Source organism: Erythrolamprus reginae, chromosome 1 (genome assembly GCF_031021105.1).
Source record: "Erythrolamprus reginae isolate rEryReg1 chromosome 1, rEryReg1.hap1, whole genome shotgun sequence".
In the NCBI taxonomy this organism is placed as follows: Eukaryota; Metazoa; Chordata; class Lepidosauria; order Squamata; family Dipsadidae; genus Erythrolamprus; species Erythrolamprus reginae.
The window spans coordinates 326,684,758-326,745,705 of record NC_091950.1 but is presented as its reverse complement, the minus strand read 5'-3'; the positions used below and the strand labels follow the sequence as shown (position 1 = coordinate 326,745,705).

The 60,948-nt window shown below is 39.3% G+C and overlaps 2 protein-coding genes and 1 pseudogene across 4 annotated transcripts; 2 read left to right on the top strand and 1 right to left on the bottom strand.

The window, feature by feature from the left end:
* Positions 1–984: 984 nt before the first annotated feature.
* WTAP (WT1 associated protein) lies at positions 985–19,207 on the top strand. Of its 3 annotated transcripts, none has more exons than XM_070733789.1 (9): positions 985–1,287; positions 1,624–1,691; positions 5,230–5,267; positions 5,350–5,405; positions 6,849–6,907; positions 9,513–9,640; positions 10,925–11,103; positions 16,029–16,183; positions 18,012–19,207. In XM_070733789.1, exons 3-9 carry the CDS (start codon positions 5,238–5,240, stop codon positions 18,587–18,589), a joined length of 1,185 nt encoding a protein of 394 aa, XP_070589890.1. In that variant the 5' UTR covers positions 985–1,287; positions 1,624–1,691; positions 5,230–5,237; the 3' UTR covers positions 18,590–19,207. The 3 variants fall into 3 exon arrangements, with proteins under 3 accessions (XP_070589890.1, XP_070589892.1, XP_070589891.1); XM_070733791.1 differs by having other exon boundaries at positions 1,030–1,287; positions 1,624–2,053; XM_070733790.1 differs by lacking the exon at positions 985–1,287 and having other exon boundaries at positions 1,433–2,053.
* A 7,386-nt stretch (positions 19,208–26,593) lies between these two features.
* On the top strand, positions 26,594–39,348 carry SOD2 (superoxide dismutase 2). Its single transcript, XM_070733788.1, has 5 exons — positions 26,594–26,821; positions 30,609–30,811; positions 33,364–33,480; positions 38,146–38,325; positions 38,611–39,348. The coding sequence occupies exons 1-5, from the start codon at positions 26,787–26,789 to the stop codon at positions 38,751–38,753; spliced, it is 678 nt and encodes a 225-aa protein (XP_070589889.1). The 5' UTR covers positions 26,594–26,786; the 3' UTR covers positions 38,754–39,348.
* Positions 39,349–47,819: 8,471 nt separating this feature from the next.
* LOC139161261 (small ribosomal subunit protein eS19 pseudogene) lies at positions 47,820–48,289 on the bottom strand (annotated as a pseudogene).
* Between the last annotated feature and the right edge of the window lie 12,659 nt (positions 48,290–60,948).

Genomic DNA, 60,948 nt, shown 5'->3' with positions numbered 1-60,948 from the left:
TAATAAGGAACAGTTGTAGTGTGCTCCTCTAGGTCAAGGTGATAAAAGACCTCCAAATTTGTGTTTTCACAATTTGTGTTGAAGTTGTTGGGAAGCATCTTCTGGTCAAGATTTCACTGACAAATTTTACAAGTTGCATTGGTTAGTTCACAAACTATGCTGAAACTACACCAAACTCATTGTAATTTTATAAAAGGGAATGATTTGGATTGATTCTTCTGTCATAAGTCATGTGAACATGGACTTTACTGCATGAGACTTCTTATACTTTGCTGTATCATCGTCTGGAATGATAAAAACTACGTGCAATTATAAAGGAGTATGTAGAATTATAAAAAATTCAACCTTTGCTGTATCCCAACCGGTGCTGCAGGCTTCTCCAGAAAAACAGAATTGCGACCCTTTCTACAAGTTGTCAAAACTCACCTGTCAATCCCTTGGCGTACTACTTTGTGCCAACCTAGCTATCGGTGTTTAAGAAACATGATTTATGCTTTAGCATTATAAATCCAGTCAATCCCAGATCTTCAACGTTATTTAAACTACTTGTGCACTACTGACCACCATATCCTGTAGAACAAGTTGATCATTCCTGAAGCACTTCATTAAGTTTCCCGGCTGTTCAGAACGACAAAAACATGCAGAACTCTCCATTACAAACAAATAGATAATCTTTTTTGGGGGGGGGGGGGAGATAACTCCTACGCAGCGAAAAGCAACCGTTATATGCCAATTTCAGATCGTCATTTTAGACAGTTCTGCATTCTGCGCAGTATCGAAACAGGGCCTAGGGCAGGACAACCGAGCCACGATCAGTGCATCATTTTTGCAAAATCCACCCGCGTTTCGGAAAAAAACAACCACCCAAAAACGAAGATTCGACGCTCTTTTATTTTTAATTTCGTGCCAGGTCTCCTTCCGCCAAAACGGCCTGGCTCTTGCAGGTGGTTATACAGCCCGATTTTGAATCCTTCCGCCGACCCCCTCCTCCGCTCCACCTACCCATCATGCTTTGCAACTGCGCATCCTGACAGACGGAGGAGTGGACCGACTCGGCCGTTTTGCCCCTCTTTACCCCTCCCCCCCTCCACGAATATATTAATTCTTCTGTCCTTATTCCCGCGCGACGGCTGTTTGTCTCCATAGAAAGAAATAGAAGGGAAAGACTCGTCCGCGCGCGGCGGAAGGAGGAGAGGGAGGGGGCGAAAAAAGCGGCGTTAGAAGTCTAGTCCCGGCGCTAAGCGAGCGCCGCAGCAGCTGCCGCGGAGTCAGTTGCTGCCTGGGCCGGTAAGTGAAGAGGCGCGAGGGAAGGAGGGAGGGAGCGAGGGGGCGCGCGGCCAGTGGCAGTCGGGCGGAGGGGGGCGGGGCCGTGGAATTGAGTGGCAGCAGTTGGGGCCGCGCTGCTGCGGCGGCGCTGCCTCCTGGCTGGGACGAGAGGCGGGAGTGGAAGGAAGGGGCGAGGCGGCTTTTTTTCTCATTTCCCTCTCGGGCGCCATTTTGTAGCGCAGCGAACCCAGCGAATAAAGAGCGGGCGGGAAGCGGAATGTGGCGGCGGTACACGACCGTTTCGGGGCGGCGGTTGTAAAGGTTTTTTTTGTTTTTTGTTTGGTATCGATGCGACAGGAGAGGCCGTCCTTGGAAGTCTCCGGAGCGCTCTGAAAACGACGCCTTGGCGCCGCCATCGGAGGGAGGTGAGTGGTGGCCTACTCCTCCTCCTCCTCTTCCCGCGCGAGCCACCGCCGACTGCAGCCTTTTAACCAGAGACCGCCCGGAAAGAACGAAGAAGAGATTGCGAAAGCCGTCCGGGGTGCATCGGGGCCTCCAGAGCCCCCTTGCCGGCAGCCCTTCGCGGGGCTCCGACGTCCCCACGCCTGTAGCATCTTGTTTGTCGCTCGGCCGCCCCCGCTTGCTGCGATCCTCCCGAAGGCCCGTTTTAGACAGGCGACCTTTATTTTCGCGGAGATCCTGTTTTGTTTACCTAGACGGCCGTAAGGCGGAGGAAGATTTAAAGTGGTTCTTCTTAACGTTCCTCGCTTGCAGATCAGTTCCAAACGTGCGAGGTTTTTCTTTTAATAATTGTAGTCTGAGAAGCTTGAAATAAATTCACGAATCTGTGTGTTCGTCTAAAAATTATAAAGTCTTTTATGCACGGGAGTGTCCCACATATTTTGAGTTAATGGGTTGAATTGGGCTGCGGATCACATGCTTAGTTGTACTGTTTCTTGTGAGCTGCTCCTAGTCCTCAGAGAGGGGCGGCATACAAATCTAATAAATAATTATTATTCTTATGCTTTTAAGACCTCCTTAGCTTGCAAAATGGTTTTAAGTTTGGCAGTAGTTCATGTCTTAACAATTCTTTTCAATAAAAAGATAGGATAGGTTATGTTGCTATATTTTATTAAGGAAGTTAACAGCGATTCTCGAGGAAAACATAGATTTGCTTTTAAAACCTTAAACTGAGCATAGATTTCATTATTTTTACATGCCAATTGGTATTTTACTTGCCAATTTTGCCACTGTGCAGACAAAAGTTGTATAATACCAAAGATGTGATTATTTTCCACATAGCAAATGACTCTTCAAAATAATTTCCTACTCCTGTGCTAAATTATAAATAATGTGTTTCAGCATATCCAGTAATTGGTAGAAATGGGAATTGTAGCCCAATGCACTTGCAGAAAACCCAAGTTGGGGAAGGCAGATGAGACACAGAATATTCTACAGGTTGCTTGAAAAAACTATCATCATTGATGTGCTAGATGGCAATGAATATGTTACTTGCATTGGTGATCCAGGTTGGCTTTGAATAAGCTGCAGATATAAAAATTAGTTGCATGTCCCTTGCAGAAAGTCAGTTATTGTATTCACCAAGCTGTTCACATGTAGAGTTAATGTGTTGATGGTGCCTCTACACAGACTACAAATCACAATGTGCTAAGGCAAGATTGCATTTTTTTCAGATTATACAGCCAGGTTTATATGAGATGAGGTATTTGTACAATTTGTTTATACTGAAGTTTTAAACCATAGTTGCTATTATATCTATTTCAGTCCAGTGATTATTATGAAGAGAGGGAAAATATTTTGCACTAAAATAATTTTTTTATTTAATAAAGAGGTTGAGAAAAACATTTCATCTTAAATTGAAATTGGCTTGCTCTAATACTATTGAGTATTTGGCAGTTTACTATAATGTCTAACAGTACATATTCTATTTTTTTAATTATACTCTTACATTTTGGGGGCTGTTATAGGTATAACTTTGGGGTTAGATCATGTTAATTTTAGGGTTGAGAGATGAAGGATTTATGGTAAGAGATGAAGGCTTTATGTAGAACAATATCTCAAGTTCCTAAGAGAAGATGATTATTTTAGAATTAGAAGTCATCTAATATAAAAAGAGTTAATATTTATTTGCAGTAGGAAAAAGAAAAATTCAATAAAACTACTGAAAATAACAGATTTACACAAAGAAGTTTGTTGTAGATTAGTTTGAAACAAATGACAGGAAGTCTAGATTAATCAAATTTTATGGTACAATTAAAAAAGAACTGTGGCTGATCCTTATGGGAAAAACCCTTAGAAATAGTTAGAACTCAGTAATTGGATGGAAAACTACTGGGAAGTCAAAACATCCTGTGAGAAAGTAAGCCAGTTCTGTAGTGTTGCCCAAAAACCCCCAACATTGGTTTGGCCAGGAATAATCATTCAGAGGTACTTACTGCTTTCTTACAAGGTTCTGTAAAATTATGCTTAGTGGTGTTTTTGGTTTTTTGCAATTTATAAAAAATTAATAAAAAAGATAACTAAATTATCTCTACTGATAATTTAAGTAAAGTATTATTTATGGGGTCCTCAGATTGAATTTATATGGTGTTATGTAAAGCAACAGAATTGGTGCATATTTATTGCCATTCTTTCCTCTGTGCGTTGGCCCTGTGAAATAGATCATCCTGAAAATTAGTGATTGCCTCATCTTGTAAAACTAAAGTTTCAGAGTTCTGGTCTGATGCTGATCATTACAGCTATCATTGTTCTAAAACTTTGAGCAAAAAATTTTCTCTACTGCATATTTAAAACATATACCGGTATTTGCCCATCTTGTAAACCAGTGATGGCAAATTTTTTGGCATTGAGTGCCAAAAAGGTTGTGCGGAAACATCGTGCGTGCATGTGTCCTCGTCAGGGCCATGCTGTGGAAAAGCTGAACTTCCGGGTTCTAGCATGCATACGCCCTGACGATCAACTGCTTGGCGCACATGCGCAGGCCAGTTTTCAGCACTGCCACATGCACAAGGGACAGCTGATCGTTGCACATTCATGCACGCCAGAAGCCAGAAAACAAACAGGCAATGCCACATGTGCCAGGCGACATGGCTTTGCGTGCCTCTTTCGACAGGGTGCCATAGGTTTGCCATCCCGATAATAAACAAAAGCGACAGTTTTCTACTAGTTGAGGAAAATGTTAGTTTTGAATTAGCTATGCAGTGCAGGAAAATAGTAATATTTTACAATCAATAAATATGATTCTGGATTGATTACTCCCTGAAATTGCAAAAACCATAAACCTACATTAAGAATTAACTGTAAGTGGATGAATATTTCACAAGCAGTAGTGAGTTTTCATATATATATGTTTTCGTAGATTTTCACGGGTACAGGTATGACGGTCTTGGTATATTCGGGTTTCTTCCCGTGTAGGATTTGGAAATTTCTGGCGACGTTTCGACGAGGTCTCACTCGTCATCTTCAGGCTGGTGTTTCTGTCCTTGTTCTCAGGCGAACACTGCGAGATCTGAGCTGCCTTCCTTGTTCGCCTGAGAACAAGGACAGAAACACCAGCCTGAAGATGACGAGTGAGACCTCGTCGAAACGTCGCCAGAAATTTCCAAATCCTACACGGGAAGAAACCCGAATATACCAAGACCGTCATATGTATGTATGTATGTATGTATGTATTCTCAGAAATGATTTAAATTTTGAAAATAAATGTCTTAATTATCCACAAAATGAACATAATTTTAAAATATAGTGTTTAGTAGGGCTTAACTGATACATTTCTCAAAAGTTACAATGGTACATTGTAGAAACTAAAGTTTTTACTATTTTCCAAAGCTATTATAAAAATGTATTACATATACACAAACTGGAACATTTTTGCTTGATGTATACATGTTTAGTTACACTTGTAAGAGGGCAAAATAAGTAATAGTGTTATTTCTTCTACAGAGTTCACAATGACTAATGAAGAACCACTTCCAAAGAAGGTAACCTGGAAACATGTATTCTGCTATTACTATTCCTTGTCAATGTTAGATGAAATAATTAAATGAAATTATTTTTGTGCAGGCCCGTCTCAGTGAAACTGACTTCAAGGTTCTACCTAGAGAGGAATTGATCTTAAGGTAAAATAATGGTTTATCTCATATTAGCAAAAATTCATTTCTCATATCTTACATAGAATAATTTGGATCTTCACAATAGCTTATTGAATAAGAAGGACTAATGAAGAACCATTTTTGAAAATGTTTAAAAGTTTAATTAAGCTAAATCAGACATGAAAAGCTTAAGATACCAAATTTTGTTCTTGTAATTTACTGAGATTCAAAGAAAATCTCAGAAAAATGAAAAGTAAGTAAGTAATTCCATTATTTATAGACCGTCCTTGGCGTAAGGTCACAATTGAAACCAGAATGTTTGATCATTGAGTGAAGTGGTTGTTAAGCGGCATGTCATGTGGCTGTTTTGCTCAATGATAGCGCTCCTGGTTGTGGTCATTGAATGACAAAACACTTGCTAAAAAACACTAGAAGTATATAAAGTCATCAGGACAGAAGCATTATTCAATCAAATCTTTACCCATGTAATGGATATAGGGTCCACATATTGCACTAGGCCGGTGATGGTGAACCTATAGCACACATGCCAGAGATGGCATGCAGAGCCTAATTTGGTCACACACATAGTTGCCAGTTGCTCTTCCAGGTTCTATTGCATGCATGCCGGCCATCTCGTCTTCGCACGAAAAACAAACCTGGAAGAGTGCAGTTGTCCAGTGCACTTGTGTGATGGACCAACTGTCCAGTGCACATGTTTGGGATGGAAGCTGGAAGAACAGCTGGCCGCCATGTGCATGCGCATATTAGCAAGCTGCTGTCTTCTGGGTTCCGGTGCTCTGGCGTGCATGCTCAGGTGTTTCAGCACTTGGTGCTGAAAAGGTTAACCATTACTGCACTAGGTTATTGTTTTTATTAATCTGGATTTACATAATACATAATTATTTACCACATACATGATAATTTGGAATTATGAGATTAAAAACAGTTAATTTCACTGAGCCACTGAACTCTATTAAATATAGTTTTCAAGAAGAGAAAAATATGGGGAGATAAGACAAATGTTTTTATTATACATTATATTTATCTTTTGATTTTCAGTTATGTCTTTATTTTACTTTTATTTTTGTTCACTTTTTCTGCATTTTACATTATGTTGCTTATCCCTTGACAAAAAATAGTGTGGTGGGTATGTATGTATTTTGAAAAGTAATCAAAATATCCAGAGATAAAATACTGAAAAAGATAAAAATTATTAAAGAAAATTAACTGTAAACCTGTTCAAACAATATTGCCTCTACCTTATTATTTTTGAAAGACTACAATTTGAAGAAGGGGCTGGTTGGTTTATGTTTCCTGTAGCTGCTAAAGGTGTATTTAGGTATTTAGCTATATGTATCTATATATATCTTATAATTAATGTATTTAATAAAAACTGTAAGATGGGTTTAATTGTATTGTGCTATTTTTTTAATCATATGCAATTTGGAAATGTTTTTCTTTCTTTGTTAGATGGAAGCAGTATGAAGCATATGTGCAAGCTCTTGAGGGCAAATACACTGATCTGAACTGTAAGTTGAAAATCAGTGGAATATATAATTAGACCCTGCCATTTTCTTTGAAAAATAGAATAATAAAAAATTGAGTTTTTAGGAAGTGAATTATTAGACAATTTATGGGCATAGCAACTAAAATATATATTCCTCTAGTATCTATATTTTAAGTAAGTTTGAATCTATTAATTCACAAATTGGGAACTTAGTATTTTTATCACCTGTTTGAGTAAGATTATATATTAATGCCATTAGGTTAGTACTCCTATTGAAGTAAATCATAATAAGTTGTTTTATGTGATCTCTATTGTTCAAAGTAATGATAAAACTAATCCTAAAACTAGTTTAGAATCATATACAATTAAAAAGTTCAATCATTAGAAGTTAATACCTGAACTATCTCCTTTTGTGCAAACATTTAAAAAAACCTACTGGGAAAGGAGATAAAGCATCTATCATAAAAGTGATATAGGCAATCCTCGCTTAACAACCATTTGTTTAGTGAGTGGCTGTTCAAAGCTACAACAGTGCTGAAACAAGTGACTTACCGAAAGGTCCTTGTATTTAGAAACATTGCATCATTCTCGCAGTTACTTTACTGTGATTCCAGTGATTGGCAACTGTTACACATTTACAAATCATGTCATCCTCCAGTCATGTGATCATTTATGACCTTCCCAGCTAGCTTCTGATAGGCATAGTATGAGACTGGAGGTAGGTCACAAGTTGTTGTCACTTGATGGCTCACTTAACCATCACAGGTGATTTGCTTAATGTCTGACAAAAAAGTAGCAAAATCAGGTGCAGTCACGTGATGCATAAATTAATGACTACACTGCTTTATTATAAAATTTTTGGTTCCGATTGTGGTTATACCTGTAGTCAATCTCTAATGAACATTAAAATGTATACACTGAATCAATAATTTGTGATATGAAGTGATGGAAGGCTTTCCCTTAGGCATATTCATTAGGCTGTAAGCCGCCCCGAGTCTACGGAGAGGGGCGACATACAAATCTAAATAATAATAATAATAATAATAATAATAATAATAATAATAATAATATGCATATTTTCTGTAATATAGTTCAGTTCACCAGTATGTGAAAAAACAAAACCTAAACCGTGTTACTCTGAATACATTGATTGAAGCAGGGCTTTGCCAATTTCAGATATTGGCATATTTTCTCAGTTGAAATGATAGATGTGTACACAGTAGTTCACATAATTGATCTGATTTTACCAATTGTTTTGTGATAATTGTTAGATGAAATTGTGTTATACATAGCACATTTTAAAATTTCATTTATTAGTTAAATCTTTTTTTGGATTATCATTTTTGGATAATTATTTCCTTATAATGTATCAATGAAAGCACTATCTGCTTTAATGTCTTGTAATACATGTAGTTTAATTAAACCTGATTTATATTTCACTTTCTAATTCTAAAATTGATAAGGGGCTCCTGTATGTTTTTTTAATTGGATGAGAGCAGTGATACATTGTTATTGTATAGACGTAATATGTTAACAATAAATAAATAGTCTTTAGGACCTCAGCAGACTTTAGGATTATATTTTCTTCCTTTGGATAGTCAAGTTTGTTTACTTCTACTTTAACAACAATCAATAAGAAACCTTCATAGAATAATGAGCTTGTTAAATTGTACTGTATCTTTGGGATTTGAGTTTAGGTTATTTTAAGTTACTCCTCCTTGTCCCAGAACTATCTCTTTAGGGAGAAAACATTGGTTTCAACCTGTGCCCTGGGATTAATACTGGAAACAATAATTGGGGATGGATATTGTTTGTAGCCATGCAGTGCCTCTAGAGTTTGACAAATCACTATTTTATGTACCAAAGAAAGTTGCTTCCTTTTCCTTAATATGAATCTGTTGACAAAATTCAAAGTAAAACGCAAGTATAAGAAAATTTTGGCAGCATTTGTTATTGATGCTTTTGTGCTTTATGTAGAACTGATAGGTGCAGATGAGCAGATTATAGTTTGTAGCTCTTCACATTCTCATACAATAGACATGTCCAACCTCTTGGCTTGACCTGGGCTGCATTGAGTGAAGAGGAATTGTCCTGGGCATATAAGAAATATATAGTGATGTATATAAATGCACACATTAATGTTAACAATTAATGATCCTATATATCTCCGGAGTCTCCAGAGAGGGGCAGCATACAAATCTAATAAATAAATAAATATTTGTAAGCTCCCTTTAAAACAGAAGCTGTTTTTCCCCGTGGGTGTAAAAGATTACATCATAAATTTACAGGTGGTTTTAGGACATTAGGACTGAAAAGGAGGATTATGACAAGAGTCAGATAGCTTGTATGATACACTGTCATGCTATTACTATTTTTTGTTCTTTTGTGAACTCTTAAAGACCGATTGAAAATAGTCAGAATGAATTTTGTTGTGACGTTACCTATGTTCTCATACAAGCTGTATCTTTCTTAACATTTCTTTCCAAAAAGGAATGCATTTATAAATCACACTATTTTGTCTTTGTTTTGCTTAGATACCATCTTTATCTTATTGTTTATCTTTTTATCTTACCATTTTGAAGGTTTCTGTTAATAAACCTTGTAATTTCTTCCCTTTTTTGCACAAGCCAACGATGTAACTGGATTGAGAGAATCCGAAGAAAAACTGAAGCAACAACAACAAGAATCTGCTCGAAGGGAAAATATCTTGGTGATGCGACTAGCAACTAAAGAACAAGAAATGCAAGAGTGTACTGTAAGTGAAATTAATCAAACAATTTGACATTCTCTCTGTTAAAATTTATTTATTTGCTTTTGAATGCTTTAAACAATTATATTCATTTTGTTGGGCTAATTAATCCTACTATTTCACATGATTTGAAATTTATATTTTTATCAACAGCCTATTCTAGTTATATAAAATATATTGACATATTACTAATTTTTTAGAGTTGTGAGCTACTATATATAGTTCAATAGAATCTCTTAGTATAGATAAGACAATGATTACAAAACATATATTCAATACAGAATTCCACTACATTGATCACTAACATTAGAGAACCTATAAATAAAAAACACTAATATGTATTACAAAATTCTGTTGCAATGCTCATATAAATCTAAAACTAAAGCTTTTTCTTTCTCAAGTCCTTGAAGTCCACTACACTTCTAAAATTTGATAGCAAATTAGTCCATTCAGAGGCTACTGGTAGTCCCACTGTAGCAAGCACAATTGTTTTGCTGTCAATAAATGAAGCGGTCACTAAACTGGAAATCACATGACTGCACCTATGTTTTCCTTTCTCCACTCCACTGCCTTTTGGAATACTCACGCAAATGACTGGTATAGGGAGCTCAAAACTGAAAACTAATCAATATCACATCTTCCATACCCTGACTGAGGGGCAGTGGGAACATGTAAATGTGGGTATTGATCACAATTTATTTTTCAGCACCATAACTGAATGGTTTATAGTAACTTCAAATTAGCCTTAGTAAATTCAAGTCATTGTATACAACATTTGGCACATATACTTCCAATTTAAGAATGTATCTTTGGACACCCTTAAAAATAGGTCTAACTCTGGACTTTTGATAGATAAATGTGGCTCTTGCTACCAAGATTGTCTACCAATAGTAGAAAATAAGGAGAACAATATTCATATATACTTAGGTAATATTACTAATATTCCAAATAAGTATTGAATAATGTAGAAAGATTCAGGCATAATAGTCATTCATTTGTGCGTAAGAATGGAATAAAAATTCCTTTCCCCTTAATGAAAAAATTCACATAATTGTTTTATTTAATTCATGGACACTGGGATATATCTGTAACAATTCAGAAACAAGATTTCTTGTCCAGTTAGTGAAATATATTAACAGAAAAAACTGGAATAGCTTTTGATATTCCACGATAGTATTAGCATGGAGATTTGTTGCCAATGATTCTTGTAGAATTTACCATACCGTTGATTTCAGATTTTGTGGACCTATGATAGTATATATTGACTTAGTATTTCTTTCTTTCATGCAGAATCAGATACAGTACCTCAAGCAAGTCCAGCAACCAAGTGTTGCTCAACTGAGATCAACAATGGTGGACCCCGCCATCAACTTGTTTTTCCTAAAAATGAAAGGTGAACTGGAACAGACTAAAGACAAACTGGAACAAGCCCAAAATGAACTGAGTGCCTGGAAATTTACACCTGATAGGTAAACAAAACATACTCCCCAGTCAAGACTTCCCTGACAGAGAATGCTTTGGTGGGACAACCACGTACTCGTTTCCACACCAAGACTCAGACGTTTTGAGCCAAAAGCTACATTTTATTCTGTCCAGCTTGTATTGCTTAATGTAAAACTTACCAGATGAACCTTGTGTTTCAGCTTTCCCCCCCCTTTTGCTTCAGAGGCCTGACAGCGTCGGACTGTTCTGAAGAAGTGGCCACCACAGAAAATGTGTACTTTCTAGAACATGTAGACACTTGCAAAGTGGTTCTGTTTGAAGAAAATGAGGGAGAAGCAGAAGTCTAAAGTCTGTGGCACACTATGTCTACAGACAAATTGGAGGAGAACCTAGAGATTTTAAATCATGAATTGATTATATCAAATTCCAGTAAAACATATAAATGGAATGTGCTTCGCTCTTAATCCTAAACCTAGTGATGTAGAGACTGATTAAGTCAGTTTTGCCATTAAGACTGTGGACTTCCTCCTTGTTCACTGAACTGCTGGGTCAAAACTCAAATGAGGTGAATTTTGTTTAAATCACATTTTTTGCTAATCAGCTGTGAGAACACACACACTCAAGTGTTGGTTTGCTTAGAACTTGGGCTTTATAGGAATTCACTGAAACTTTTCGTGGTTTGGATTAAATTCTGGATGGCTGGTAAAATGTAAATTCCTAAATCTAGTGCTGTACAAACAGATGCAATTTAATTACCAATTTTTATATTGTTGAACAGTTGTATACGTGTGAATCTCAACTAGAATATATAAACAAAAACTGGTTGTGATTCCTATCCTACCCTTGACAGTATAAAATTGCCATATATATTATCCTGGGAAAATATACACTAACTATACATGATATACCAGGGTCAGTTGCCTATCTAGCATGATGCATTTGTATATTTAGTTTCATATAAAGATGCACTCTTCCATAAATTGCTTTAAAATAAGTAATGTCGAATAATTGAGAGACACAGCTGGCTGAACCACTGTACGAAACTCCAGTGAAATATGAACATAAAAGACAGGAGAACAGGCTGCTACCATGTTTTATCCTGTTCTCTGAAAAAAATATAATGTCAAAGCTTATTGTATACATCCCATCGGTTTACAACAGTTCAAAATCATTGGTACTGTCTGGCATCATGTCACGTCTAAGTGATTTCTAGGAATAGTTTTATTGGACATTTCAGTATTCTCAAGATTACAGTGGAAAGGCTTCTAAAATTACTGTCTTAAATGTATAGTCTTCTCTAGTAGGTTGAGTGAAAAAATGGAAGACTATTGCAAGGATATCTCAACTGGACATAATATAATAATTCCAGCATTCCATGTTCAGTAATTAATCTAAAACAACTACTTTATGAAATGCATATACCTGTGATAAAATTATTTCAACATAAAAATGTGATAGTATACAAATCATGGGTATTTCATTAAAAGGGAAAAAAACATTCAGACTAATTCAGGCTTTTGAAGATCATCTTGGTGGGATGGTATGGAAGATCTTTTAAAGGTCTATCAACAGAACTGAGGTAAGATTTTTGCAGAGAAAAGTATCCTAAAATGTTACACCTGTCTTTGTAAAACTTGTTGAATGTATAATCAGAAAACCATTTTTCATAGGTATGTTTAATTGTGTCCTACAAATTGCCTGTGAATTCCTAACTTGATCAGATAATATGTAGAAGGAAAGATAGTTTTTAATTTCCATATACATTGTTTATGTTTTTGCACTTAAAATAGGCACCTGCCACTTAAAAAAAGGTTTCAGAATTTGGAGTCTTAATTCAATCTTTGATATGCACATAGTTAATCGGATTAATAGATTAATCAGAAGTGTGAAATTGGTACTTTCAAGTACTCTAGTTATACTTTCATTTATTATGGTTTCTATGAAATTGTATGTGTGTGTTCCTTAAGCTCTTGGCTACCAGATATTTTGAACTGCAATCCTCCATACCCCTAGCTACCATATATCAGAGAGAGAAAAAAGTTTTTTGAAACCTTAGAAACAAAAAAGTCAGAGGCTCCCAGATTGAAAGTGTTTGGTTCAAGCGATGAATGTTAATTTATTATTTTTAAAATAATTTTCCTTAATTTGTTTGTCTTCTGTGTTCTGCCATAATTTATTTCTGATTTTATGCTTCAAAATGGTAGTGTATTTTTCTACACTGTGAAAGTGATTCTGAAGTACTAAGGAAAGAATATTCTTGTATCTGCTTATATTATTTTGTGGATCCTATGTTTGTGCTCAAAATCTTACCTTTTTTCAACAGTGTTTTAAGAATTGTATTGCATTGTCCTTGTTTACAGGCTTTTGAACTTCAGCAAGAGAGAATCATTCACAGTATGAACATGAATAGGAATAAGATACAATATTGGTGTTTCATTAGATAACAATACATTTTAAAATTATATTTTAGTTTTTGAAACTTAAGATAGTCTTTCTTGGCATCCTCCCAATGCTTTGGACAACGTGAAACTGTTGCCTACATTAACTTGTTTTTTGTTTATCTCAATAATTTATAAATTACCTTATATAAGTTAATATATCTAAAATCCAGTTCAAATTACAAGAGTTAGAATGTTGCCTCCTAAGTTATTAAAAAATACTTTAAAATTTATTCAGAGTCTAAATATTCAGCATTTATGTGTTTTATTAGTGGTAAATCTATTTTAGCCAAATATAGGCAAGAATCAGGATCCAAAGAATCATCCACTTAATTAGGGGAATTTAAGGTTTGGATATGTGTTTTTCTATTAATCTTTATAAAATGCTGCTTTTAAAAGAGTATTTAAGGTTACTATTTAAAAAAAGATTTAAAAGATTTTTTAAAAAATCTATGGCATATCAGAAATCTTGAGATATCTAAAATAGATTTGTGGCAACTAGCCAAATTTTGGGTTCACTTCATCCAAGTTCTTTATGTATGAGAAACAAACAAATACAAAATTTAGATATGTTGTAATATGTAATAAACATATTTTTGGAGGCCAGGATTCACAATGGGTTCCACGCATATACAATATATATACACTGTTGGGCATTATGCTATATTTATAGTTTTCCTGTAGAAAAATTATTTATATAGGAAACTACTTTGTATGATTATCAGTCTACAAGAAAGTACTGTTGAATGTATCAGTTTTTCCCCCCAATCAGACAAGAAGCTGGATAATTTAATAATTCTGCATTGAGTTACAATTTTGAAACAGGTACTTGCTAGATTTGTTTATTAAAAAAATCCAGTGGAAGAACGCTGAATTTAGCTTTCTTAAATTATGTGATCTAATATATATTTGCTGAGCTCAGAAAATAGGCATGCTATTGAAAGTATTACTTCCTAACATAGAAAAAAAACTAAATTGGATACGTGCCCAGTTTTTGTGATTTCTTTTGGGATTTAATTCTGGCAGTCTGTTAAACCATGTTTCTCTTTCCAAATCATATGTGTAAGTTATCTTACAATAGTTCTTATGTTGAAAAGGTGCTTTCTTGCATTATTAAGACTTTTAGAATAGGCATTTTGCCTTCTAATGGTGCTTCTGGCCAGATCATAACTTAAGAATTTTTATTTATATTGAATCACACCATTGGTTTACCCAACTCAGTTTTTAAAATTCGTTTAAATCTAAAATAATTTTGCAAATGTTTGCTGCTTTACTACAAAGCTGTCACTGCTTTACACGGTTTCTTAAATATATGTAATAAACTAAAATAGTTTTGTTAAATAGAAATAGTTCTACGTTTCAATACCACAATTCAAGAAGGATGTTGACAGATATATACAATGAATGATAATGTTGATAAGCAATACCAGATTTTCATGAGGACAACACTTTTAGCCTAAAAAGGCAATGCCATTTTCCCATTTTCTATAGGTCACATTTTCAGTTACTCTGGAGGTTTAGGCTTAAACTAACAAATTGAAATAATAATCCAAGAATGATGTTAAACAGAAATAACTTCCTGATTATAAAAAATGTTAGGCTCAGAAAGGTATGTTAATAGATGTTTTAGGGCAGAAGCTGGGGATTTATAGGAATGGATTTCCTGGCAAAAAAGGGAGCAAGCAATGAATTATAACTAAAGCAGCAAGTAACTAAATTGGTCTAGGAGCAGCAATTAACTTCTGTTAACTGCTGCCCCTAGACCAATTGGCAGAGATTATGTCTGCATTTAGATAGTTTTTTACAACTTTCATATTGGTCTTATACTAGCTGTTAGCTAGTTTGTCTATTCCTAGATAGCTGACAGTCTATTCCTAGATAGCTGACAGTCATATAGGTGGGTGCTGCTGCTGCTTCTAGCATAGACTGCTTAGGCAAAGTAGCGAGTAGCTTAGTAAAGTTTATATAAAAGGGTATTTGCAAAAGAGCTTTACTTTGCCAGAAACACTGCTTGTAATTGCTTGACACTGGAGCAGAATACCTGGCATGAGGCCAATAGGAGAGACATAAAATCTTCAAATTTCGTTTTTGGCAATTCCAAATTTTTATAAATTCAAAGATATGGAATTAAACTTGCAGACATGACTAAGCTTTTCATTATATAAATCCATTTTTTTTCTGTTCTTAGAAACCAAAAATTTAATGTTGCCCTTTTCATCATTTGCCCCCGCTTTCTTATTGAGTCCAGTTTCTACTGAAATTGCCCAATCAGAAGATAAGAGCAGTAGATACCTTTTGATCATAATTATCGTTTGATTATTAAACTCTAGAAACTTGCCTTTCAGCTTGGCCATGTGGGGCCAGAAGACCAATAAGCAATGTTCAATGGCAACTGGCAGCAAGATACTATAGAAAGATGTGTTACAGAAATAGTGCTCCCAGTGGCAGCTTTTATCAAGGGAGATGAAAGAAAATTGTCTTCATTTTATGATAGATGGCTCTTTCCTTTACAGCCAAACAGGCAAAAAGTTAATGGCGAAGTGTCGAATGCTTATCCAGGAGAATCAAGAGCTTGGAAGGCAACTGTCCCAAGGACGTATTGCACAACTTGAGGCAGAGTTGGCTTTACAGAAGAAATATAGTGAGGAGCTTAAAAGCAGTCAGGATGGTAAGGGATTTTTAAAAAAGAAAATAGAGAATTGTACTGTGTTTGTGTAAGCTTCAAAAGTCAAACATTGTGGTTATTATACGTTTCCAGTATGGAACACCTTTAAATGTTCTGGAAGGAATTTAAAGCTCATAAAATTTGTTATAGTTATCAGCACATCTAAATGGTAATGATGAGAATTAAGCATGATTTTTTCACACAACTATAGTATGTTTAATTTTAACTTATATGATTATGTCCTCTTGCAAAAGTTTTTCACTGAGCAAAATCGATGCAAACTAAGCATGTTATGGTTATTCTATAGTGTTTTGATTTTTTTTTTGAAAAGCAGAAGTCCTAGTGGTGGTATATAAATTTTTAGTTTAAGGTATCCTCTTTTAGTTTCTTACTGTAAAGTTATTTCAGTGTCTTAGAAGACAGTTGCAGAAAGGTAGCACTTAATTTAAAATTAATTTGGCAGTTCTCTAGTGTTGCTTCCATGTAAATGGAATATTATCTTCATTACTTTTTGTTTCTTAGCCATTGGAAACTTGTTTTAAATCTTCACTAATAGCTTTTCCGACTAGCAAACTTTGATTTAATTCTTAATAAAACTTATTTTGAATGTATTTTTGATATTTAGTTATATAAATGATAAGATACAAGCTAACAAATGAAATTGCACTAGAAATGTTGTTTCGCCCCCTATACGAAATACAAAAAAAAGAGAATCAGTGCTGTTTCAATGAGCATAATTTCAAAATATAATTATCAGATTTAATTTTATTTATTTGATTTATATGCCGCCCAATCCCATGGGACTCAGGGCGGATTACATTAATAAAATAGATGCAGTTACCATAATTTTTAAGTCTGATGTTAGCTTCCACGTTGCTGTTTTATCTTTTGAAGTCTTCAGAAGCCATAGCCCAACTTAGTTAAATTGGCTTTTTAAAATCTACTTTTGCTGTCTCTGTTACAATGTGATCAAAGATTTATATGCTATTAGTTGGGTCTAATATTAGTTTGTTAAATACCACAGAGAACTTATGCATCATTTAATTAACATTTAAATTAAATGTACTGTATGCCAAAGAGCAACTGCAATGTGATTATATCCAGATCAATTAGATTGTGTTACCTAAGAATCCTGGGAATTAAAAAAAATTATATACAAGGAAGGAACTGTGTAAGAGGTGGTTGACAGGTAGCCTAGAATTTATAAAAAAGAAAATATGTGGTTATTTATTTCTTGCAAAAAATCAGAAAATATCTTGCTATTAATACCAAGTTCTTCTATTTGTTTACAGTAAGCAAATCTTATTTATAAACCTTATCAGTGCATATATTTTGAGTTCAATACTAGTTTTTATGTTAGGATTTATAGATTGGTTTTTGGACAGAAAAGATTAATTACTTAACCCAAAGTAATTAGAAGTAGCAAGTTATATGTAGCCATTAGATAAGCAGATGCACAACTGGGACTTTTGCATATCTGTTGACCTTTTTACAAGTATATTTTTCATGTTATTTCCTTTATGCTGAATTTAGGCATAATTGCAAAAATCTGTTTATGAGCTTTACCAAAGCTTTAACCAAACAAAAAAGGACTGATGGAAATTAAAATAGGGATCAAAATTTACATTTTTAAGATATTCTGTTGGACTTTGTGTTCACAGGGGTGTGCATGCATGCAAAGAAAATATTCTAAATTTATATTAAGTTTCCTTTTTTAAAGGCTATGATGGAATGTGTTTAAGGTCAAATAAGGTATTAATAGCATGTTGCCTAGTTATGGGCAGAGACATACTAATTAAGTATATGCTCTAAACTGTTTTTCTTCATATAGAACTGAATGATTTCATCATCCAGCTTGATGAGGAAGTAGAAGGTATGCAGAGTACCATTCTAGTTCTACAGCAACAATTGAAAGAGACTCGCCAACAATTGGTTCAGCAGCAGCAGTTACAAGCTTCAACTCCAGGTACCAGCCGGACTCCATCCTGTGAAATTACAGATCAGGGTGAAACCATGAGCAAAGATTGCAGTCGCCTGGCCAATGGACCAAGTAATGGCAACACTTCACATCAGAGGACAGCGGGGCCTGGTTTTTATAGAGAAGGTAGTGGAACAGAGGATGATTTTCCACCCTCACCAAGCAATGATAATAAGCTTTCCAACCACTCTGAAGATAGAACTGGCAGAGGATCTGGTAGTTATATAAATCAACTCAGTACTGGGTACGAAAGTGTAGACTCACCCACTGGTAGTGAAAATTCTCTTACTCACCATTCAAATGATACAGACTCTAATCATGATCCACAAGAGGAGAAAACAGTCAGTGTGAAAGGTAACAGAACTTCGGGGTCTCGTCATGTTCAGAATGGTTTGGACTCTAATGTAAATGTGCAGGGTTCGGTTTTGTAACCTTTTTCTGCAAAAAAAAAAATTTTTTTTATAGTGTCACTTAATTGGGAGAAGAAACTGTCCAGAACTGTTCAAATTAGTGCATATATGTCACAATTCTGCCTTTGTGGGTTTTCTGCTTCAATACCTCTGCCACTTCTGAAATTTTAACAATTGATTACGTTGAATGTTGCTAAAAGGATGTTTGTGTAAGCTCAAGATATATTTTGAGTTAATGTGAAGTTGAAAATGAATTTTATTTCCAGGTATAACACAATGATGTATGTACAAATCTGTGTATATCTAGAACTTGTGCTGTGTAAGGGCATTCTTTACTCATACTGTTTATTACACTCAAAACTTTGTCATAATAGTTGTGGGTTAATGACTGCCAAGTTTGCCCAGTACAGTAGTTTTCTAACTAAAATAAACTTGGTGAGGGAGTCCTATAGTAGTTTGTGTTCCACTTTTGCCACTATGCATCTGTGTGTTCTCTTTAGGTGACAATGTTTAAGAATTTTGTGTGCATAGTTACTCAGTTTTAAGAACTGTTGTATCCTGTTAATGCATATTGCTCTGTGACTCCAATATTATCTTACCTGTACTGACCAAACCCAAATAAAATTTTTAATAATGTAATTTATTTGATGCTGCTGCATTTATTTATTCAGCATTTTTGGATTTTTCTTTACTGCCATTTTTTTGCAGAAATCTTTATAAAATATTTAAAAAAACATTTCTTTAATGTACTGAATATATTGGGACAAATGATGGATCTTGCATTGATGGTCTTACATGAAGAAAATGATGCAACCTACTTTCTGGACAGAAGGAGGAAGTAAAAACAACATAAATACTGAAAATATTCCATATCAGAAATCCTTAGTTGCACTTCTTTATTTTGTACATTCGTCTTCTTTTGAAAAACTGAATTTCTAAATCTGAGGTTCATTGTTTAAGCCTGTATTTTATTCGGACTGTCTATATGTCAAACTGACTTATGCCTCAATGTGACAGTAGTCAGGTTGTCTTTATACTGCAATTACAATGTTGTCTTATGCACAGAGGAATACACATCTTGGATTTTGTGTATTCCTCTGCATGTAAGACCAGTCTAAATGTAGTCTAGTATGGCCTTGTCATGAATGGTAAATTATAATTTACAATAATAATTTACAAAATAAATATGAATATATTATTAAAAGCGTTATGAATCCTTAAAAGCTACTACAGACAGCCATGTTGACATACAGTAGTCATGGATAAGGCAATTGGGTTGTAGTCCTGTGTTAGGCACAAAACCATTTGGGTGACCTGGGGCCAATCCCTCACGCAATGCAGGGAAAAGAGAAGCAACTTCTAATTTTTTACCAATCTTGCAGGGACTTTATCCAGGCAGTTGTCACACATCAACACTGACTTGAGGGCACACATACCAAAAAAACAAAACAAAATTATCCCTCCCTCCCTTTCACTCTATTTCTCTCCCTCTTCCTCTCTCTCCATTCCTTTCTTTCCCCCTTCCTTCCTCTTTTTTGCTCTTTATCTCTACCTCCTTCCCTCCCTCTGTTTCTCTTGCTTTTTCTTTCTCTCTTTCTCTTGCTTTCTTTTTCTCTCTTGCTTTCTCTCTCTTTGTCTCTTGCTTTCTCTCTCTCACTTTTTCTCTCTCTTGCTATCTCTTTCTCTCGTACACCATGCCGGCAACAACGGCATTGGGCAGTAGCCGTGTGGCGGTGGCAGAGCGGTTGACTGCGAGTGGGAGCCCTGACGGCAGCTGAACGTGTTACTGGACTCCATATATGCTGGCACCTCCGTCCCGGCCCAGCCAGTGGGCCAGTGCCAGCCCCGCAGCGCCAGCATGTATGGCGTCCAGCAACACGTTAAGCCGCCGCTGTTGGTGCTTCCGCCCTGGAGCTCCTGCTTGCAGCCACCGCCCCCCCGGCTACTGCTGCCAGTGCCCTCCCACCAGGCCCCAAAGGTCACTTGACGCCGGCAGGGAAGGTCCAGCCGGGCTGGGCGGTGCCGGTGCCTCCGCCCTGGAACTTCTGCTCGCAGCCACCACCCCCGGCTACTGCCCATTGACGCTGATGCCAGTGCCCTCGCTCCCGCTGCCGGTGCCCTCCTGCCAAGCCCCAATGGTCATTTGATGCCGACACCGCCAGGGAAGCTCCAGCCGGGCGGGGCGCTGCTTGTGCCGGTGCCTCCACCCTGGAACTCCCACTCGCAGCCACTGCTGCCGGCGCCCTCCCGCCGGGCTCCAAAACTCACCTGCTGCGAAGAAGGAAGGCACGAAAAAGAAGGCACAAAGAAGGAAGCTGCATAGAAGGAAGGCGCAAAAAAGAAGGCGCGAAGAAGGAAGCTCAGCTTCCCGGCACGTCTGACCATGTCTTGCGGCACACTGGTTGAAAAACACTGCAGTAGTGGATAAGGAAATTGGGTTGTAGTGCTGTGTTAGGAACAAAACCATTTGGGTGACCTGGGGCCAATCCCTCACGCAATGCAGAGAAAAGAGAAGCAACTTCTAAATTTTTACCAATCTTGCAGGGACTTATCCAGGCAGTTGTCACGCATCAACACTGACTTGAGGGCACACATACCAAAAAAACCACAATACCCCATTACAATTGATGAATTAGAGATAGAATTTTGATATATTTAATATAAATTGCATCATTCCAATGCAAAATTGTACTTTAAAGGCATCAATAATTAGTATTTTGGAGGTCTTAAATTGTCAAGCAGCTTAGTATAAATAATACATTTGCTTTTAATCTTAATGGTACTTGCACAACGTAGTTCAGGCGAGGGTTTTTCTGAATGTTCAAGAGAACCCATAAATATTAAAAACAATCATTACTGCACAATCATACTATTCTCATGTAATACAGTCAGGAAAAAAGGTGGTAGTGGGGGGAAGAGATAGTTATTCCCCCCATGCCTGGCGACATAGATAGGTCTTCAACATCTTGCGGAAGGCGGGAAGAGTAGGGGCAATTCAAATCTCTGGGGGGAAGTTGGTTCCAGAGGGCCGGGGCCACCACAGAGAAGGCTCTTCCCCTGGGTCCTGCCAGATGGCATTGTTTAGTCGACGGGACCCGGAGAAGGCCAACTCTGTGGGACCTGATCGGCCACTGGGATTTGTGCGGCAGAAGGCGGTCCCGGAGGTATTCTGGTCCGATTCCATGTAGGGCTTTATAGGTCATTACCAACACTTTGTAAATATGTAAATAACTGATCTCAGTTTCCAATATGGCACACTATATTCCTGTAGATCCATCAGCAACTTACATGTTTACCAGGCTCTCCAGCGTATCTTTTTTTTAAACTTCCTTTCAAGTAAAAATATATATGGAAAACAAACAAGTTGCAAAACGCTAATCCAAAGATGGGAACTTTTCTGAGAAAATTAAGGGGGGGGAGGTATAACTAAGCAGCTGGTTTGGAAGACAGCTTGAAGAGGAGGGAAGCTACCATGAAGCAATTGTATCCTAAAATACTAAAGATGGTATAGAACTTTGCCATTTTGTTTTGGGGTAAATCCACGTAGCCACACCTTACCATGCTAGGTCATGTAATGCATTCAAACTTGTAGCTATTTTCCACCATTAGATATACCTAGCTTAACCTAGCTTAGAGAAAACCACCAGAAAGACAAAAGCAAGAAAACTTCAGGGAGAGGGTTGTGATTTAAAAACAGCATGCAGCCAAAGATTACTTACATTTATAAATGTTATTTATTTTTAAGAGCCTATCAGGCTGATGGTCGTTACTAAACTCTAGCGGCAAATTCCAAGTAGTTATAGCTAAAATATTTTGCTATTTAATTTCTCATAGGTTCATTTAATTGGTTGATCTAAAGACAGATGTGGGGTTTTTTTTCAACTGAAGTCACAAGCCAATTTGAGAGCCATCACACTCACTCTGTCTAGACAGCTACCTTTTGTCTTATCCAGGCAGAACATGGGCAGAATCTGGCAACAATTCTGCTGTGCATTGCAAACCAGGTTGTGCACCCAGTGCAAATCACTGTTAGAATGTGCTGCCAAGTGCAACTTCAACATTTACAGTGTCCACGCTGCTTAGGACCTTGTGTTCCATGACTGCTATCACAGAAGACGAGACTGGCTGCTTCTCTGGTGGAATGCAGTGTTGAGAAGCAGCGACAATATCACAGCAAATCGTAGTAAACTTGGCTAGGAGAAAGAAAATGGAATGATATCCTTGTCCAGGAACAGAAGGTAAAACTTGATTGTCCACAGAACTCTCCCATAAGAGATCGTCCTTTTGTGTCACCCATGAAAGCCAGAAATGACTTCAGAATTCTGCTACTAAGGACTATATCAATATTGTTTCACTTAAGCTTGTGGAGTCTGTTTCTTGATCTGGTCTATCTTAAGAGTTTTGACATCAAATCTGAAAGCCTGATTGTGTTTTCTTTTCCTTGACTCCCATCCCCAGAAAATTATGGTGGAGCTAATCACATTTCTTCTATTTCCTAGAATTAAAATATGCTTCTGTTTTTATAACCATTTCTGAGTGCTTCCTCCAAGGTCATTCATGTGATTCATACTGTACAGAACTACACTTGGATGTCAACCCTTGTAAAACAATGGCCATCTTCTTCCTGATGCTAAATTAGCATCCTGCCAAGAAATTCTAGCTGCACTACAGTAGAATTGGAGCCAAACCCTATTTTTGCCATGTTGACAGATCTGAGCAGAGCTGGACCAGCTGAAAGGATCTAGAACTCAGATTAAGAATTAATTGGTGCCTGGGATAACTGTCCTCTTCTGGGTAAGTTTCCATGTCATCTGTAGCAGTCTCCTAATGCATTTGTGGAAAGTTTCCCTTGCCCTCTATAGCGGATCAGATGGTGGTTTGAACCTAATGCGCAATCCTGTACACTGGGATTGCCAGTACAGAAGGAGTAACGATGTTGGTAGGAAAAATTATCTTATTGACCTAGAGTCTCCTAAGTCATTCTGGACTCCAAAAAGCTACCTCCGGAAATGGTGAGACTCTGAAAGGGCTCTTGCTGTCTTGTCAAGTCAGCTTGACTTTTAACTTCAGATTGTTTTGTTGCCTATTATTTTAAATAAGACCAAAGTCTCGCATTATTTGTTATTTAACTATCTTGTTGTTTTAGGAAACAGCATTTCCCAGACTCCAAGGAAGTAACATCAAAGAGATACAGGACAGTACATTTTCTGAGAGGTGACATAACAATAGCAATAGCGCTTAGATTTATATACCACTTCATAGTGCTTTACAGCCCTCTCTAAGAATCAGCCTATTGTCCCCAACAATTTGGGTTCTCATTACCATAGTTTTCTCAAGCCAATTTTATATTATATTGGAAATCATGAACTAACGATACTTGCTGAGATGCTTAATGCAGTGTAGTATGCTAAAATCAACTAATTTGGAGTGACATTTTTGATTCAATGTGCTTTGGAAATCCAGATAGCTGAGTTAATTCAGTAACCATAATTCAATTAGCCAGAGAATGAGAAAAAAAGGAATAGTGTCTTCTTCTCTAGCTTTTTATATTAAGCAAATGTCACAGGACTTGAAGGATCGACTAAATTATGTACCATCGTCTTTATTGACTCTTAGCCACCATATAGTCACCATGCTTATCAATGCTATTAGAAAAAAAATTGCACATGTTTACATACAAAACTTTCTGCACATCAACTTGGATTGTGAGAGAATAAAACAATCTGCCTGGTTTAGGGGACTTTGGACAACTATGTACATTTTTATTTGCCAAATGAATCAGTGCTGCAGGAACGTTTAGAAATTATAGCCATTAATTTCCATTATTATAGACATTTGAATTAATTTCTGCTGTGTGGTGGGAGTGAGCTGCATTTTAGTAATATTTGTGGTGGGAGTGAGCTGCATTTTAGTAATATTTGTGTAGCAAAGGTAACATCTAATATATTATGAAATAGTTATATAGACACTGGGCAGCTTTGCTACATTCTCATTATTTAATTGTCAGGGTGGAAGAGGTCAGTTATTCCAATGGTCAGATACCTCTAGCTCAGGGCTCTCCAAATTTGGCAACTATAAGACTTGTTGACTTCGTATCCCAGAATTCCCCAGCCATCTTATAGTTGCCAAGTTTGGACAGCCCTCATTCAATTATAGCAGGCAAGATGTGGATGGAGTGAAAAGTTTTATTTTCTCTAGCGCAAGTTGCATTGCCACAACAGGCTACACATGATTAAAAAATGCAGAGAAGAGCAACAAAGATGATTAGGGGACAGGTGACTAAAACATATAAAGAACAGTTGCAGAAATTGGGTATGTGTAGTTTTAATAAAAGAAGGACTAAGGGTGAAATGAAAGCAGTGTTCCAGTATCTGAGAGGTTGCCATAGAGCAGTGTTTCCCAACCTTGGCAACTTGAAGATATCTGGACTTCAACTCCCAGAATTCCCCAGCCAGCATTTGCTGGCTAGGGAATTCTGCGAGTTGAAGTCCAAATACCTTCAAGTTGCCAAGGTTGGGAAACACTGCCATAGAGGACGGAGTCCACCTATTCTTTAAAGCACCTGAGGGCAGGACATGAAGCAATGGATGGAAACCAATCAAGAAAAGAAGCAACTTAGAGCTAAGGAGAAAATTCTGGATGGTGAGAACAATTAATCATTGGAACAGTTTGCCACCAGAAGCTGTGGGTACTCCATTACTGGGTTTTCAAGTATGGTATAGGATCTCTTGCTTATGGAGAGGACTGGACTAGAAGACCTCCAAGGTCCCTTCCAGATGTTATTCTGATAACTGAAAAGGCCTAGTACAGTGTTGTTCCACCTTGATAACTTTTAAGACAGGTAAACTTCAATTCCTACAATTCCTTGGACAGCTTGATGGCTGGGGAATTCTGGAAGCTGAAGTCCATTCTATGCTAAAATTTGCAAGGTTGAGAAACACTGGGTTAGTCAATTGCGTTCACAGTGTGCTGCGTCGCAAGCAAAAACCTCTCCTTTTTCATCTTGGCCACAGATAGCAAGTGCAAAATAGCAAAAAGCAGCAAGAGACCTGCCACACATTGTCTCACGATTGTCCAAAAGCCTGCCGTCCAGGACTACTGTATACCTTCCCTTCAGGTCATTGTCTGAACTACGACGAGAAGGCATCTAAACGGGTCATTGCTTGTGAGTGTGTGTGTGCGTACGCATATATGAAGGTCTTGGCATATTTGGGTTTTTTCCTGTGTAAGTTTCAGAGATTTACACAAATAACACATCCTAGATCTGAATGAATGAAATATTCTAATTGAATACTTTGTTCTGTACGAAGTTGAATGTGCACAACAGCATGTGAAATTGATTGTTAATCAGTGTTGCTTCCTAAGTGGACAGTTTGATTTCACAGAAATTTGATTTACTTGATTGTGTTGTTTAAGTATTCCTTTTATTCTTTTGAGCATTGTGTGTGTATATATATGTGTATGTGTGTGTGTATGTATAAGACAAGAACAGCTTTTTCTCAAATGCCATCACTCTGCTAAACAAATAATCCCCTCAACACTGTCAAACTTTTTACTAAGTCTGCACTACTAGCTTTCTCATCATTCCTATCACCTATCTTCTCCCACTTATGACTGCATGACTGTAACTTGTTATCCTTAAGATTTTTATTAATATTGATTGATCATTAAGTATTGTACCTCATGATTCTTGACAAATGTATAGTATTATTTATGTACACTGTACACTGAGAGCATATGCACCAAAGACAAATTCCTTGTGTGTCTAATCACACTTGGCCAATGAAGAATTCTACTCTATTCTATTTTATTCTATTCTACAAATATTTATATATAAATATATTTATATGTAAATATATAAATATAAAAATTATAAATATAAACATAAATGCCCGAGCAAATATTTGGAAAAGAAACTCCGACTCGGTGAAGAAGCAAAATCAGCCACACCTATCTCCCAATTCCTTCCAGGCTACCGCTTCCGCCTCTAAATCCCGCACCTCCCATTATAGGCCCGAAAAGAGAAGAAGATGCCCTCCGCCGAAGAGGAGGAGGGCGAGGCGGGGCTGCGCAGGCGCAGTAGTGAAGAAAGGGGGCCCAAGGCTCGCGGCACGCCGAGAGCAGCGCACGCGACGTCGTCCCCGCGCGGAGGGGTGGTGCGGTTTTTTGGGTGACATTGTTCGCAGCGTTTGCCGTCTTAGCGAACCCCGCGGCCGTCATGCTCTGCCGCTTGGGTGTCGCGGCCGGCCGCAGGTGAGAACCTGGCGGGGTCGGAAAGCCCTTGAATTCCCGGCCAAGGACGTAAACGAGAAGCGGGAGATTAGGAATGGGCAGGACGCGAGGGCACAAAAAGGGTGGATTGCTTGGGAGGAGGAGGAGAAGGAGAGCGCTACTTGGATTCGGTCTGTTTCAGGCTAATAGCAATAGCGCTTCGGCTTTATATATCGCTTCATAGTGCCTTACAGCCCTTTCTAAGCGGTTTACAGAGTCCGCCTATTGTCCCCCCCTCCAAACTCTTTGTGTCGTCCTTCATTTGAGTTGCAACGTTATCGTCCCATTGAAGGCCAGTAGAGCTGGACAGGTCTGCTCTGGTCAAAGGATGAAGCTACCCCGTTAAGTTTTTGCAAATAGCTTTTTATTCTGTGTCCAAAGGAACTGTGCAGTTTAAATTTACTGTTATTTGACCCTAGCAGTGTGAGTCCGGTAATGAAATGCTTTAACAATCATTTTGGAACCTGCTTTGGCTGTTGCACATTGACCTTATTAAAGTATATTATTGTCTTTGGACAAAGTCATTGGTTCCTCCCTCTATAAATGGGAGTCAGTCTATCTTAGTGTTTCCCAACCTTGGCAACTTGAAGATATTTGGACTTCAACTCCCAGAGGCTGGGGAATTCTGGGAGTTGAAGTCCAGATATCTCCAAGTTGCCAAGGTTGGGAAACACTGGTCTATCTGTCTGTCTGTAAAACATGTATAGAATAGTAGTAGTTGTTATTATTTAATATTTATTACATTAGTTATTAGATTTATTAGATTTTTTATTTATTTATTAGATTAGTATAAACATAACGTAAGTAAAAAGTAAGAATAAAAGATGACAATAGGACAGTAGGAAAGGGGCAGTAGGCACAGTGGTGCACTTACGCATGGTCCTTACAGACCTCTTAGAAACCGGAAAAGGTCGACAGAAACAGGCATTAGAAACAGAGAAACAGAAGATTGACAGCAGAAATGTCATGGTCCATCTAGTCTGTCCTTATACTATTGATTACCATTCAATTTGTATGCCACCCATGTCGCTGTTAACGGCGACTTTTGGTGGCTGACAGAATAATTAAAAAGTAAAAAAAAAATAAAGATAGCACAAGACACTTAAAACTAGGAATTTTAAGTAAACTAAAGAGCTAAGAGCATAAGCAACCCAGAGATGAGTTTACAAGGGCCATTGTAAGACTCCAGGGCCGGCCCAACTGGCAAATAGGTATGTTAATGCCCTTTGATTATGTGTCCTTGTACATAGATTCCCCCAAACATGCTCTTCTTTAATACTTGATTTTTGGAAGTTTCCACCAGCAGACTTAAAAGGAGTTTTCTGCCCGTGCTGTCATTTTGTGCTAATCTGGATTTAGAGACCAAGTATAATAACCCTGTGTTGACACAGTTTTTCTAGCATTTTCCCCTTTGGCAATTTATTAGACTGGGCGGCATAGAAGTCAAATTAAATAAATAATAAATAAAAAAATTGCATATATCCTTCCATAAAGGAGAAACAAAAACAATAATTGCATTTCATAAAAACTTGCATTTTATAACTTAACTTTGGTGTCACATTCTAATGTTTATGGGTGTATGTACAGTATGTTATTTTATTGTGTTGTTTTAACTCTTGGCTGGGAGCTATCCAGGATTTGATAGAAAATAGGCACCTATATAAATGTTGAAAGAAAAAGAATGAATAAATGATTCTGGGGATGGGATGGCAACAGCTTTATTTAGTGATTAAAAACATAGTTTTGACTAGAAGCATGAAAGAAATCTAGTATCAACTTTAATGAAAAATGAAATTCAGACTTTTATTTTTAGCAGTGATAAATGATAGTCGGTGCATAGTATTCCCAATCCATATACTCAATACAGTCCATATTTACAAAATACATTTTAAATAATAAAACAAATATTAGATGTACAGTAGTCCCTCACCTATCGCTGGTGTTACGTTCCAGACCTGGCCGCGATAGGTGAAATCTGCGATGGGGAATTTATCGACTGATAGTACTTATTTAAGTATTTATATTGTAATTGTTTGGTAAGGTTTCATTGTTTTAAGTGTTTATAAACCCTTCCCACACAGTATTTATTTTAGATACAGTATTTAAATACAGTATTTACAATTTTAGATATTTTTTTTTTTTTAAAAAACCTGCCGATCAAGTTCGGCGGGCTGTTTAAATCTGCCGATCGACTTCCTCAGAAACCCGCGATGAAGTGAAGCCGCAGTAGGTGAAGCGCGGTATAGCGAGGGACTACTGTAGTTAAGTTTGAAAGAAATGTGTATCAGAGTGCAGAAGATATGAAGGAATCTCCCATGGAGAGGAGGGTATGTCTTACACCCTTGGTCAAATTCAATTCAATTCAATTTATTAGATTTGTATGCCGCCGTTCTCCGAAAACTCAGGTGGCTCACAGAAAATTAGAAGAAGCTGTTGCAAACAAAGGAATATAAGGCCTGAACTTACAAGTATTTGTTTGTGACCATTCAATGTTACAATGCCACCGAAAAAAGTGATATGACTGTTTTTTTAGGACTATTGCACCATTGTGTCTTATGTGGCAACTGGCATGTATTTATAACAGTTGCCGTGTCCCAGGGTTTTGTGACCTTGACAAGGTCAATGGGAAAGCCAGATTCACTTAACCATGTTACTAACTTATTTATTTTTTTATTTTATTTAATTTATTTATTGGATTTGTATGCTGCTCCTCTCCGCAGACTTGGGGCGGCTAACAACAGCAACAAAATAGCACATAACAATAATCCAATACTAAACTTAACCATGATTCTCTTAACAACTGTGGCAAGAAAGGTCAGATGATGGGACAAAACTCACTTAACAAATCTCTTACTTAGCAATGGAATTTTTGTGCAATTTTTGAACTCTTAAATCAAGGGCTGCATGTAAATAAGAGATTGTTGGAGATTATATCTACAGATAGTTGCAGAGCTTTGAAATCGGTTGTTGAATTTAATGCTTATGTTGCACTTTCAGAGAAGAGTTAACTCTTTCTCATACCTCTTCTCTATCTTAGGTTTGAGTATAAAACGATCAAACAAATTACTGTATTTTTCAGTATAAGACACATCTTCTTCCTTCCTAAAAGAGACTGAAAATTTGGGTGTATCTTATACTCTGTAGCTTTTTCTCCCAGCCCTAATTAGGTGCTAACAATCTTTCCAGCTCTTACCTTGCAGGTTCTTTCATTGTTACTCTCTGCAAAGAATGTTTTCCAAGCTCTAAGTCTTTGCAGGTTTTTTTTTCATTGCTCTAACTTACTCCGAATAAGTTTCTTTGCAGCTCTAACCAGGTGCTAAGGCTTGCAAGCTCTTTCATTGTTACTCTCTCTGAATAAGGTTTTTTTTAAAGCCCTAACCAGGGGATAAAATAATGTGCTGAAGCTGACCAGACTAAGGACGCTAGCCAGATGAATATTTGGTGAGCAGATTCTTTCCCCTATTTTCCTCCCCAAAAACTAAGGTGCGTCTTATACTCTGAAAAATACGGTAATTGTGTGATATTAACATAAACCATAGACTGATCCCTATATCCCTGTTATTGTCCTGGGTTAGGTTTTGTTTCTCTTCAGTTCACAGGTAAATGGAGGTAATTATGATATGGGTAATTGTGGCAATAAGTGATAGATGATAACTTATGAAAATTTTAACAACTAAAATGTATTCGGTGATAGCAAAAAGAAAACAATTTTTTTTGCAAAGTGAAAATCAATGCATCTTTATTATATAGTTTATTTATTGTTTTTCAGAAACAACACTGCACTGATTACCTCTCTTGCTTGTCTGGCCTCCAGAAAAAAGCACACTCTCCCTGACTTGCCCTATGATTATGGTGCTTTGCAGCCACATATTAGTGCAGAAATTATGCAGCTTCACCACAGCAGACATCATGCTGCATATGTAAATAATCTGAATATTGCTGAAGAAAAATACAAAGAGGCTTTAGCAAAAGGTACTGGGAATAATATCACTATGCATCTTTCTGGTTTTATTCCTTCTAAAACTGGACTCTTTATGTTCTATGTGCATTTGTTTCCCTGTGCTAAGAGTAATAATTTAAGGTGAAAGCCTTCTTTTTTGGACTGTCAATGAGCCTTCTTTTTTGGACTGTCAATGAGTCAAACACTCACAAACTCTTTTGAATTCTCAAAGAAAAACATGGGTTATAAAGGCAATAATTGTGTTCCTATCTTCTCTTATCCAGCTGGAATGCAGGAGGGGTCATTGTAGAGTCCAGGGTCCACATGTCAAATTTGAGTTTAAAAATCTTTACATAAACAATAATGACACCAAATTGAGGAGTTGTATGCGAAATGAATATGTTAAAGAGAAGCCATTGTATCCTATCAACCAGCAGTTGATAGTAATCTTAATACATTTGGATTATGAGGAAATCACAGTTGTAATTTGTTGTTCCCTTGGTTGACTGGGTGTAGAAGTAAATAGTGAGGTAGCAAAGTTTGCTGACGACACTAAATTGTTCCAGATAGTAAAAAGTTAAACTGATTGTCGGGAGCTCCAGAAAGATCTTTCAAGATTGAGTTGAGTGGGCAACAAAGTGGCAAATGCATTTTAACCTAAATAAGTGCAAAGTTATGCACATCAGGGCAAAGAACCCCAATTATACCTACCAACTGATGGGGACCAAACTTTCTGAGACAACCCAAGAAAGGGATCTTGAGGTTTTGGTGGACAGCTCAATGAAGATGTCATCCCAGTGCGCAGCAGCAGTAAAGCAAATTCCATGTTGGCATGATTAGGAAGGGAATGGAAAATAGTGTGGTATTGCCTCTGTACAAATCGATGGTGAGACCACACTCCAAGTGTGGTGAGACCACACTTGGAGTACTGTGTACAGTTCTGGTCACCGCACTTCAAGAAGGATATAATGGAACTGGAAAAGGCGCAAAAAAGGGCAGCAAGAATGATCAAGGAAATGGAGCACCTTCCTTATGAAACCATGTTGGCCTTGGTCTCTTCAGCCTTGAAAGACAGCGTTTAAGAGGTGACGATCGAAAAGTATAAAATCTTACATGGGATAGAAGAGGTGGATAGAGAAAAATTATTTTATCTATCACGCAATACTTGGATGAGGGGGCACTCCCTAGAGATCATAGGTAAGAATGTTGGGACAAATAAAGGGAAATATTTCTTCACCCAGAGGGTCATTGGTTTATGGAATTCACTTCCAGAAGAGGTCGTGACAGCTGTCAGCCTGGATAGCTTCAAGGCAGGATTAAACAGATTCAGGGATGCCTAGTGTATCAGTGGTTATTGAAACGATGTCCAAGTGCCGCTTCTATGTTGGTTGAGGCAGGCAGGATTCCCTTGAGTACCATTTGTTGGGGGTCAAGGGAAAAGGAGGGTTTTGCCTTCTCTTTCTGCTCAAGATCCCCATGTACAATTGATGGGCCACTATGTGACACAGAATGCTGGACTTGATAAGCTTTGGTCTGATTCAGCATGGCTCTTCTTAGGTTCTTATGACTAGCACAACTAAGCAGAGGCGGCCACTTGTCATTTATGCTTTCTGCAGTCATGAGATTGCCAACTAATATAGTTTTATCAGTGGAGTTAGCTAAACATACTATATACGATTGCCCTCATGTTATTGAGGATTATGTTGTCCCAGATAATGCTCTTTTTAGATTGTAATATCTTATTTGGTTTATTACATTTTGAAAAGTAATTGTTATAAATGACTTATGTAGGTTACTGAATATGACTTATCAATCCTAGCCGTTTGGAAGGTAACTTTATAAGTTTGTTTCTAAGGTACCAGCATGCTATTCATGAGGGCTTTGTATGATGTTTCTCAACAATTGCTCATAGAAGCTTTACAGATAGAATAAGGAGAAAATATATAGTTTTTAAGAGTTTAACAATTAAAGTGGGACAGGAATGCTTTTAGTTGATGGTTCCAAGAAAAGCAGATAAGGTTATCCAAAAATCTTTATTCATAGGATGTAGACAAGCATTATTCTTGGTGTGTGGTCTAGCATCAAAAGAATCAGATTCAAACTGCATGAACCAAAAAAATAAAAAAAGCAATTTGCATAAAACTAATTTATATTTGCATCTGTTTCAAGTTGCGTTCTGTGTTTCATCAGAAGAAAATTTGATTAGTCTGATGATTCTTTTTTTAATCAAAAGAAGCTTTCAACACAAGAGTTTTCCCTTTTGGCATTATTTCCATTTCTAATTAAAGATACGTTCAAGAAAAAAGACTGAGAAAGCAAGTTTTGTTTTGTCTTTCCCCTAGTTCAGATGTGGGTCAGGAAGCAGCAATTACAATTCCTTGAAACTGGGTATGAGGAAGCATCGATTTGGAGTATTGTAACCTAGAGCTAAAGTGAGCCAAGTTAAGTTCCTAACAGGTTTTAACTACGATATGGTGACAGTTCTTGAATACATGCGTGGATTCTTATATAGAAGGCACTTGCATATGACATTTTGTGTTAGGACTTAGTAGTTCTGCTTTTTCTCTGTTCTTTCCATCTTCAGGGGATGTAACAGCGCAGGTGTCTCTTCAACCAGCTTTGAAGTTCAATGGGGGAGGTCACATTAATCATAGCATCTTTTGGACAAATCTGTCTCCTAAAGGTGGAGGAGAGCCAAAAGGTTTGTATTTGAATCTGGTTTATAGTAGTTTTTTTTTTTACTAATATTAATACAGGCTTAAATAAACTTTGGGTTTATTTTATAAGTTTCAAGTTTAAGTTTCAAGTTTAATCAGATTTGTATGCCGCCCCTCTCCGCAGACTCGGGGCGGCTCACAGCAATAACAACACAATGTAAAAACAAATCTAATCTAATATTTAAGTTAATTTAAAAAACACCGCAAATTAAATTTTATTTAAGTTTCAAATAAAGCAAATTCGGGTTCTTTATCAGTGGCAATGAAAATCAGATCTGAATGCTTCATCCACCTCACTCAAAAATGTTTATTTATGTTTGCAACGTGGAGGTCCACAGGGAGGATCCGCAGTAGCAAAATGGCAGACAGGCCAGATAATTACAATCCTGTAAAATCTTTTTTACATGCATATAATGTGTAAAAAGGAGGCACAATGGCTAAGTAGTTAAAGGCATGAGTTTGTCAGCTGGAAAGCTGATAGCCTAAGTTTGGGACCAGAGTGCTATGAGATGGGGTGAGCTCCCATTCCTGCCCAAGCTCCTGCTAACCCTGCAGTTTGAAAGCAGGTAAATGTGAGTAGATAAATAGGTACCACTTTGGTGGGATAGTAACAGAATTCCGTGCCCTTCAGTATACTGTATAGTCATGTTGGCCGCATGATCATAAAAGAGTCTTGAGACAGCACTGGCTCCCTCAGCTAAGAAATTGAGATAAGCACCACCCCGTAGAGTTGGACCTGACTGGACAAATAAACAGACTTTACCTTTATAGCGTGTGCAACACATGTTAAAAAAGTGGGACTTTGCCCAGTGACTCCTGCCATTTTGATAGTGTTGAACCCCTAGCCTTTTACCGTATATTTCAGAGTATAAGATGCACTGGAATATAAGTTCCTCCCCTTAGTTTTTGGGGAGGAAAGTAGGGGAAAAATCTGCCTACCAGGTATTCATCTGACTAGCATCTTTAGTCTGGTCAGCTTCAGCGCATCAGTTTGGTCCCACAGAGTGGGTCTTCTCCGGGTCCTGTCAACTAAACAATGTCGCTTGGCGGGACCCAGGGGAAGAGCCTTCTCTGTGGTGGCCCCGGCCCTCTGGAACCAACTCCCCCCAGAGATTAGAATTGCTCCCACCCTCCTTGCCTTTCGTAAGCTTCTTAAAACCCACCTCTGCCGCCAGGCATGGGGGAACTGAGATACTCTTTCCCCCTAGGCCTTTACAATTTTATGCATGGTATGTCTGTATGTATGTTTGGTTTTACAATAAGGGTTTTTAACTCTTTTAATATTGGATTGTCATATGCTGTTTTACTACTGTTGTTAGCCGCCCCGAGTCTACGGAGAGGGGCGGCATACAAATCCAATCCAATCCAATCAATCAAAATCACTTCGCTGGTTTTGAGTGTGCACACAGACTTTTTATCCCCTGGTTGGGGATTAAACAACAGCTTCTAAACCACAGCTGGTTGTTGGCGAGAGAAGCAATGAGAAAAGCAGGCGAAACATGGAAGATCGCTTCACTCGCTAGCGCCTCGTTAGGGCTGAAAAACAGCTTCGAAAAAGCTTACATTTGGTGTATAAGATATAAGTCTTTTTTGGGGAGGGAACGCAAAATTTCACACGGAAACGCACATTTCGGCACGTATACATATGCGGGGAAGCAAAAAACGTCACTGAAACGTGCTCGTGCGCTCCCATGCAAGATTTTGCTACCTGCACAGGTGTGGGAAGCAAAATTGTGCTCGATCCCGTACTCATGCGCCAGAGCTGTGTGCAATTAGCCGTTCCGGTAGGAGCCCAGCACTGGATCAGGGAAATTAACCGTAAAGCAAGGGATAAAGGATACAGAGAGGCAAAGAGACTTAGGGAAGGCCCCAGGCTCCTTGTCACCACTATGCAACAGATTTATTGTCGCTTCTGCCATCTACCTTACATGGCTAGAAATACCCCCGCCATCAAATTCCTTGCCAATGTCATACTCTCCCTCTGGTAGAGGGTAAAGATCAAAAAGTATCAAGGCTCTGCCCCTGTGATTTCAGAGAAATGGCAACTACAAAACATGTTCTTCTTTATTGCTCCTTTGATCCACAACAGATTTAGGCTGCCTCTGATAATCCAGATTTGGCCAAATTTGGCTTTTGCTCAGATGCTGCTCATAGATATAGTACCTCTTGTTACAGTACATGTAACTGTTTTGTGCAGCATTGCAGAAGTTCTGTTGAAGCCTGATGGACCAATCTCCCATCATGCATTATTTGTGACTATAATTCATTTAAACTTTAGCATTTGTTAATACAAGTAGTTTATATAAAGTTACTTTGTTGTAATTTAATATAATTTTAGTGTTTACCTTATAATTTAACATGGGCTGTATTCTAGAACTCATTTATAGATATCAGTTGGATTGTTTTACAAGTGTATTTTAATTTTGTCTTCAACTTTGCTTTGTTTGTTATCTGCCTTTGGAGACAACAGCATAAATAAGACACCAGCAGGTTGCAGAATCACACAGAGTCTACATATCTAGTGAAATCCTTCTTTTGCAAGTGTGAAATAGCTCTTGTTGCTTACTGTTCTGGTAGCTCAGCATTATAGTAGCAGCATTGCTAAACAATTATCATTAACTAGCATATCTTTCTCAAATCTTGATTAAGAGGCAGTGTGTTAAGTTACAATCACCCTGATGATAATGGATGCCTTATTGCAGTGTTTCCCAACCTTGGCAACTTGAAGCTATTTGGACTTTAACTCCCAGAATTCCCCAGCCAGCAAATGCTGGCTGGGGAATTCTGGGAGTTGAAGTCCAGATATCTTCAAGTTGCCAAGGTTGGGAAACACTGCCTTATTGCATTGAATTGATGGGAGGAACATAACAAATGTGTAAATTTTTTTTAGGCTGCTTCTATTTTCTTTTGTTATGATTGTGTTGATTTCTTTACATAAATTCTCTTCATAATTAATCTGAAATAGTTCTTTAGATCAGTAATTTTCAACCTTTTTTGAGCCGCGGCACATTTTTTACATTTACAAAATCCTGGGGCACACCACCAACCAAAATGACACAAATCTAATAAATAAATAAATAAATAAATAAATAAATAAATAAATAAATACATACATACATACATACATACATACATACATACATACATACATACATACATACATACATAAATAAATAACCCCCTCATATATACAATCCCATGTAACATCCCCTTATAAATACAGTCAATCATCAATCATCCCTCCTCAAATTTATACCACTGTCTCATTTCTGGGTACTTCTCCTGTCTTTCCCCCTTTTCTCTCTCATGTTTCTCATTTCTCTCTCTTCCTCCCTTTTTCCCTCATTCCTTCTCCCTCTCACTTCTCCTCTTTTTCCATCCCCCTCTCTCTCCCCCCCTTATGTGTGTGTGTGTGTGTATACCATTTCCAAAACCAGTTGAGGGCTGGGTTTTTTTTCTCTTTTATTATTTTCAAAAACAGGTGTGGACTGGGGGGGGGGTTTCTTATTATTTGGGTACTTTTAACCATATGCTTCAAGAATCACCTCTCTCTTGTTTCTCTCTCCTCTCATTCTCTGCCTCAATCATTTTCTCATTTCTCCTTTTTTCTCCCCTTTTTGTTCTCATTTCTCTCGCTCTCCTTTCCTCTCCCTATCTGTCTCTCTTGCTTTCTCTCTCTCTTGCTATCTCTTTTTCTCTCTTGCTTTCCTTCTCTCTCTCTCGTTCTCTCTCTTATTTTCTTTCTCTCTCTCTCTTGTTCTTTCTCTCTCATGCTTTCTCTCTCTTGTTCTTTCTCTCTCTGTTGCTCTCTCTCTCGTTCTCTTATTTTCTCTCTCTCTCTCATGCTTTCTCTCTCTTGTTCTTTCTCTCTCTCTCTGTTGCTCTCTCGTTCTCTCTTATTTTCTTTCTCTCTCTCTTGTTCTTTCTCTCTCATGCTTTCTCTGTCTTGTTCTTTCTTTCTTTCTCTCTCTCTCTGTTGCTCTCTCTCTCTCGTTCTCTCTCTTCCTTTCTTCTCTGTGGAGGCCGGCGAAGGTTTTCGTTAGTTTGAATGTTCCGAGCAAGCTGGCAGGGGGATGAGAAGCAGCCTCTTTACTGACAGCCCGGGACGGGACTGTGAGAGGGGTGGGCGTTCCCACAGCGCTCGGAGCGGCTAGCAGCCGGATCGCCAGCGCCGCTGCAGCCACAGCTGTGGGAGGAGCCGCGCCCCAAGAAAGCCGGAGAGAAGGACGGATCGGGCGGGCGGGGACAGCCACAAGTGAAAGCCTCAGCCCTGGACCTCCCACTTGCAGAAGCCGCCCCTCCCCCGGCTATTGCCCGCCGCCACTATTAGCGACGAGAAGCCATGGGCGCGAGGGGGGGCGACTTTCAAAGCAACCTTTGCCGGCGTCCTGCGGGAGGGTGCCAATAGCGGCGGCAGCGGTGGGCAGTAGCCGGGGGAGGGGCGGCTTCTGCAAGTGGGAGCTCCAGGGCTGAAGCCTCAGCCCTGGAGCTCCCACTTGCAGGAGTCGCCTCGCGGCACACCTGACCATATCTCGCGGCACACTAGTGTGCCGCGGCACACCGGTTGAAAAACACTGCTTTAGATTACCTGATTTGGGGGGGGGGAATTCTGTGTAAATGCAAACTGTTTTAATATTTCTTGTTTTAAGGAGAACTTTTGGAAGCCATCAAACGCGATTTTGGTTCATTCGCAAGTTTTAAGGAGAAACTCACAGCTGTTTCAGTTGGTGTCCAAGGCTCAGGTTGGGGATGGCTCGGTTTTAATAAAGAATCTAAGAGACTCCAGATTGCTGCCTGTTCCAATCAGGACCCTCTCCAGGGAACCACAGGTGAGGTGCTCTAGGTGGAAGTTGTCTACATCTGCTAAATATCATTTTTAGCTGCAGAAGGAATAAAGCAATAGTAATTAGCATTTAGACTTACATAATGCTTTATAGTGCTTTATAGTACTCTGAATGGTTTACAGAGTAGCGTATTGCTCCCAACAGTTTGGGTCCTCATTTTACTGATTTCGCAAGGGTAGAAAGCTGAGTCAAATTGGGATTGGGGATATGTTTGTCGCAATAAATTGTTAAAGTTTGTAGTATTTTAGCACTATTTTTCCTCTTTTTTAGGACTTACTCCTCTGTTGGGAATTGATGTATGGGAACATGCATATTATCTTCAATATAAAAACGTTAGACCTGATTATCTCAAAGCTATCTGGAATGTGATCAACTGGGAAAATGTATCTTCGAGATATGGAGCCTGCAAATAATAGAACAGAAAATCTTATAGAAACAAGACTTAAGTGTTCCTCAGATTATTTTCATAATATGTAGCAGTTCAATTGCTAATTGTTCCATCACTGAAAATATCACATCACCAGAAAGTTCTATCAAGTTAATTTGTACCTAATTGTGGTAAAATTGTAAGTTTTCAAAGTGCTAATTGTCTCTTTTAAAAATTGGGTTCTCTAATTTTCTGAAAAGAATGTTAATTTCTAAAACTTAAAAGTGGATTACAAACGAAATTCCTTTTAGCAACATGCAAATTTGAATGCTTTTGAATGATTCCTTGCAAATTAAGGAAGAGTCCAGGAAATAAAAATTAGAGGACATTTAATAAACTAGATTTCTTGAAAAATTATGTACCAAGAGCTTCATGGTACTTAAGTAAGTTATACTGTTATACGCATGTTAATGATAAAAAATTGGCATGTTCATTATAAAGATTCAAAATCTGTGTCAGCTGGTAAATATAGAAAGTTCAGTTTGTGAAATTTGAGCTTCTGAAAGGGAGAAAAATCAGTGATACAATTTAGTACACCAAGTATATAAAATAAATTGGTTGGATTAAAGGTGTAATTTGCACTTTGTGGCTTTGAGTGAAATATATCCATTTATTGCTATGTCCACTATATACTCACTATGACGTTCCAAAAATAAAAGTGCAAAATGACTTTTAAGTCATTAAATAATGCTAATGGACCATTTTCAAATGAAAGAACTTTAGGATTAATGAGAAAATTACGGGGATTGGTGTATTAGTCCTATTGTGTGGAATGAATTTGAGCCTGCAACACCTGAGGAAGTGGACAAGGCTATGGGAACAAACACTTGTTTGTTGGACCTGTGCCCCTCCTGGCTGGTTTCGTCCAGCAGGGAGGTGTCATGAGGCTGGCTTCAGATTTTGGTCAATGCCTCCTTGAGGGAGGGGTTTGTCCCACAACCATTAAAGGTGGAGGTTGTGAGGCCTTCTCAAGAAGCCTTCCCTGGATCCAGCAGAATTAAAGAAATTTCATCCAGTCTCCAACCTTCCCTTTGTGAGCAAGGTTGTAGAGAAAGTGATGGTGCTCCAGCTCCTATGGTTGTTGGATGAAACAGATTATCTAGACCCTTTTCAATCAGATTTCAAGCCTGGCTACAGCACGGAAGCTGGTTTGGTCTCTCTAATGGCGAGCCAGAGATGGGGGTCATTCCTTTATCTTGGTGCTACTTGACCTCTCAGCTGCTTTCAATACCATTGACCATGGTATCCTTTTGCGCTGACTAAAGGAGCTAGGATTGGGAGGCACCGTATTATGATGGTTCTCCTATCTCTCTGGTCGATCAAAGTCGGTGTTGGTGGGTGGGCAGAGGTCGAGCCCTAGATTCCTCATTTGCGGGGTGCCTAAGGGCTTGGTCCTCTCCCCCCTACTGTTTAACATCTACATGAAACCACTGGGTGAGATCATCCAACAAGACGGGGTGAGGTTTCAGCAATATGCTGATGACACCCAGCTGTATATCTCCACTCCATGTCATTTCAATGAAGCAGTGGATGTGATGTGCCAGTGCCTGGATTAGGTGAGCTTCTGGATGGGAGTCAACAGACTCAAACATAACCTTGGTAAGACAGTGGCTGTGGATATTGCCTCTGAAGGACCATGTCGACTGTACTACCTTGATTCTGGGGGGAGAGAAATTAACCCCCTCAGAATGGGTTCCTAACTTGGGTGTCCTCCTAGACTCAGCTAATATTACATCAACAACTGACAGCTGTAATTAGGGGGACCTTTGCACAGATTCACCTAGTGCACCAATTGGATCAAGAGGCTCTTCTCACAGTCACTCATGCCCTTATCGCCTCAAGGCCGAATTATTGCAATGCACTCTACATGGGGCTACCCCTGAAGAGTGTTCGGAGACTATAGTTGGTCCAGAACGCAACTGCGTGAGTTGTGGGTGCGCCCAGATACACTCACATGTTGTGTTGTTGGCCGAGAATCTAAATTTGCAGCAGATGTTAGGGAAGCTAATGCAATGAGAATGGATTAAAAATATAAGATCAAAATAAGTATGCTTAGAATCAACAGATATAATTTCATTTATTTATTTAATTGGATTTGTGTGCCGCCCCTCTCCGAGGACTCGGGGCGGATATAAGTTATGCAGGAGCTGATTCCCATTCCTGCCACTACTGGGAATTGGGAGCTTTGCTTGTGCGTACATGCGCATGGGTCACTGTGTTTTTGCTTATGCGCATGCACAGGAAGCAAAATCTTGCGAGGGGACAGGTGCGCTGAGAGAGATTTCGGTGGGTTTTTTTGCTTCTGCAATGTGGAAGGAGAGATGGAATTCAGCTGGTTGGGACCGGTTCGAGTGAACCGGTAGTGGCGACCTGCACATGTGCAGAAACAAAGAAAATTGCTGAAATCTGTTGCGCGTGTCCCCTAATGAGATTTTGCTCCCTGCGCATGCGCAGAAGCAAAAACATGCTGGGAGGCATGTGCACACAGGAGAACAAGCTGCAGCTTTCGCTGCCGGTAGTGTGAAAAAACACGGCAATTAGCTTATGCACATTGTCTGCGCATGCGTGTGGCATCACAAAACACAGTAAGATAGCACGGGATTGTGTATGGGCGGTAGTGGCGTCCCACCCACAGGTCGCCACTACCGGTTCACCCGAACCAGTCCCAACTGGCTGAATTCCATCTCCTTCCATCTTGAGAATTTACAAATCAGTATTTGCAGAGAGTTGATTTTCTATTATGTAAAGAAAGCAGGAAGTTTTTAACATTGCCACTAGATGGCAGTGGTGTACCATACTTAGAAATTCTGTTTAGGAATACAATAAATTATTGGTATATATACTAATTGGTTATGACATGAGCTAAAACAGTGATGGCAAACCTTTTTCTCCCCGGGTGCCAAAAGAGCGTGGGAACACGCTACCATGCATGTGCAAGTGCACACACCTATAATGCCTGGGGAGGGGCGAAAACAGCTTTCAGAAAAACAGGTGATTCATCTTTGATCAGTCCTTTGATCATTCATGAGATTCTTTTGCCCAGAAAATTAAAACAACAGTTGTGTAATACTCTACCACCTGAGATAATAATGCACATTCTGTTATTTGGAAGCTTCACCTAGCAAAAAATGTACGCAGAATCTGCATAGTTCAATGTATGAATTGCCATCAGTAGAGGGCATTCTTTAGCTGGTTAAAGTCATCTAGCCTGGATATTATAGCCACTTGTATAAATAGCTCATATTTCTCTGGATATTTTTTTCTGTTTGGAGGTGCACACAAGCTTCCTTCTGCTGTCACCATGCATTTCTTTCCATCTTTTAAAAACAGAAATTTCCACACCGTCTAGCATATATCTTAGGCACAATTAACAATTGTGAGACTTTAGAAGCTTCAAAACACAAGAGAGGTAATTGAAAAGGCACTGAAGACCCTTAGTTCCTTTAAAATATGCATGTGCAGAATTGGTATACATGCAAATATTATATTAAAAAAGCACTGTTGACAAGTCTTAAAACCAAATCAATTTATCAGGAGATCTAAATTAGGGATGGGGAATTTCTTGGCCTCTATGCGGGACCAAGTCCAACTTGTAAGGCTTAATTAAGGCAAGGTTTCTTCCCTATATAATATCCTTTGTCAATATCTTGCTGTTATAGTCCTGTTTATACTTTTACAAGACTATTAGCAGGTTTGGGTTGGCTTTGGCTATACTGTATTTTGCCTTTCCCTCTTTTAGATGAAGAATGAAAGCAAGGGCCTCTGATGCTGCTTGAGAATCATAGTAGGTCATGTCAAGGTGAGATTCTTTTTCTAGCCTGTGGTCTTTTTCATTTAGGAAGAATCCTGTTGGAATACTCTCTTGTACTCTCTGATCATGGATCATGCTGAGTGGCTCTTGGCTGAATCGAATCTTCCCTTTTGGTAAGTGGTGGATCGGACACATGAGATAGAGTGATGGCTCCCCTTCCATAGGCATGGATGCCCATCACAAAAACGAATGGGTGATGTCAGAGATAGGTTTAAAGGTGTCACGGAGTGATGTCAATCAAACCTCACTCCCTGTTGGCATGTAGGCTGCCAACCAAGTCAGGAGCTGCACCCAGGCCTTCGGTCACATCAGTTTCCCACCCAGATGTATTTCATTATAGTCCATTTTTTGAGTGGGATTATGTAAGTTTTAATAGAAAAACAGAGCTGGGAAAGTCCTTGGAGGTCTTCCAGTCCAACTCTATATTAATGATAGCAAAACCTTTTTGGTTTGTGTGCCAAAAGTGGGGAGAACGCAGGGGACTCATTATGCCCACACCCATAATTCCATGTAAACCCCACTGTGCATGTGTGTGTGCCCCCCCCCACTCCTGGCACATGATTGCAAGCCCATTTTTTGGCCTCTCTAGGTATCAGAGCATTTCTAGGAGCCTGGGGTGGGTGAAAATGGCCTTCCCCATCCCCCTGGAGGCCCTCCGGAGGCTGGAAATGTTCTGTTTGATGACTTCTGGTTGGACTGGGTTTTTTTGCTGCCCCCAAGCTCCAGAGCCTTTCTAGAAGCCTGAGGTGGCTGAAAACGGCCTTCTCCAGCCCCTGGAGGTTCTCCAGAGGCCAAAATCATTCAGTTTGCTGACTTCCGTTTGGAAGGCCCATTTTTTTGCTTTCCCCAGGCTTCAGAGCCTTTCTAGGAGCCTGGGGTGTGTGTGAAAACAGCCTTTCCCACCCTCCTGGAGGCCCCATGGAGACCAGAAATGGCCTCTTCCCCAACTTGAAATTTAAGCTCAGGTGCCCACCAATATGGCTGTGCATGCCACTTGTGGTTTGCCATCACGGCTCTATATCATTCCAGACAAGTGGTTGTCCAGAATCTTCTTAAAAATTTCCAGTGATAGAATACCCACAACCTCTGTAGACAAGCTGGTTAATTGTTCTCACCGTTTTGAAGAAGAAACATTCACCTCTTCTATTTGAACTTTTCCACTAGGAGGTTTTCTGAAAACAAAAATTGTAGTCACATTTTTTTTTTGCTGCTGCTGCTGCTGCATTTTATTATTTTGGCATATGAAATGATTTTTTTTCATATGTGTTTTGATGAGACATGACAGCATTTGGTGAGTGTTTGGGGCCCGCAAATTCTCAACCATTTTAATTGGTCAGCAATCAATGATATGCCATCTCAATCACTAAGAAAATAGGGGAGATTGTGGCAGATTTAAGGGTAGGAATGATTTATCTTTTGCTTTTATCAAACAGAGGCGCAAAAACATGCTGCTGATATCAGTCTGTTTTTATAAACACTGTGGCGAAATGTCAGATTCCTCCTGGGGTTACAAATTGCAGGATGAAGCCTTCATGTGGTCTGTGTTTATTGTTTTCCTGTGGAAATATTGAAGAAAAGACAGAATATAGAAGAAACAGCAGAACTGAAGATGTATCTTTGCATGATTCTTAAAGAAAAGTACCGTAAGTAAGCAGGCCAAAAGATGAACATTGTACTTAAAGTCAACAGATTCAGTGTCAACTGTGTAGTGATAAAATTATTTCCATTGTGTTCTGCCAGGCTCTATGGTATGAGACTCCCGAAAATTCAAGGGTACAAATTTCAGATAGATACACACTTGAAAGTTCAAAAACAATGTTCTTTATCACAAAAATTCAAAAGAAACAAAGCACCCTTTTTGTATTGCAAAGAGCACTCATCCCAAAACATCCTGGTACTCTGTAAAATCCCCTTAACCAGTCCTTAAGTACTTAGCTAGCAGCTGTGAAGGAACGTCACACCCTCCTTCTTCCACGAAGGGAAACACACACACTTTGCTCTGCTTTGGTTTCAAAGTCGTGAAAAATCAACAAATAAAGTCCGGAAACATCAAGGCACGGTCCTGAAGAACAACGATCAGATAATCTTCCTCAACGACCAAGCCAGCACGCTGCTATTTATATCAGCAGCTCTAATTACTGAAGCCCCACTCAAACACAGGTGGCCTCTCTTATCTCCTGTAATATTTCTTCAATTGGTCTCTTCTATGCATAATTCTGCGCATGCGTGGGTCTAACACTCCCTCATCCGAATCGACCGAAGATAATGGAGATTGGCTTCCTGGGCTGTGTGCCAAGCCCCCCTCTTCCAAGTCACCCCATCTTCTTCGTCCAAGGACACTGCACTACCTGACTCTATCAGCAATAAAACAGGCCAATGACATGTTGATGTTTCCCCTGCATCCACCTCCACATTCCTTGGGGCAGGAGCTGGGCCAGAGCCAACCACAACACATTGTATGCAACTAAAAAAAAGTGACACTAAGAATGCTACTTAGTTTCCCCTGTAAGTGATCATAATTGAATTTAATACATGCTAGTTTCTAAACCAGTTTCTAAATTCTGGAAGGATACCAGATTGGAAAAAACTAAACTACCTGTAGTCAATTCTTGTGAACTATTGTAGTTTTTTTAATTGTATCCTGAGATCTTAGGCTAAGAGTCTTTCTGGTGAAAATATTTCTATTTTCTTAGCAGTCTGCATCTCAGAACCAACTTATATTATACATTGCTCAAAAAAAAATAAAGGGAACACTCAAAGAACACACCCTAGATCTGAATCAATGAAATATTCTCATTGTTCTGTACAAAGTTGAATGTGCTGACAACATGTGAAATTGATTGTCAATCAGTGTTGCTTCCTAAGTGGACCGTTTGATTTCACAGAAATTTGATTTACTTGGGGTTATTGTTGTTTAAGTGTTCCGTTTATTTTTTTGAGCAGTATATATTTGTGTTGATTTTTTATCTGTAACATTCCTTCCTATACAACAGTGATTTTCAACCTTTTTTGAGCCACGGCACATTTTTTACATTTTAAAATCCTGGGGCACACCACCAACCAAAATGACACCCTAAGACACTTTCCTCCCTTTTTCCATCCCTGTCTCCTCCCCACCCTTGTGTTTGTGTGTGTGTGTGTGTATACACACTCTTGAACCATTTCCAAAAACAGGTGAGGGCTGGGTTTTTTTTGTCTCTTATTCTTTGGGTGCTTTTTATCATATGCTTTAAATCAAGAGTCACCTCTCTCTCTTTTGTTTCTCTCTCTTGCCTCTCATTCTCTGTCTCAATCATTTCCTCATTTCTCTTTTTTTCCTCTCCTTTTTGCTCATTTATCTCTCTCTCTCTTGTTTTCTTTCTCTCTCTTTTTCTCTCTCTCTCTTGCTTTCTCTCTCTCTCTCTCTCTCTTGCTTTCTTTCTCTCTGACACTTGCTTTCTCTCTCTTCCTCTCTTTTCTTTCTCTCTCTTGCTTTCTCTCTCTCTCTCTCAGCAAAAAGTTGCGAGACTGGAACCTGAGCTTCCTTTTTCGCGGCACACCTGACCATGTCTCGCGGCACACTGGTTGAAAAACACTGCTATACAATGAGCACTAATTCCCTTGGTCCTGTTGGTTTGATAAGAGCCTAGTCCAAAAGGCAGGGCCTTTCCACAAAAAATATGGCTTGTAGAACATGAGTGTGAAATCCATCTTACTAACAAGGGCCATTTATAGATAGGAGTGGTTGCCAACATCAATATCACAGAGTACTTGAAATATTTATGCAAAGCAAAATTTAACCACTGTCTTGGAATCTTAGTGCAAATGCGAGGGACATATATGGAAGTTTCCATACACGTTGAGTGCCATTTCTAGACTAATTCAGCTCAATCAGTTCAATGCTTAGGAATTTGGGAAACAAGTCTCTTTTCCTAAAGCTACTTACATACACTGTACACTTCCCAAAAATCCTGCAGTCTTTATGGGAGAAACAGTTGTTTAGCATCCTTTTTTCCTTTGCCTTGGAAAATAACTTTCTCTGCCTTTTGTAAAGTAAGCCATAGGAACAGTCTGAAAATACATCAGTAGCTTCCACGAGCCAATTTGGAACAAAACACATACTAGTATGGTAGCATGGAAAGTCAGCAATCAGTGCCAGACATCAACGTACACCATCGTTACAAGCTGCAACCTACCTATGCGGTACACTCCAAGCTTGTTGAAATTCGTGAAAGGGCCACGTGTGTGTCATTTTGGACTAGTTACAGTAACTCACCACATTGTGAATGAACAAAGCAATGGGATAACTTGTAAGTGTTTGGTATATTCCATTGCTTTGACCTAGATAAATGGTCAAAGCAATGGAAACTGCAGTTTAATGTTTCCAAATGTAAAATAATGCACTTGGGGAAAAGTAATCCTCAATCTGAGTATTGTATTGGCAGTTCTGTGTTAGCAAAAACTTCAGAAGAGAAGGATTTAAGGGTAGTGATTTCTGACAGTCTCAAAATGGGTGAACAGTGCAGTCAGGCGGTAGGGAAAGCAAGTAGGATGCTTGGCTGCATAGGTATAACAAGCAGGAAGAGGGAGATTATGATCCCGCTATATAGAGTGCTGGTGAGACCACATTTGGAATACTGTGTTCAGTTCTGGAGACCTTACCTACAAAAATATATTGACAAAATTGAACAGGTCCAAAGACGGGCTACAAGAATGGTGGAAGGTCTTAAGCATAAAACGTATCAGGAAAGACTTAATGAACTCAATCTGTATAGTCTGGAGGACAGAAGGAAAAGGGGGGACATGATCGAAACATTTAAATATGTTAAAGGGTTAAATAAGGTCCAGGAGGGAAGTGTTTTTAACAGGAAAGTGAACACAAGAACAAGGGGACACAATCTGAAGTTAGTTGGGGGAAAGATCAAAAGCAACGTGAGAAAATATTATTTTACTGAAAGAGTAGTAGATCCTTGGAACAAACTTCCAGCAGAAGTGGTTGATAAATCCACAGTAACTGAATTTAAACATGCCTGGGATAAACACATATCCATTCTAAGATAAAATACAGAAAATAGTATAAGGGCAGACTAGATGGACCATGAGGTCTTTTTCTGCCGTCAGACTTCTATGTTTCTATGTTTCTATATTAACCCATGAGAAGCCTGTGTTCCATAAAATAATGAATTCACCAATTTTGTTAATTTAACTTCATTCTGAGCAAGTAATCATAGGTTAACCACAATGCTTTCTACTCCAACTTTTTTCCCAGTAAATAAAGAACTTCATTTTAAAACCGAACTCCATTTTAATGTTTATTGCTCGCAGCTGCCACCTGTCCAGCAATCCTATCCAGGTCTCTCTGTCCCCGAGGACTAAGCTTGCGACCTCCATACTGGTCCTTCTCCACCATTTTGAACCTTTTCAAAGCCTGGAGCACCCTTATGGCAACACTTTTGGAACCCTAGCTGAAGTGATCATACCATTGCACTGGCTCCCCCCCCCATAGATCTTGGTCATGGAGCCGACTCCAGCACCACCCCGAAGATAAAGGCTGTGGATGCAGCTTTGGTATAAAGCCAGTTTTCATCATATGGAGCCAATTCAATGTGCTTGGCTAGTTTGACTGTGTCCACCCATTCAGGTACCTTTAATTTGCCTGACTTTTTGAGAAAAGCTACAAGAACCCATACAAACTCCTGCTGGTTGACGCCTTTTACAGTTACTCCAGGCATCAGCGCTACCGGATAGGGAAAAAAACCACCCCAACTTTTAAAAAATGCCTTTCTGCTAAAATGAATGTAGGCGATGAGGTCAACTTGATGTCATGGTTCAAGGCATCAGTCTGGGAACTGTAGACCATGAGTTCTAGTCCCACCTTAAGACATAAAGCTAGCTGGGTAGCTTGGACCAGCCATTCTCCCTTGGCCGTAGGAAGACGATAATGGCAAACCACTTATGAAAATATTTCCAAGAAAAATGCAAGGAGTAGTTCAGACACTTGTCAGGACACTGGCTTGAAGGGTGAGAGAGAGAGAGACAGACAGACAGAGAAAGAGGGCAAGGGGGAGAGAAATCTGGACCGAATAGGAGATAAAGGAGTGTGATGCAGTGTGACATATTTTTACTATACTAAGGATGGGTTCCCCCTGGTTCAGACCGGATCATCTGACCTGGTAGCGACTCACTGGTGACATCATTATGGCATCACAGATCCAGTTCAGTCGGTGTTGGTCTGTGGGCACCGCCATCTGTTTTTAATTTTTTTCTGGATTTTTTTTTCCTGTTTGGAAGTTTTTCCTTCGGCTGCTGCTTGAAAAGGGCCCTCTCGCCCATCCCTGGGTTTATGCTTACCTTTATTCCTTCACCCAAAGCACAGCTGATCAGCTCCTCAGCTGTGTTTTGGGCTGATTCAAGCTACTGAGCATGAGCGGAAGCAGAATCGCATGAGGGGACGCGCACGAAACATCACAATGGCGAAGATAAATGGAACCCACCTTTGTACTGTACCCAAGGGTGTCGACTTGATAGCCCGTGGGCCAGATGCGTCATGCACAGACCAAGCCAACCCAGTTCTGCAAATGGGAAAAATGTTGTGAAACTTCATGTGATGGCAACGTGACACAGCAAGTTTGACACCCTTGCTCTACACCAGTGTTTCCCAACCTTGGCAAATTGAAGATATTTGGACTTCAACTCCCAGAATTCCCCAGCCAGCGAATGCTGGCTGGGGAATTCTGGGAGTTGAAGTCCAAATATCTTCAAGTTGCCAAGGTTGGGAAACACTGCTCTACACGATGGCCAAGCAGGCAGCCCTTCACTAAAGCTGCAGAAGGAGTTTTCATTTAATGAAAAACATGAACATTTTCCAACTTTTGTATAATTTTACCCAGGAAGAAGAAGAACATTAAAATTATATTTGGTATCAGTTTGCTTGTTTGCTATTTTAAACTCATACAGCACATTGCTGTGTTATATATTTACATTAATTGTTTGGTTTCTCCCAAAGAATCTAGGAATTATATCTAGTTGAAGCTACACAATAACTACTCAAAATAACTACGGTATGTTTCTCTGAAAAAAAAGAGGAACTAACCAATTTAAGGGTACAATGAATATCTTAAAGAAATGTATCTTATTGACTACATTACTTGGCTTATAGCAGTGATGGGGAAACTTTTGAGTTCTGGGTATCAGAGATAACCCTACTTGACTTCTGCTAGTGTGTCACATACATGCACACCCTGGACAAAAGAACAATTCATTGTTAACAAGAGTAATAAATTAGATTATTTACATTATTTAATACTTATGCAATTGAGAATGTTTTTCAGAATGCCTAGATGAGGCAGCCTCAGGTTGCATGAGGCCTAGAAGAGAAGGTATAAATGAACATTTAAACAAAATCAGGGTTAATGGATAGTCAATTGGAAAAGATACATGGTATTCAAATTATTACATGCATAAAGTTAAAAGAATATAGAAATATCTACAATAAAAATAGATTGTGAAGATGGTAAAACTTAAGTTTTTGTTTTGTTTATCTTTGCTTTCTACTGTTTTTGACACTTTTTGCTCCTTCTTGCTTGCTTCTAGATTTTTGTGTTTATATTTTAACTTTGTAAACATAAACCAACAGACATAGTTTTTTTCAAAGTTAAAAGATAAAAACAAAAATATAGAAGCGAGCAAGAAAAAGAAGTATCTCAACAAGAATAAAACTTTTCTTTTTTATAGATCCAAGGCAAATATCTGGACAACTGACCAATATATTTTGGCCTTGGAAATATGCATTAAACATCAGTGATGATGGTAGACGTCAGAGTGAGCAGGGTTAGTGCTAGACAAATATATTAAGAAATGATTATAGGGATTAAATAACATACAGTTTACCTAAGGAGCAAATCTAGAAGTGGGGAAAGAAGATTCCAGAGCAAGCATTCATTCATTCATTCATTCATTCATTCATTCATTCATTCATTCATTCATTCATTCATTCATTCATTCATTCGATTTTTATGCCGCCCTTCTCCTTAGACTCAGGGCAGCTTACAACATGGAAGCAATAGCACTTTTTGACAGAGCCAGCATATTGCCCCTCACAATCCGGGTCCTCATTTTACCCACCTCGGAAGGATGGAAGGCTGAGTCAACCTTGAGCCAGTGATGAGATTTGAACCACTGACCTACAAATCTACAGTCAGCTTCAGTGGCCTGCAGTACAGCATTCTACCTGCTGCGCCACCCCGGCTCATGTTCAAAACAAAGAGCCCGACTGCTATTGATAATATTCCCATGATGGATTCCCATAATGGAACAGGACAAATGGTTCAAGAGTATATCCTAATGGTTTCTTAATTCCCATGGAGATTTTGATTGAATTAGATTTGTTGAAATCTTATGCTAACCTGAGGGGAGGTTAGCAGCACTAGCCTAAATAATAATAGATAATGCTTCATAGTAAATGTTACTGCATGCTGTACGGGGTATCTGTGTTTTCTGAATATCAGAGAATTTCTCCACTCAGAGATTAATTTGGGCCAAGATAAGTTCTTTCTGGCTTTCTAATCCATTTTCTTCTGAGAGGAAACATCTGCTAAAACAGTTTCTTTTTTTCTGAGAGGTTCTGAGCAGTCTTTTTGTAATAAATATACTTTCCATGTGATTTTGGTTTAAATACAAAGAATGATAACTTTGCAGCCAAAAGGCTTTCTCACGTGTGTGTTTATATATGTTTTTAAAAACTATCATGCAAGGTCAAACAACAAGACATTATGAAATCCCTTGAATTATGCGAGAGGTTGAATTATAATTTTAGAAAATGGAACAAATGGAAACAGTTTAAAACACATTTTATCATGCTGCACTAGGTGTGTACAGATGTGCTTTGAAAATATGTGTTAGTCTTTAAGCCAAAAACTTTTGTCTCAAAATTCTAAGGCAATAAAGAAATGCTAAAGTATGTAGTTAGTCAATGGCACATAATATTATCTACTCCATCAAAAGTAATTTTAATTCGACTCCAGATCAGGCCCATGTTCCTCCCTAACCTCCTCCTCATCTGCTGCCATTTCCATTGACAATGGCAGGCCACAATAAGGAGGGAGAACAGGACCTTAAAAGTTTATCCATTAATAATTTAAATAGATAAATTAAATGGCAAATTTCTCCCAGTGTGCAAGTTACCGGCAAAAGGAGAAACTTCCCCCCAAGAAGTAATATGCATCAAATTTACCTCTCTCTAATCCTTAATTAAATATCAGTGATGACATCTAAAATATTCCTGGGTCATGATATTTTATTAATCCATTTGGAGGGAAGAGAAGTTGGTGTCTTTGCATTGTTTTAGATATTGTCCATATTGTCCATAGATGCATATATAAAAACAGGTGTTTTATGCTATGGAACAAATACCATAGGTGAATGAAAATGATGAAATAATTTAAAGATCTTAAGAGCATTATTTTTAGTAAGTGTAAAAATGCAAAGAAGAAAAGAAAACAAGAAATAGAAATATATACAGAAGTAATCTCCGAGTAAATATAAACAAACTTAATAACTCGTCACTCCAGTTAAGTCAGTAGTGGGTTCTAACTACTGTTGCTACCGCTTGTGCTCACTTTTGATGCTTCTGCGCATGCACTGAAGCATCCTGGGGCAGGTGGGTGGAGCATCCCGGGCGGGTATCCAGAGTGTCCTGGGTGGATGGTGGAATGTCCCAGGCAGGTGGGTGGAGCCCTCCGCCACTGCTACCAGTTCGCAAAACTGGGTCGAACGGGGAACAACCCACTACTGAGTTAAGTATATAAATAAATCTCTCTTCTTCTCATATCCCATCCAATATCTATATACAAATCCATAAACCATCAACTTTTAAGTCTTGGGGTCAGCAAAGAGTCCAGTAAGGATTATCAGAACTTTATAGAAATGCCAGTTAGGTCTATTGGCGAAGGCATCAGGCCAGTGAAGGGCTACCAAAAATTTTAGTGCCGCACTGTGGGCGTGGCTTATGCAGGACGCCCTGCATTTTCTTTCAATATCTTTCAGTGCAAATTGGGTGTTCTGGGGTGGAGCTCCATTTTCGCTACCCCACTGCATCCCACCCCCCAATCTGGGCAGCATCAGGCTAGAAACCAGGAGAGTGTGAGTTGTAGTCTTGTTTCAGGCATGAAAGCCTACAAGAGTTCAAGAGGTAGTTAAAGCATCCAGGCATGTAGTCTTCAATGCATCTACTGACATTCAGTTGTCTTGGGTCAATTACCTTTTTAAAAAAAAATTCCAAATGTTTTAAAAATTAATTAACCGACTAAATGTAAGTATCCCATTCCCAACCCATATTTCCCCTAAAATATTTTTCCTGCCCAGTTGGACTTAAAGCAAGATTATACTAACAAAATAGATTATACTAAAATAGATTCAAACCACTGCTTCCATTCCAGTCATTAATGGTCTTACTCTGTTGGACTTGTCTCTTTAGGTCCTGAGAGACAGAATGCATATTGGAGCGTTGTATCTCTGCATCCTTGAATAAAAATTGTACAGTGCTTGGTATAAAACAATCCTCTCTTCAGTTGCCCCCTTTCTGGAAATACCCCCCCCTCAAATATGGTAATCCTGACGTAGATGATTGGGCCATCTTCTTAACCATCCATTGGAAATGGTATTCAGGCAGTCCTTGACTTACGACCATTCATTTAGTGGCCATTCAAAGTTACAAAGTGATTTATGATCAGTCCTTGCATGTATAAGACTGTCACAGCACGCTTGCAGTCACATTTGGCTGCTGTACAACCAGCATATATTTACAAAGATAGCAACATCTTAGGACAGTGATGGTGAACCTATGGCACAGGTGCTACAGGTGGCATGTGGACCCGTATCTGCTGGCACGTGAGCCATTGCCCTAGCTCAGCTGCAACGTGGATGTATGTGCTGCCCACAGGGGTAGGCTACTTCCCGGATGAGGGGGGAACGCAATGGGGTAGTGAAAATGGATCTCCACCCTAGAGCACTCAATTTGCACTGAAAGATGTTGGAAAAAAATGCAGGGTGTCCTGCATAAGCCACGCCCACAGTGTGGTAGTAAAATTTTGGTAGCCCTTCACTGGCCATCCAGCTGATTTTTGGCTCACACAGAGGCTCTGGGAGGGCATTTTTGGCTTCCAGAGAGTCCCTGGGGGGATGGGGGATGGTGTTTTTATCCTCCCCTAGCTCCAGGGAAGCCTTTGGAGCCTGGGGAGGGTGAAACATGAGCCTACTGGGCCCACCAGAAGTTGGGAAACAGGCCACAACAGAAGATGAGAAGCCGCCCCGAGTCTGAGGGGCGGCATACAAATCTGATTAAACTAAACTACAGTGAACCCTCGAGTTTCGCGTCCTCAAGGATCGCGAAAGGGCTATTTCGCGAGTTTTCAACCCGGAAGTAAACTCCACCATCTGCGCATGCGTGCCCTTCCACGCATGCGTAGATGGTGGAGTTTCCCCGCCGGGCAGAGGCTTCCCTGGGTCTTCCCCCTCTTGCCCCCGTAAGACCCCAGCAGCGGCGCGAGCAACGGCGTGGGCGGGCAGGCGGCACGCGCGGGGGACACCCCAGCTCGGCTCCCCAGCTGGGAAGCGGCCCCAGCAACAGCGTGGGCGGGCGGGCGGTGCCCGCGCGCTTGGGGACATCGCAGCTCGCTCCCCAGCTGGGGAGCCGAGCTAGGGAGTCCCGACCGCGTGCGCGTTGCTGGGGAAAGCGCGCGCGCTTGGGGAATCCCTAGCTCGGCTCCCCAGCTGGGAAGCGGCCCCAGCAACAGCGTGGGCGGGCGGGCAGTGCCCGCGCGCTTGGGGACATCGCAGCTCGCTCCCCAGCTGGGGAGCCGAGCTAGGGAGTCCCGACCGCGCGCGCGTTGCTGGGGAAAGCGCGCGCGCTTGGGGAATCCCTAGCTCCGCTTCCCAGCTGGGGAGCGGAGCTAGGGATTCCCCAAGCGCGCGCGCTTTCCCCAGCAACGCGCGCGCGGTCCGGACTCCCTAGCTCGGCTCCCCAGCTGGGGAGCGGAGCTAGGGATTCCCCAAGCGCGCGCGCTTTCCCCAGCAACGCGCGGGCGGTCGGGACTCCCTAGCTCGGCTCCCCAGCTGGGAAGCGGCCCCAGCAACAGCGTGAGCAATGGGGTGGGCGGGCGCGAGCAACGGGGTGGGCGGGCGAAGGGCGGGCGGCAGTGGAAGCAAAAACACCATCTGCGCAAGCGCAGATGGTGTTTTTACTTCCGCACCGCTACTTCGCTAAAAATCGATCATCGCGTGGGGTCCTGGAACGGAACCCTCGCGATGATCGAGGGTTCACTGTAAACTAAACATATAAAGAACGGAAAAATCCCGCATAAAATTCTAAAAAAAAGATGGCGGCATGCATAGACCAGCACAGACAGAATCGGATCTGTGATGCCAAAATTACATCACCAGCTGGTCACTAATGATTCGGGCGATCTGGAACCGACACCTGGCTCAAGGCCATCTGAGGATAAATATGAAAAGGGCACTTTGCAACTCATGCTTTCTCTCTTTCTACATTCTCTTATATATTTTTGCATTTCTTCCTAGTTTTTTCCCCCTAGAGATCTGAAACAGATTGAGAGCAATACTAGGTTTGTCTTGTTTATTTATTTGAACTTTCATTTTGACTCCTTTTTTAAAACAAAACATGCTTGCTTAATGCAAAGCCACGAGTCAAGCCTAGCTAACATGCAGAAACAGCACATAGATAATTCCTCTCTCCAAATCCAGCATTTCTGGTTTGAATGTGACTTCAGCTCAGCTCACCACAAACAAGCCTTGAGGGTATATAAAATAGACTTATTTGGCAGCAGCCAAACTGTCTTGAACCAAGTTTAATTCTAATTGTCCTTTGGGTATGTTTTTTTAGTTATTTTAAAGCTAATAAAAGCAATGGGGAGGTGATATATACTAAGTATTCCTAGTCCAACTACACTAATTGATGAGATGTTTCCAAAAACCAGAGATAATGTGACAAGAGGAAATAATACAGTGTTCCCTTGATTTTTGCGGGTTCGAACTTTGCGAATAGCCTACACCACGGTTTTTCAAAACATATTAATTAAAAAATACTTCACGGTTTTTTCCCTATACCACGGTTTTTCCTGCCCAATGACATCATATGTCATTGCCAAACTAATAATTTTTGCAAATAAATAACAAAAAAAATAATTATTGTTAATAAATAATTATGTTTATAAATATCAGGATCACTAAGTGTCTTATTCAATGGTGAGTACCAGTAATAATGGTGAGTAAATGGTTGTTAAGGGAATGGGAAATGGTAATTTAGAGGTTTAAAGTGTTAAGGGAAGGCTTGTGACACTGTCCATAGCCAAAAATAGTGTATTTACTTCCGCATCTCTACTTCGCGGAAATTCAACTTTCTCGGGCGGTCTCAGAACACATCCCCCATGGAAATCGAGGAAACACTGTACTACCAAAAGAGGTCCCCTCTGTAAGTTATTCCAGTTAAGCGTTTGATTTATCTAGCTCAGGGGTGCCAAACTTAAGATCTTTAGGGGTGCTTAGATTTGGCCTGTGAGGCCGCCCTGGAAGCAATGAAGAATTGGCCTGTAGTGCCTCTGCCAGCAAAAATGGGCTTCCAAACTCCATTTTTAGCTGCAGCAACCTCCTTCAACCCTCTGCCGGTGAAAACAGAGCTTGTGAAAACAGAGCTCTGTTTTTGCTGGTGGAGGGTCGCAGGAGGCCATTGCCGATGAAAATGGAGTTTAAAAGCCTGTTTTTGCTGGCACAGCGCTTGGGCCACTACAGGCACCTCTGACACGAGTGATGTTGAACTGGCCACCCTACCCTGGCTACACTTACCCCCCCCCCCCAAGGTCAAATACAACCCTGATGTGGCCTTCAATGAAATCAAGTTTGACACCCCTGATCTAGCCCCCTCTCTTGCCTTTCCTTAGATTTGTACTTTCTGAAACTTCTTGGTGAATGAGAAACTACTGTTTCTATTATTTAATTAGAGTTTGCATTTTGTTCATTTATTATTCCATGTCTTTCATTCTGGAATGTTGGAGAATAGGTTTTAACTTCCTTTCTGGATGCTGTTATATGTTTGATGACCCAAATAAAGTTCAAACCTGTTATATGTCTGTTAATTGTACTGTTCTCAGACAATACTTACTAATCAGCTTACTAATCAGATTGTCATGATGCATTTTGTCAAGCATTTTGCTGACACCAAGAAGTAATAATGTACAGCTTTCTCACAATTTTCTAAGAAAATTACTGAACAGGGACATTCAATGTTCACTGGTTTTGGAATGGAACTTCATTACATTTGGTTTCAATTTTAGACCATGCCAAACTTCCCCCAAACTACATGGTTCTAGAGGTATTTGTACGTATATCTGTGTTTTTGTATATGTATATGCAGAATCCAATATATCCCACTTAACAATTTCTGAATCTAGATATCTGCTGTTTATATATTTAAAAACTGGAACATTGCAGAATGTAGATCAAAAAATTGAAATATGTGACAGATTAGCAAGCTAGAACGATGCAAGGGTATTGTTGTAAAGCAGTGGTTCTCAACCTTTCCAATGCCTCAATCCCTTAATACAATTCCTTATGTTGTGGTGACCCCCAACCATACGTCTAGCGCCGATTCTCCCAACAGAGCTTTAAGCTGATTGGCAGGAAAGTCAAAGGGAACCCTTTGAAATATGTTCCAAGGTGCCAGAATAGAAGCTTTGGTTCCTAGCACAATGGGAAATTTGTCTTTTCCCATGGTCTTAGGCGACCCCTGTGAAATGGTCGTTCAACCCCTAAAGGGCTCCCGATCCCCAGGTTGAGAACCACTGCTGTAAGGGAACTGATGACTCCCCAAATTTGATATATAACTTGTAGCATAGTTATTGTACTTCTGACATCTCTTGAAGGCATGTTGATTGTTTTGGGTAAAAAGCTTCTAAAAAGATTCTTGAAGCAGCATATTTTTAAGGGCCTGGTTCTAATTTATGGGTCTAATTTATGACCCTCTCCCCAAATCTGTTCAAATTTTCTTGTGGCCTTAATAGGTCAGTCTGAGAGGGAAGGTGGATGTACAGAAAATAATCTTCTCCCAGTGACTGATAAGGGCCCACAGAGTTGTCCTTCTCCTGGTCCTGTCAGCTAAACAGTGTCAGTTGGCGGGACCATGGGGGAGGGCCTTCTCTGTGGCGGCTCTGGCTCTCTGGAACCAGCTACCTCATGAGATCCATACTGCCCCCACCCTACTGGTCTTCTGGAAGACCCTAAAGACCTGGCTTTGCCGGCAAGCCTGGGGCCGTTGATCAAATGATGCATCATCTGAATCCGGCCACAAAAGTTATGCATGGTTTTATTAATGGGTTTTAAATTGTCTTGTAAATTGTTTCTTTTTAGTTGTTGTTTCTCTTTGTTGTGAGCCACCCAGAGTCCTTCGGGAGTTGGGCGGCATATAAATCAAACTAATAAATAAATAAATAGAATCTCTGGGTGCTTAGAACATTGACCTCTGAGAAACAAAAATAAGGCAACACAAAGGATCCGACCTCTGAGAAGAACACAGAAAGATTGAATCTAATAGACTTCTTAGCTGGGGACATCTTCTGCAGATAAGTAGATTCAGTGCATATGTACAGGACAATTTTCTGGACAGATGTTTTCTTTAAGGATTTTGGGCAAACATCTATGAACGGTGAACAAACATCCGGACAATATGTGGTTCTCAAAAGATGATGACAGCCAAATGACCTAGGACTTTTGCAGATGATTTAAAAGACCAGATTTGTTTTTCTTAGTTCAATTTATTTTTCCTAGACAGATCCCCCACAATCATCTTCTAATGGAAAGGGGACGGCCTTGCTGAGGCTTAATGGGTCATAGTGGGAGACAGCTATATTTAGATCTATTACATCTTGCAACACAGTCTTTAAAGAATAAGCACATAATTTCGAAAGAGGCACAAAATGATGGAGTATTGCTTTAGAGGGAGAGGATAGTTTACTAATATTTTTTAAGGGAAGGGTAAGAGATACAAACAATGCAGAAGACAATTTGGTTTTTTAAATAAAATAAAATAGCTAATTGCAATGTGACTCCTGAAATACAGTATATATGGATTTGGGAAATTGCTCCAATAAAATGACATATGTTGGAATTGGCTTGTATGCAATCACTGAAGTCATTAAGTATATGTAGGAGGCAATCCAGACATGTGAACTGAGGCAGTGACACACCAGGATCTCTAAACGTGGGCAACTCTTGCTTGTCTCATTAGCTAGGTAGACTTCAATGCCAAAAATGGACAAAATAAGGATGGTTAACAAATTAAGAAATGATGATACCCACAATAAAGAGAGAGAAAGAATGGTACAGTTGAATGTGTGCAGGATCACCTTGGTTGCGACTTTCTTTGGGAAAATATCTAGCCTACCTGTCTTTCTTTCAAACAGATCAAAATAGAGTAAGAAATTGGTTAAAAACACCTAGCTACTGTAGGACAATTCAAATCACCAGGGCCACATGTCTATGGAGTCTATGGAGAGGGGCGGCATTCAAATCAAATCAAATCAAATCAAATCAAATCAAATCAAATCAAATCAAATCAAATCAAATCAAATCAAATCAAATCAAATCAAATCAAATCAAATCAAATCAAATCAAATCAAATCAAATCAAATCAAATCAAATCAAATCAAATCAAATCAAATCAAATCAAATCAAATCAAATCAAATCAAATCAAATCAAATCAAATCAAATCAAATCAAATCAAATCAAATCAAATCAAATCAAATCAAATCAAATCAAATCAAATCAAATCAAATCAAATCAAATCAAACCAAACCAAACCAAACCAAACCAAACCAAAAAACCAAAAAACCAAAAAACCAAAAAACCAATAAATCAATAAACCAAAAAACCAATAAATCAATAAATCAATAATTGTCGGAAGTTAGTACCTATCCCTCTTCTAGAGGAATAAAATATTTTAGAATATATTAAAAAGGCAGAATATTATGTAGAATATCCCTGGATGAGAAAATGGAGAAACATGCTTTTAGGCAGGAAACAGATTCATTCCTAGTAGCCCTTTGTCAATGCGCCATGAAGGAATGGGCCCAGCTCACTTATTTTCCCCACCTTTGTTAATAGCCTGAGCCAGTCTATTTTACATAACAAAGATCTACCCCCTTCAGGCAGACCCATCTAGCAAACAGAATCTCACCACATGGCACCGGGGGAGATTGCATCAGCCAGCACTCAAACTAGCCTGGGACACAGACAAAGCCTACACAGTTAGCTAAGACCAGTGATGGGCCGATACCGGAACAGTAAGGTGCTCCGCTCTGGTAGCGATTTTCGGGATGTGCATGCAGCTGCTCATCCTGATGCATGCATATGAGTCCTCATGCAAGATTTGGCTTCTGAACATGCACAGCAAGCAAAATGTTGTGTGAAGACACTTGCGTGAGCAGGATTTCGCCAATTTTTGCCAATTTTTTGCTTTTGCACATGCGCAGAAGCAAAAACATCGGTGAAAATCACCAAAATATTACTTGTGTGCGGGTCTTTGCATGAGATTTTGCTTGTTGCACCGACAGGCATGCACCTGCCCGCCTGAAGCGTATGCATTTGTGACGGCCTTGGAGGGCACACAGTAGCGCCGAAGATGGTGGTCCTTCGCTGGCTAAGACCCCTGCCCCCTGAGAGTCTGACAGTCAATGGAATATATTCCTTACACAGGAAGAGGAAACTTTTAAGGTGGGACCCAACAGAGGGTATAAAACTAGGGCACTCTCAGCATCTCACCCCTTCTTCTTCAATATCTTCAAGGCATGTGATCCCACTTTCCCCCAGGACCTCAGATCATGTGGTCCTGCTGTCCACTATTAAACCATCTTTCCAATCAGTCACCATGCCTCCAATGTCTTTTCCCCACTTGGAACTGAAACCAGGAGAATATTCCTTACAACATTATATTCCAGGAAATATAGAAACATAGAAGATTGATGGCAGAAAAAGACCTCATGGTCCATCTAGTCTGCCCTTATACTATTTCCTGTATTTTATCTTAGAATGGATATATGTTTATCCCAGGCATGTTTAAATTCAGTTACTGTGGATTTACCAACCATGTCTGCTGGAAGTTTGTTCCAAGCATCTTCTACTCTTTCAGTAAAATAATATTTTCTCACGTTACTTCTGATCTTTCCCCCAACTAACCTCATATTGTGCCCCCTTGTTCTTGTGTTCACCTTCCTATTAAAAACACTTCCCTCCTGAACCTTATTTAACCCTTTAACCTATTTAAATGTTTTGATCATGCCCCCCCCCTTTCCCTTCTGTCCTCCAGACTATACAGATTGAGGTCAT

Bases quoted from the DNA above. Each gene is read 5' to 3' on its own strand.
- WTAP (XM_070733789.1), top strand. From the start codon at position 5,238: ATGACTAATGAAGAACCACTTCCAAAGAAG. The intron at 5,268-5,349 runs GTAACCTGGAAA...ATTTTTGTGCAG, and splicing joins AAGAACCACTTCCAAAGAAG to GCCCGTCTCAGTGAAACTGA. The intron at 16,184-18,011 runs GTAAGGGATTTT...TTCTTCATATAG, and splicing joins GCTTAAAAGCAGTCAGGATG to AACTGAATGATTTCATCATC.
- SOD2 (XM_070733788.1), top strand. From the start codon at position 26,787: ATGCTCTGCCGCTTGGGTGTCGCGGCCGGCCGCAG. The intron at 30,812-33,363 runs GTACTGGGAATA...TTCCATCTTCAG, and splicing joins CAAAGAGGCTTTAGCAAAAG to GGGATGTAACAGCGCAGGTG. The intron at 33,481-38,145 runs GTTTGTATTTGA...TCTTGTTTTAAG, and splicing joins AGGTGGAGGAGAGCCAAAAG to GAGAACTTTTGGAAGCCATC.